The sequence below is a fragment of the Diadema setosum genome, chromosome 1 (genome assembly GCF_964275005.1).
Source record: "Diadema setosum chromosome 1, eeDiaSeto1, whole genome shotgun sequence".
NCBI lineage: Eukaryota > Metazoa > Echinodermata > Echinoidea > Diadematoida > Diadematidae > Diadema > Diadema setosum.
The window spans coordinates 22,165,279-22,237,367 of NC_092685.1; the positions used below are offsets into that span (position 1 = coordinate 22,165,279).

The 72,089-nt window shown below is 38.2% G+C and overlaps 3 protein-coding genes and 1 long non-coding RNA gene across 4 annotated transcripts in view; 3 read left to right on the forward strand and 1 right to left on the reverse strand.

Moving 5' to 3' along the window:
* Window positions 1–23,649: 23,649 nt before the first annotated feature.
* On the forward strand, window positions 23,650–29,258 carry LOC140234943 (uncharacterized). Its single transcript, XR_011901661.1, has 2 exons — window positions 23,650–23,787; window positions 27,985–29,258. It is a non-coding gene; the product is annotated as an uncharacterized lncRNA (long non-coding RNA).
* Window positions 29,259–31,756: 2,498 nt separating this feature from the next.
* LOC140228353 (serine/threonine-protein kinase Nek2-like) lies at window positions 31,757–43,448 on the reverse strand. Its single transcript, XM_072308584.1, has 8 exons — window positions 43,281–43,448; window positions 42,386–42,603; window positions 41,659–41,896; window positions 40,906–40,988; window positions 40,028–40,154; window positions 38,221–38,498; window positions 36,530–36,597; window positions 31,757–32,722 (listed from the first exon to the last, which is right to left on the reverse strand). The coding sequence occupies exons 1-8, from the start codon at window positions 43,374–43,376 to the stop codon at window positions 32,478–32,480; spliced, it is 1,353 nt and encodes a 450-aa protein (XP_072164685.1). The 5' UTR covers window positions 43,377–43,448; the 3' UTR covers window positions 31,757–32,477.
* A 4,080-nt stretch (window positions 43,449–47,528) lies between these two features.
* LOC140228364 (ataxin-3-like) lies at window positions 47,529–55,056 on the forward strand. The gene is made up of 8 exons (XM_072308593.1): window positions 47,529–47,552; window positions 49,994–50,042; window positions 50,593–50,708; window positions 51,139–51,269; window positions 51,850–52,004; window positions 52,800–53,081; window positions 54,113–54,191; window positions 54,762–55,056. The coding sequence occupies exons 1-8, from the start codon at window positions 47,529–47,531 to the stop codon at window positions 55,054–55,056; spliced, it is 1,131 nt and encodes a 376-aa protein (XP_072164694.1).
* A 13,500-nt stretch (window positions 55,057–68,556) lies between these two features.
* Window positions 68,557–72,089, forward strand: part of LOC140228377 (cell growth regulator with RING finger domain protein 1-like) — a 15,571-nt gene continuing 12,038 nt past the window's right edge. Inside the window, exon 1 of the mRNA XM_072308603.1 lies at window positions 68,557–68,669. Coding sequence (XP_072164704.1) covers window positions 68,557–68,669 — 113 coding nt within the window. The remainder of the gene's footprint in view (window positions 68,670–72,089) is intronic.

Below are 72,089 nucleotides of genomic sequence, written 5' to 3' on the forward strand. Positions count from 1 at the left end.
GAAAGAAAGCAAGGGCAGGAGGATCTCAGGAAAAGATTCAGACTTTGGGTGAGGACCAGGGGACGGAGTGGAGAATTCGAGGTGTTTTTTGGCAAGAAACCAGAAAAGCAGTACTGCGGGTTATGGTAACTACACAAGGAACATCCACTGCCTTCAGCCACATTACACAAGCACAGACCACATAAACATGAATACGTACGTTTGTATGTCATTCGCGTCAGTCAGTTGTTGTGCAGTTGAAACATCATGATATTGAAGGGTAAGACATGCATAGATAGATGATAACCTTCAGCCACAGTACACAAGCACAGACCACATAAACATGAATACGTACCTTTGTATGTCATTCGCGTCAGTCAGTTGTTGTGCAGTTGAAACATCATGGTATTGAAGGGTAAGACATGCATAGATAGATGATAACAAGAAAGTTAGTATTGAAACTATAAAGGCATGCATGCGATGACGAAAGGACCTGGCGATGTTGACGAGGAGGAAAGAGGAGAGAATGATGATAAAAATAGAAGAGATGATGATGATGAGGAGGAGGAGGAGGAGGAGGAGGAAAAAGAACCCTACGTCGAACGGGCAATATGCGAATGGAATCTGGTAAGAGACAGGAGGCGAAAAGAACTTGGGAGGAAGAAAGATAGAAATACGTATACGATGAAGCATGCATGATGGCACTCGAGGAGCAGTGCAAACCTTCCTATTTCTTTATTTGTATTCACAAATCTTATTCAGTGATTATCTAGTATGACATCTCAAGACGTCAATATCATTTAATGAGTGCGCAATTCATATTAGAAAGTCTGACCAAAACAACAACAACGAATGTATCATCAACTTTTAGTGGAGGTTTCCTATATATATTTCCTCACCTTTTAGCCGTCCTTTCTTCACACCCTCCTAACCCTATAATAATTATGTCAATCAAAATTTCCACTAATGGATGACATTTGTAAGACGAGAATGTACAGCGGTTGTAAACTCCGAACGGAAACATGTATTAAATATATCATCATTGTCTTTATCCGCTCAAGGCATTTCCAGATTCCATGACAAGAAATCGTCCATTCTAATTTCCATTCCAATGTACTTTACTGAACTAATGATCGAAGGTTTATGTTTACCTGTCTAGACATCATTTCCGGCTGTTAAAGACACCCTTGATGTCTTAGAATATAAACCATAACTGTACTTGTAACTTTCGTGCTATGGTCCACTTTTCTTTTAACGAAACCTGAAGAAGGTTTGGTATTTTCTGACATAATCAGCGCAAACGTTTGCGTGAGTCGGGTACTTCTGGATTCTAAGGAAAGTGAAATGAAGAGAACTCGGCCATGATTATGATTATGATGGGTATTATACCTCCTCTCCCATTCGTGCTAGCAATTTAGTCATCTTGTGCGATATGTTGTGAAACATAATAGCTCTGAATCATCAGCAATATTAGCATGTTCTGAGAGGAAACGGATTTAATGGCTATGTGATTACCATGAACAATCATAACTTCCGGGCTTAATTTGACAGACTCTGAAAATTCAATCACCTATTTAGTCATCTATTATAACCCACAGTCTCCCCCCCCCCCCCACCCCAGTCCCTTCCGCCTCCTATTTCAAGCTTTTGGATGAAGGGCCTGGATTATTACAGGCAGAATTTAAAGACTTGAAGAATAATGACCTTTAAATTTAAAGGGCAAGATCATTCCCGCCTAATGAAAAAAAAAATCACTAATGCATCCCTGAATACCATCAGCATGGTCTTCGTTGTAGTTTCATTAAGAACGTATGGGGTACATTAGTGCTCCTAGAAAACCTAATAAAGTCAATTACATGTATTGTCATCAAATTTTGCCACTCAGATTGTTGTCTACATCAGATTGTGATCGTCCTGCACACCTCCATCAACGTTAGTAGAAGTTGAGGTGAGTGGCCCTTTGACAGTTTGCTGAATATTTACCCCCTTCGCTGGTCTATCAATACTGTACAAAGTATGGTTATCTGAACAATTATCCATTCAAAACATGACTGTAGTACGTTTACGACCAGTTTACAAATCTATGGGGCTCATGCATTTGTTCATGGGGCAACAAATACCTTCTTCGCTTTAGAAAAAAAAACCCAGTGGAATATTAGTCAGATAGAATCACGCAGATGGGATGAATGTATCTTGAACTTTGAGTCATTTCACTTGCATTTACTGTGAACACAATCCTTTGTGTAACTTTTAGTATCTAAGGGTCTGAATTTGCATATTATGTATGTAAGCTGCGTAGAAAATAGAGGCACTCGTCAGCTCAAACACAACTTCGTGAATCGTCGTCCGTGCATAACGCCGACTACGTTGTGATTTTTGCTCAGTTCCATGACATTTGCTCCTGCGACAATTGCTCCCATGAAATATCTGACGCCGTGAAAAACATAAATTCTAACCACAAACATAACCCTAACACTAATCCTAATCATCATTTCATACTAATTCTAAAACCTTATCACAACCCTTACACTAAGTTCTTGGAGAAAATAAGACCGGTGCAAGTGTCACAGGAGCATTTTGTTTGATAATGTCGTGTCACCCTTTGCCAACGACTCGTCACCGTACCTCACTGGTTAATCAGAGTGACCACGGATCGTCGTATTTTGTTTGTTGCTTTGTTTTCATTTGTATATTTTCTATAGACGTAAATATAGGTTCTGGTATTGCATAGGATTAGGATTCTACTCGAATCCTACAATATTGTTGTATTCTGCATTTCATAAGAATTCATTACACCAATTTTGATATTCTCCCGTTGGTTGCAATCGATTTTCGGGCAACATTGATAAGTTGGTCAAACCTTTTGCGGCTTCCTAAATTAGCCTATGTGGAACACAGGGTAAGTGTCAAATATGAACTCGTCATCTCATTGGAATTCATACAGCATTGTCTTTCTTTCGATTAATTTTAGAGGCAGCACCGATGGTTCCAGAACAAATTTTTTAAGTCACTTCTGAACCGTCTTTAACATGTCTGCCTTATCATGCTTATCTAGTAGTGCATGCTGCATGAGATCACATTCTAAAATAGTCCTGTGAACTTTACGTAATTGTAAATTAACACTTTATCAGTTTATCGAATCAACATGATTTTCTTAACTGTCGTTTTGCTAGCTATTACCTCGAACTCTTTAAATCATGTTGGTTTTAAATTTCTGTCTGCACGAGGGTAGACCTTAACTAATGTGCTGTGTTGAAAGTTTGAAACTGTCGACTTTGTAGGCTCGGTCATAAGTGCCTTTACGAACTGCTACAAACGCCGTACGAGCGATTTTTAGACCATTTCGTAAGATCTTCTGAAGAAGGCCGTACGAAACCAACGTTCGTAGACCTTTCTTAAACCGTTCGTAATTAAAAGTTCGCAGCCTGTTCGATGGTCTTGTCCTAGATTTTTTTTTTTAATCGTACGCAACCTTCTTTCCGTTAAGCGGCCTTACGAACGTCGTAAGAACCACGAAAGATTATTGTAGATTTCATAGGGTCACGAGACATTATTCTAGAGGCACCAAATTCTTGTGAGGATCGTGAAAACGACCTATATAAGTTGTTCACAGAGTTCTCTTACGGCGTTCATTCGAACGACTCGTAATGTTCATAAGACGTCCGTAAGCTGCTCGTAAGGAGTACGAGCACAATTTGTGCAAAAACGTTGGCGGGGCAAAGTTCTACAATCCTCTTTCTGTTAATGCGGTGTTCGACGAGGAAACATTTTCTGTGAAAGACATTTGGAATTTTCAACAATCATAAACTTTGCTTGCCGGCGACAGTACACAGCAGCTCTCCATCTCTCTCTCTCTCTCTCTCTTGCAACCGAACAAAATAAAAAAAAAATCGTAAGATTTTCTTACAAATGACTTGAGAATACCGTGAGCTGCATGTATGAACATCTTCAAAAAAAAAAAAAAAAAAAAAAAACTTGAGATGACCGTAAGTATGACGTACTGAGAACTCAAGGAACTCAAGGTATTCTTTTGAAAAAAAAACCCAACAACTTACGAACTCTCAGGCCATGCGCCATAATTATTGTATAACCAAAATCACTTCGTTTCTCAAGAAGGTCTTAAGTTGTTCTTGCGAATTACGCGGTGTTTGTATGAACTTTAAAATTTGCGAACTCCTGACTTCGTATGAACAGGGAGATTTGTACAAACGCATTGTTCTTACAATTTTTTTTTTTGTTTTGTTGTCGCAAGATACTTATACGTGCAGCTCACGGCATATTCAAGCCATTCGCAAGGAGATCTTACAAATTTTACGAACGCATCGTTCGTACGAACCTTTGTAACCGTAGCTTTAGATTCTCACGGTATACATTTGACTCATTTTGAGTAAGCAGAAGACAACTATATTATTAGGCTCTTTCAGTGTTATACACTTAAATTCAAAGAAAAAGATTAATAGTTAATCGCAACCTGCGATTAATTTTGATAAGAAGGAAAATTGCCATCAATTACAGCTTTCAGAAGCTTTGAAATTTATTTCTAATATAGCAAGTTTTATAAGACGGGCTCTAATTTATATATTGTGGTGTGATTGCACTATAGCTGTCACATGTTTGTAGTCTATGACAGTCAGTTTGGATTCAAATTCATCGAGAAGCCCTTTTTTGATTGTCGCTGTTATTGCCAATTGTTTTGGTTATTAATAGCCTGTATCGGTACCGCTATCCATAGAGCCCTAAACTCCTCCCTAACAACACCCAACACAGTACCCAAGTCGTATTGTTGTGGTGGCTATCGAGGCACATCGCAGAGCACTGCGGGTGTAACGCCACTAGGAGCGGGTTCTTCAGCAAGGAAAACAGGAGTGGAGGAGGAAAGAGGTATCACGCTGGCTGAGCATATTGCCAGCTAACAGCATCAACAGTTTTACTTCTCTTCAGGAGGAAATATAACGGATCCGACTGGGCCGTCCACTGGGGAGTTGAGCCGTTCGACATCGACGCATAGCGAGCTATTTCAAGCTCGAGAGGGGAGAAAGCATTCAAAAGAAAGAAAAAGTCGTATTTCAGTCGGCAAGGAAACAACATTATTCGCATTTACGTCAGAGGTCCGAGTTGAGCAGAGAGAGCGGAACATAGTAAGGTCTCGCTCATAGAAACATTCCCCGTAGAGACGTGTTCTTTGAAACCATACACAAAATGGACTCGCGGAATATTCGACAAGTTTCAAGTGCAGACTCCAAATGAGAGAAATTAGAAAATGACAGATTTAAGTGTCGAAACGGTGAGAGAAATTGAGTTATTCTTAGTTATCATTTATGATATTTTATTTGTTTTCCATTCAGTCTTCATAACATATGTTTCAAAGGGGAGGGACAAAATGATCGTATTTGGTACACCTATACAATCTCTATTAGTTGTGCATCAAAACTATGATAAAGCCAGATTAAGAGGAAAAAAAAAACATGTATGTTGTATACTCTCAAGGAACGCTGTCTCAGGAAGGGCGGACTTTGTTGAAGATACAAATGTACTTATTTCCAAGTCATTTGTTAGTTTGATTGGCGCAAGTCGGTTCCATCAGGGAGGTCTTCCTCCTCCCTGGTTCCACCGTGTATGGGAAGTTGCGTGATGCTGTATAGCGAGGGCAGAATGCGGTAAAAGAAAAGAAGCAAACAAGCCAAAACCAAATATTGATACCTTGGCACAGAGGTTCATCACTGGCAATGACTGGAGCAGGAAAAACGCTCTGGGATGTGATGTGGAGGGAAATTTGAAGGGGAATATTACGAGGACGCGGGGGGGGGGGGAGGAAGAGGAGGAGGAGGAGGGAAGGGAAATGGAAAAATATCTGTGCGGAAAGAGCACCTGTGCCTCAGGGCCAGGGACGCCAAGCCGGCAAATCTTGGTGCGAATTTGTAATCTAGGATTGGGCATATTTTGCAGACACACACTAACACGCGCACACGTACACACACATCACAAGTACTTATACATCTGTCCGTTTGTGGTTTCCTAGGCTAATTACATCCCAGGTCTTATTTGTAAACAAAGGTAGTATGCCTCGTTAGGAATCCCTTTCCATTGACCCCAAGTTCTTTTAAAGTAAACCCTGCTTTCTCGGGTAAAACATCAACTAACAAAAAATGCAAAGATGATTAGCAGTTCTTCTATTGACTTGGATATTTTATTGACTTTTGAATACTTCTTTGAATAATAACGAACGTATACAGGATGCGGAATATCAAGAGCATGATGACATTTATTATCTGAATCTTCCGTACCCATAGGTCTATATAATTATATATATATATATATATATACACACACACACACACACATATATATATATATATATATAGTAGGCTAGTACCACTTCAAACAATAATGATTGCTTATGATAGTTTCGTCCTCTGCATGTAATAAAAGTTTTATTCGTCCTATCAAACAAGGCTTTGTATTGAACATACTAATTATCTAGGCCTATGTACACTATACTATTTGTTTGTTTGATACCTGACTACTCTGACTTTGTCATTTCATGCTATTGTTGCCAACGTTTATTTTGAAATGAATGCAGAGTAGTATGAGCAAACATACACACAAACATTGTGCCTCCTTTTAGGAATGTTATGATGTCTAAATTACTGTAAGCGATTTCCTAAGTAACAGAACTAAACTCTTTTTTTTTTACGACATCATGATGTGATAGATACAGTAGTTTTGTGGGTTTTACTGGCTCTTCACGTAGAAGAAAATAGTTTTTTTCAGTGTATGTGTATATATATATTATGTATATATATATATATATATATATATATATATATATATATATATATATATATATATATATATATATATATATATATATAAATAATAAAGAGAAAAGGGGAGACAGAGTCAGTCATAATAGCTTTGTTTGGCATTTTCCATGTTTGCTGGAGGTTTAATATTTTTGATATACTTGATCAATCTTGTCAGTCTATTTCAGCACTGCGGAGTACCAGTAGGGTATGTCGGGGGGGGGGGGTAACATATTCAAGGAGTATAGCTTTCAAATGAAATTGCGAACATGGACGGAAAACGTGTGTGTTGAACGCTTCTGGCGCTGTTGTTCTTCTTACTGTTGTTGTGAGCATGCTCTCAAAACTTCTCGTTTTTGACCGAGTCAAGATGGGCAGCGCTCACGAATCTGTCACCAGCGTCTTGCCCTGATGTGAACAGAGTCGATGGAATCGTTAGTGTGTCGACAACCCCCACCCCACCTTACAGATAACAGCTAGCGGAAAACAAACTAAAGAAAATGAGGGCAAGCAACACAGAAATAACCTAGCCATGCATGAATGGATGTATCGGAGTGAGTGATGTGGCCTATTCAGCTGAACTCGATGACACCTCGACAGTCTGAAAGCTTGGTTGTGATTTGTGCCAGATGCTGATCTTTCGAGCCATACTTTCGATGACCCACATTTTGACCCACAAAGACTTAGGAAGGGGAGCAGAAAACTTGCAATGTAGATGAAAAGAAGGAAAAGGAGCAGAAAATAAGATGAGGAAGAGGAGAGTACATTTCCCGTGAGCGTATAGACAGCATCAGTCGTAAATCTGAAGTCTTGTCAAGCTCGGGCAGAAGCAGCACATGTCACACACAACTACACACACACACACACACACACACACACACACACACACACACACACACACATACACACATGTTCACACAAACGCACACAAACACACACACACGCACACTTTTTTTGTTTTTCAATGATATTTTATTGATTTCATTCAAATTAATCATAAATCAACCCATTCTGGGTGTAACATGAACATAAGAACGGTACAAATGCCATTCAAAAGACAAATCCATTACCAACTTATACTGCCCATCATCTCCCTTCAATCATAACAACTCGATTATAAATCAAACCTACTGACCATTTCTTCACGAGAAAATATTGACCTGTACAAAAAAAAAATGTATATATATATATATATATATATATACATATATGTATCTTTGACTATGGTATACTTATACTGCCAATCATCTCTCTTCAACATAACAACTCGATTATAAATCGAGTATGTAAGGGTATATATATACAAGGGTATATACATAAAAAAGCAACAAAAATACGTTATACAAACTAGAATGAAATCATTTCATTGAAATCAAATCCCCATCCCCCACCAACCCCGATGCACTCAAACCTATCCCACACCCCCACCACAACCCCAAACACATACATCCACAACCACCACACACATACACCCCAAACACCAACACACATACACACCAACACCAAAAACGCACATACACACATACACCCCACACACAAAACACACCCGAAGCGATACCACCTTCCTTCCTAATAAAAACGACTTCCAAATTCAGAAACATTTTCCCATTTCAGCAAATGTAATCCAAACTTATTTCTTTTTATAGCACACACGCACACACACACACACACACACACACACACACACACACACACACACACACACACACTCACACACACACACACCGACACAACACACGCAACACACAAACTCACGCACATGATAATACTTACGATATGATATTCATTTGTATACCTACACTGTAACGCTATTCCTAAATGTCGTACAGAATGGTTGATGGTTGTTTCTAACCAAATGATGATTTTGCTACAAGTGCTTGCACGGTACATGGTTCCAAGAGGGAAATGTAGTTGTTGACTGTATGATGTAACAGGAAACATTTGCTTTCTGATTTTACTCTCTTTTTGAGTGCTACAAGAAGGCAAGAGAAACAGAGGAATGCACAAATTAATATTGAACAGAGAAATTATGTACAAAACCGATATTTGCTCGGCGTTTGTTTGACGTTTGTTTGTTTTTTGTTTGTTTGTTTGTTTGTTTTTTCGTTCACTGTATACTGAGTATGTACACCGGACACAGGTAAGATTTGCAATGCTTAGATGTTCGATGATTACACCAATATTCAGAGCCAAAACTGTAAGAGAAGTGGCAATGTACAACTTGAAAAATGAACCAACTTGAAAAAGCAAGTCGTTCATGATTAAGATAGGATTTTAAGAAGGAATTACATTATTTTTTTTATTTATTACATGATTTTTCTGAATGACTGACTGCTTACATGCTTGATTTCATAATGGATCTCGAGGTTGTCTTTTACTATTCAAAGTTAACAACCGTCACCGAAATGATCAAGACTAGATGAGACCTAATCAAGAAGCTACAGCAGTGTAACCTGCTTTGTGAAGATCATTTCAGAAAACCATCTCTTACGATATTTCCTGTAACACCTTTTTAATATTCTAGTTTTGTTATTAATCACTTATCAACTCTATCGTCATTGTCTATGTTGTGTATAAATTTGCGTTTAGGAAGCGAAGTGTCAATTAGACTTTTGTGTGAAATGTATACATGAGACTCAGAAACATACGCTGTGAGGGCTCGATCATCCTTCTGCCAACAACCTCAAATTATCCACTGTCGACCAAAGCGATAGTCAAGTTCCACTCACAGAGCAACGAGTTTTAATCCCCACTAACTGACATGATCTCTTGTGTCACAGTGTTCACTGCTCGGGTTTTTTATCACAGTGCGTCACGCAACATTGAACACTGTTGACAATTATTATACGATTGCTCGCGTATCTTTTAAAGAATCCACGTGATTTGCTCCTATAGTATGTCAGCAAGGGTGTTGGAGAAGATACCGACCTTCATTGAAATGCCAGCGCTAATTATAGGGGCCGCCACTCGTACATCCCCTTTCAAGAATGTGTCTCACCTAATTACCACAGACGCCATCTTTTGACGGGTGTGTATGACACAAGGAGCAAACTCGGCGCCTACACGCACGTTTCTTTCCTGGATATTCTCGAAGAAAGTCATGCGCCGCTGATTTAATTTGGGCTGTTAATTTAGCCATACCTACTTTGTCTAATTTGATGGTTTTACTCAAGTAGTTCTATCAACTTCGCCATGCAGGGATAGGACACTATATAATAGGGTATGTGGCTTTTTCAGCTTTTCTCTCTACAAATGGTGTTTTATCCATGCGGGCGTTGACATACGGCGACGTCCTACCTTTCTGTATTTCTTTCCATTAGCGCTCGGAATACTCTTTACTCTCCACAACTACTGACAAGTTCACAAGTTCAAACTCTTCCCTATTTCAAATCTAAAATCCAACCACAGAGAGGTCCAAGCACAAAGCCATCTAGCCAGCCATCTTTTCGGTCAGACCTCGCTATAAGTTTCCTCTTTTAACATCAAGTTTCCATACTTTTTTTAATGTTAATTAACTTCTGACTTTAATGTCAAACTCAGTTCAGTTCAGTTCAGTTCAATTGACATTTTGATTTCTATTCGTCCACAAAACTCGAAACAAAACACTAATTATAAATTCGACAATCATTATTTTATCATTGTAATACATAACAGTTTTATGAAGTGTGATAAACCATAAATGATACATTTTTCGTAAAATAACTAAGAATAGCGCTGCACACTTATGAAGGTTGACAGAAAAGTAAACATTAGAGTGGAAAAGAGTGGTCCACTGAAAAGCAAAGCTTATAGGACGTGGGTCACTTAGACCAAATTTCAACTCAACTCATTTTCAATTTTAATCCGAGTTTCAATTTCAAAAATTTGTCAGACGACTGAGAAGTGATGATCATAACGATAATTATGTTCACAGTAATTAAGATGTGATAAAGCAGAAAATGCAACAAAAAAAAGTATAAACTTCTTTTTTTTTTTTTTTTTTTTTTTTTTGTCGATGTAATACTTTTATCAAGTAATTGGGATGCCGGTAAAAGTTACTCAACCCTCTGCTTCCTTGTACATTAATGTAGTTACTGCTTGATGTCACCATGGAAAAGGTCTATACTCAGCGGCATCCAGGGATCTGCTGCCCAGCCCATCAAGATGAAAAAACAACAACATACAAACAGACAGACAGACAGACAGACAAACAACCAAACAAAAACAAGCCAGTTTGAATACGTGAGTCTCAGTCTCAAATCCTGTCATTGTCTTCCTGTGCAACAAAAATGATTATTCTTTGAATTCTTCTGGCGGTCCTTCGAACATGATCTGTGGCACCGTCGTATCTTCCACTTTACAAGCAGAAGCCTTATAGTTGTCTTTTATTTTGTTTGTCTTTAATTTCCTATGCTTTTTCAGCCGCTGCTCTCTCTCCCTCTTCCTCATTCGCTCTCTCTCTCTCCCTCTCACTCCATATCTTCTCTCTCCCCTTCTCTATCTCCCTCTCTCTCCCATCCTCTGGAATTACAAATACTTTCTAGCCACATCCAAAAGGCTTCTTCAGATCCTGTCAAGAGAATTCACTGCTTCACCACGTCTTTTCAAATATTTTACTGCCTGTATACTTAAAGTCATTGTATTTCTATTTCAAAGTAGTTGTGCGTCTTAATAGGTCAATTAAAGTGTTGTGCCTGCTTCTCCCCCTTGCCTGAGATGACATTCTATTCGCGCCATAAACCTTATTGAGGATTTCCATGTCGCTTACAAACCCCTTCCTCAAGACGGAAATGTGTTCTGCAGACAATATCAATAATAATTGCATTCATGTTATTTCGCGAAAATGTCCAATCTTTCAACCTCAAGCCAATCAGCTGCGATACTCTATGGTTGCCATGGTAACAGTCTGTCCGGGAGGTCATAAAGATGAATTAATGCGGTAGGAAGATGACATCGCTTTTAGTAGACGTGTAATAGGGAGGAATTTCAGGAGTCTGATTCGATTACATCACTAGACAAGAGAATCGCATGATTTTGCTGGGAAATTGCATAATTTGTGTGGCGGATATCAATGAAATTTCGTCGGCTGAAGTTACGCGTACAGCCCTTAAAACGCACACCATAATGCGAATCTTCCCTCGCTTTTTTTACTGCTTTCCTGGAAGAAACAGCAGCTCATAAATGAAAAATCAGGGGATGTACGTTCTTCATCAAACGCTTATAAGAGTAAAAGATGTGGCGGTCGCAAATTATACAGTCGCGCGCTTTGATTATATGAAAGTGCATGAAACAATGTGTATTGCTCATGAGTACATACGTTCAGCTTTGGCAGCAGACCAAGCAGGAATTGAGCGTTGATACCCTTTCTTCCTTCCTCTGCGAATAATGAGGAAAACATGAAGATTGTGCAATACAAAGAGCTGTCAACTCTTTTTTTTTCACTCTGTTCAGAACAACTATGCTCGTGGTTTAGCAAGTTGGGTCAAGAGCCGATCCTTCCCTCCCGAATGCATTTCTCGTCTTTGTTTGTTTGTTTGTTTGTTGTTGTTGTTGTTGTTTGTTGTTGTTGTTTTTTTTTTTGGGGGGGGGGTTCTTACTTCTTTCGGCATGGAGATTGTTACAAAACTTTATGCAAATACGAAGCGTTTCAAACATGGAGTTAGTCACTAAGCTGGGGAAAAGTGTATTTCTCTGTCAATCTGCTTAGAGGGCCTGCCCTGAAGGCAGTGCAGAATATTGCGGTGTTTACAAAATGTCAATGAGGATGATGAGCAATGACTGTCGGTCTCGACAGTCAAACCACGATAGATGAATATTTATGGCATTTGCCCTTTGCCGCCAATAACATACATAGCATTCGTCAAAACTGCTAACAAGAGACAACCGCGGGCCAGATAAGTCTTCGGTGTACGTTGCAAAATATTGATCACCGTGGGTTTACGGCGATGAACAGCAAAGTTTCGGCGCGTACTTAACATCATTCAAAATCATTGTCATGACTTCTGTTTTTCTCCGCCATTTTTCTCCTGTTTCTTCTTCTTCTCCTTTCTGATTGCAAACACATCATGACATGACCATCTCTTCAAATTCTTACTTTTGTGTTCGCTTCTCTTAACCCTTTTGTTCTGGCTAACTATATAGTGTTGGGGGGGGGGGACCCTATAATAACAATAGTCTCCCAATCCGCAATGCTATCGATTACCATCCCGCCATATTTCGCGTGTCCTATCGATATCTATATACTAGTATACTAGCATTGATCAGACAATAGAGCCAGCTCCGTTCTTCCTCTGTTTAGGCTCAGTCCATCTTCTACTTTTAAGCGGTGTAGATCATCGTCGTCGTGTACACAATCGGATGCACGTCGCGGCGAAAGGAGAAATCAGTCATGAGATGGATGCAAACACTATAAGTTAACATGAATGTACGATACCAGAGGGAAGATACAGGACCTCGTCTTCCGGCCGTGGCTTGAGTTACGTGTTGTTTCCCTGTATTCTTTTTTGTTAATCATATTCGGAGCATATAGAAACATTCATGAAGTTCAGTATGCTCAGTCTAAAATGTCTTTTGTGAAGCATATTAGTACTTAAGCCATGATTAACAGATGATGTAGTCACTGACAGAATCTTGGTCTGTTTATGGGAGGTGTTTTTTTTTTGTGTGTGTGGGCGTATCCAAGTAGGTAATCTGAAGAAGAAAAAAAAACCCAGAAAATAATTACAAAATATCTGGCACGTATTTAGATATTTTGGCCACTTGATGTCGAGGGTATCAGGAATCAACACAAGTCAACACGCAGTTGCATTTCCTAGTTCCTTTAAGCAAAATTATTCCGAAATTCGTATGCACACTTCCCCAATCGCTTTGATTGTGTCTTTGCATCCCAGACTTAGGATATCTCTGGTACGTTTGAGCGGAGAGTAATAGGCCTATATTAATTTTATAGGTTTACTTTCGAATATAATTATATTATAGTTCTACGTACATACACACGCACAGAAAGCATACACATTATGCTGTATATGCACATAATGTACGCATAAATAACTACAGCCAGACCTAAAACAAACAAACAAACAAACAAACAAAAACATATCGGACGCACAGGTTAATGCGTAGATGTATACACACTGCCAGCTTACGTGGGCCCGCTGTGAGGGCAAGGAAAGTTAAGAGGACATCCTCTCTTTCATTGTGATGGTCCAATCATAATGAATTTGAATGGGCAAAAATCCGAGGCACATCGAGTTTTGATATATATATAGGCTATTTTGCAGGTAACGTATTCCCGCGCCGAGGACGAAGAAAAGATAGCACTGGAGATACGTGACGGTAGCTTCCGACCAAAATTACAAAACCGACCTTCGACCCGAGTTGTGGAAATATTGTCGAACGATGCTCCGGATGGCGTTGCAGAAAATTAGCGTTGGGGACCTAACCTAGTGATCTGTGAGACTTCTCGTCGCTGCATATTGGTCCAAGTTTCTCTTGGGGCTCACGGGAAACTAATTCTTGTTTAGTTAACAAGTATCGCTCTCTCTCTCCCAATCTCCCTGTCTGTCTGTCTGTCTGTCTGTCTATCTGTCTATCCCTCCATTTCCCCTTTCTTCCTCTCGCAAAGTTTACATTTCATCTGTCTGTCCATCTCACAATGACATCCACGCTACTCTCCAAATGCAACCATTTATTCAGAAATCACGTGTAACAACGTGTGAACTGGTTTGAATGCTCTACCCCTCCGACCAGGCCAATGATTTTACAGTCCGCCACATTAACTTTATGGAGTCTGTCTTTCTTTACCTCTATTTTTTCTTGGAGTTATGATCTTATTGTATACTTGAATACCAGTATCAGTAGGCCGATACTTCTGCTGTATACAGCCATTATACGTCTACTTCTCTACATATTGATGGCGATGATTATAATGATAACAATGATTATAATAATACCAATGATGATGATAATGATACCAATCACCATCATTGTCATCAACGTCATCAACATCAGTGGAATCATCACCGTCTTTTTAGAACTTCTTGATATTTTTCTTCTCCTTCTTCTCTCAATCCCAAAGAATATAGTGGCCTACAAACCAAATATCTTTGTATCCTAAAATATCGGAGACAGTCGACGTGATCCGCACTTCGTCCTGCCACAGAGACGTCAGGTGTTTTTCGACCCTCACGGGTTTTCCTGGACATCTGACCTTTTAGCACCAAGGTCTGTCGCAAGTGATTCGTAACCAATATACATTCTTCGTAACATGCATATGCATGCATGCATGCGCATTGTATCACATAGATGCACTGCGCAGGTGACGCAACAGTCACCCGACTTGCACGTCTTTGTGTAAATAGATGCTCACAAAAGAAGTAATTTCTCACTTTCTCCAACCAAGAACCAGTTAGTTCAGTGGTTACTCATCAGATGCTCTTAATTGCATACCACGTTGTCTGTAAAGCCTTCTCGTTTATATTCTGGGTTTTCTTGTTTGTTGTTTGTTTGTTTGTTTTTTGTCTAATTCCCATTTAATTGTCTAATTAATATTTTCGTCTGGTTATCAAATCAGTCTATCAGTCTATAGAGCAATTTCGTCTGATAACCGTTTGGTTTGACAATAGGTTTATTCAGAGGGCCTGCAATCAATTTTGTCAAACATGTTTGGTTGGTCTTATGTCTAAACAATAGAACAATCACATCCCAAATCACATCACATCATGTGGACTAATCATTACACTCGTTAATTACCGTATATGTATTTCTTGAAAACAGTATCATTTCGGTATGATGTTGATTCTTAATTCAGATATGAATAAGCGCGCCAGTGTCTGTCCAAGAGTAATCTAGTACTGTCAAGCAATTAACGCGCCCTATTAAAACTATAGGGTCTTCTAAAATCTAAGAATTCTTCTAAAGTAGACAATGGGGAATTTTGTTGTTGTTGTTGTTGTTGTTGTTGTTGTTGTTGTTGATAAAATCTGTTGCGTGAGGACATAAAGCGCATAGGGGAGGGCCATGAGAGCAAGCCTCACCGCAAAATAGGAAAACAAAGGAAATATTCTATTGTCTAAATACTAAGCTGGCCTTGGGCAGGTGCGCAGTTTTGCCACGTGTTTTGAAGGCGAATCGGATGTAAACAGAATAGTTATTTTAAACCAAATTGGTATCAGACCGTTTTGATGCTAGAAACAATGAGTTTGCTTAAAAAAAAAAAAACAGGGTGAGAATTTGACATCATTGGGTATTATAGGTCTATTGATACCATCAACCCGGTTGCGTACTGAATGTGATAAATGAATACCTCCCTATACAGATCCAATAAAAATTGGGCCGAATGGCGCAATAGAAGTAACAAACCAACCAATATTCCTCGGAGCAAAACAATGATTAGATATACACTAATCAATATACCAACTAATCTTAAGACCAATCTTTAGACCAATTAAGACCAAATCGTAGTCTTAAATCAAAACGCTTCAAACATGATTTTGAAGACCATGATTGTACAATGAATTATAGTGTCCAACTGAGAGTAAGCAACCTTTATCAGGCCTGCCGAGGAGGGCGCTATCTCTCGACTGAAGCTGCGAAATCTGATGTCGAAACTATGATGTCTGCTGTAAGGATGTGTCTTCACGTTTTCAAATCAGTCACATGTGCACTTTATTATTTTTGTTCCTTAGTAATGGACAACGCACTTTCATGGGCATGAACTAACATGAAAGTTCGATCACGCAAGGTATTAGTGTGTCCCCCAAAAATCATGGAACTGTCTCTTGTATCTCTGTATTTCATCGCCGAAATCTGCTATGTTTCCGTGGATCACAGACCGACGAAAAACAAGGTCATAAGAAAGCAATAACAATGGACCGATGAACTCAGCGCTATTTTGGAAGCTATACCGTCAGAGCAGATTTTTCTTAGCTCGCGTGCCGCCACGCAGCCCCACAGTTCACTTGTTGTTCATTGGCCGTTCCCATCTGACCCAATGGCCATCAAAGGTTTGTTATCTCGGCGCCATTTTGTCCGGTACTTTGATAGGAGACTGACCACATCCACAACTATCGAAGTCCAGCAGATACGAAACTTGATTTAATATCTTATTACAATGATCATCGCTTTCTGACTTTAGAATTCGAACAAATCCCTGACACCACAGTGCATGTGCAGGACCACTTCCATATAACAGCGATCGGATGCATCATGACCGTACGTTTGCGAGTAGCGTTACTTAAAAGATAAACAACAAAACCAAACAAAGCAAAAAGCTAAAAAATTCGACTGCCGAAAGTCAGACACACACGTACACGAGCCTCTTATGCGTTACTGTTTCATTATTATGCTAATATAGAACTGTTCTCTTTTGCAATAATGTTCACACGCGAAGAACAATAAAATCATTAATGTTTTTTTTTTTCTTCGTGTACCTTACAGAAATAATAATTGGTATAAGAACACGGAGTTGAACATATTGATTATGAACAGATGCGATTTGAACGATGATCAATTTCCTTTGAACAATGGATTATGCAGCGTGGTAGGCCATAACAATGCCTAATCATAACTTAAATCAGTCATAGCAGGTTCTCTTAAATTGGAAGCAAACAGAGCAAAACAGAACAAAAACAAAACTAGAACAAACGATGGACTATAATATTGTGTTTGTTGTTCGAGTAATCGGAAGCTAGCCTTTATTAATTGTACTTTATTTTCATGTTATAGATTTCAAACCTAACTTAAAATGTGATAACAGTCAGATCTATTGTCGACTTGTCTCTGAAGGATATATAGAGGTTAGACCCCGAACTTTCGACTGTGGCCAAGCTATCTCCCCTTTCAATAACAATTATTGGTCAATGTGCTGATCGCTAGCTTTCCTGTATACATTCGCTGACAAAAGATATCAAGGGAAGATTATCCTTTCTTTGTTTTGTTTCGAGAAAAAAAAAGAGAAATGGACACAACAGCAACATACGAAGGGACACACTACGAACAATGTATAGGCAAACTATATCTGAATGTTGTGTATACGTTCTGTAGAGTTTGTGCTTCATTCGTTGTTGTTTTTTTTCACAGGTGTAAACTATGACTCTTTGTCATAACAATACTCTTTTGAGTCAGTTTATCCAAAAATGCTCGTGACGGATTTTCCCCGCTTCAGTCCCTGCTATTCAAATTTAAGAAGGTGAAAAGTTTAGTTTTCTTTGTTGGTGACTGTGTTTAAGCAATTTATGGAGAACAATATAGGGTAGTGCGGTCATCACAGTGTATTTTCCACACGATTATTAGGCTATCGTTTCTCCTATTCTCTCTTCCTGCAGATTGGTCGTTCTGGTTATCCACAAAGGTTATCCCCTTCGAAAATCAAGGACCGATGATCTACTTTTTAATCCAAATCATCCTTGTTCTTGTTTAACTCACGTCGGCACACAACCTTGTGTCGTCCATGTCTGGTCAAAATTAAATGTTGCTATAGAAAAACGTTAGCCAAAAGAAACAAATAAGAATAGAGAAATTTATTTACGCCATTGCATTAAAGATTGAAAGGTGGCACAGTGTGTATATACCACGTATGATTTCGAAAATGAATTAGTACTCGTACTACATGTCAATGCCCAAATCACCGCACATGTCTTTTCCCTCCTTTATGTGATATGCAAGATGCTGGCTAAAAACTTTTTCAGGGTACCTTTACTTCATTTCCTTCTTCTCCTTTCTTATCATAACAACCCAAAAGTCGCTATTGTTTCGCCAGAGACTACACCAATCTCTGTAGTCTTCCGGTGTGTCGCCCAGGACGGAAAGCCCTGGCTGTGAAGACGTCACCCTAACCATATAGGGTTACGGAAGCAATCTCAACAATCTAATGGTCACATGAGAATGCAAGAAAACGCGGGGTTCTTTGAGGGTCTCACAGTTTATTGTTGATTTGTGGTACAGATTCAGAAGTGATAATGAATGTGGTCACCCCTTTAATGTATATGTCAAAACCGTTAGTTTCCTTAGAGTTCAAATTTATACAGAGGAAGTTTTTATTGTTTATCTAACTCTTACTGATTTGCGGTACAGATTCAGAAGTGATAATTAATGTGGTCACCTCTTTGATGTATAGTATGTCGAACCGTTTGTTTCCTGAGAGTTCAAATTTATACAGAGGAAGTTTTTATTGTTTATCCAAATCACTATCCATACTTAAAACAAAGCGACGGTGACTCATCTGTTTCAGGGTAGTGTGGGTCAGGGTCAAAGCTTTCTTAAAGAGAGTTGGAAGAGTTGCCGTATGTAAAATCTTTATTTAGTGATGTTACATAGACCAAAAAAAAAATCGATATTTAACATTTTGTATAATTTCATGATAAGAAAAAAAAAACCCACATTTTGTTTAGCCATTCAACTCTTTTTGACGTTGTCCTCTATTTTGCTTTATTGTGTGTCATATTTTCAAACGTTCATTGAATATCATTGTTAAATCAACAACAGTGTCAAAGAAAATTGATTCTGAAATTGCGCAGATCATGTTCAAAGCGCTTCTTTGTCATTCTTATGATCAACTGCTAGCTAGGAAGATTCTAGTGAAATTCATTCTTCGCTGAGAATGTAACGCAGGGACACGGTCCACCCATTACCTATAAGATGACCACTGTATAAGGAATAAAATCCTATCTTAATCGTAACTAAGTTTTTTGTTGAGAAGACCAGCAATAGTTATTACTTAGGAGTCTTAGCAGTATCAGTACTTTGATTCCACTATGTGTGTAACGTAAATTTCTATCAACATGGTCAAGACGTTAATTCCTTGTCAAGCAAATAATGACCCTTTCTCAAATAGTTCCATGACATTTGCTCCGGCTGCCGCTAAGCTATATTCTACCCACAAACATATCCCTAACCCTAATCCTAATCCATATTTCAAACTAAGCCTAAATCCTATCACAACAATCCTAACCCTATATAGGTCCTTCGACAAAATGAGACCGGAGCAATTGCCACAAGAGCGAATGTCTTGTCACCATCTCAATACTGTGTACAAATTGATTTTGTGGTAATGTTTTGTGGTCAGCACGCACATATTTAATGATACGACCATAGCTGGCGCGCTCTCACTACACGTATCGACAGGAATGATCAGGGTCCTGCCGGTTGCATGAAAACCCCAAATCACGTGGGGGTTACAAATGACTGCAGAGCTACTAATGATTTAGCCAGTTCGGAGATAGCTCATGTGCACATATGGGTACAAATGACCTTTCACTTTTCTCAGTTGGTTAGGCACTTCACTAAATTCAAAGCGACAGCAGCTTGCCCAACATAGCAATTTATGGAACTCGTATTCTAACAAAGAATGAACCTGTGTAGATGAAGTGACCAGAATGGTTCGTCAATCAACACTTTGGGAAGCATCCATTTCATTGTGCTGTTTTAAATACATTAACAAACGTTTTCTGTCAACAGCTGCCAAATACATAGTACCAGGCTTACTGTCAGGTGGATGTACTGCGGGCACCATTTATAAGGATTACATTAATAATCATAACATCAGAGATGCTTATCAGTGAAATTAAAAACCAACCTGTCTCTCGGTACAAATGACCTTTTTTTGCTCATGCTCAAACTGGAACTCTGAACTGGCTTATTGTAAAAGTTACTATATATTATTTCATGCAACGTTCTAAAAGGCAAGGCTTTATTCTTGACAGCTCAATGCAGGGAGACGAAGATTGGATACTTCACTTGACATATTCAATGCTGTCTGATAGTTACAATGCTTCACGTTACACCGTAAACAGTGGGATCTTATCAATAAAATTTGCATCAAGCTCCGCAACTATTTGGTTGGATTTGTGCCTCTGCGAAAAAGGGGAAGGGGGTAGAAGTGGAACTGTATCATGCATTTGATTAAGAGCAATCATTTACCGGTTTCCTCCGTAGTCTGCAGACAAGAATTGTTTTCAGACGGTTTTTTTTTTCTGCAGAAAAAAAAACCCCACCAAACAAACAAACAAACAAACAAACATATCCTCGTCAAGTTGAATGTGTCACTGGTGAGGGGTAACGAATTAAGACAGGACTGGTATGGACATTTAATTCTTCCAATGTGTTCCTGAGATCGATGTTTGGAAACAGCAACCACTTTCAAACGTAGAAAATGGCAACAAAACTCCATCCCAGTTTGAATATTGAAGAATTTATTACAACTTTATACCACACATCATTCGATGTGAAGAAAATAAATCATTTCAATATTATGCCAATGAACTTTTCTGTTATAAATAATGTAAACAATACTCCCGGTTCCTGAGAAACATTCCTATTTTTATCATAATATAGTCCAGTTTGATGAAGCATCAATTTGTGTTTTCGTTTTACTCTCCCTTTAAAAGGTGCAATATTTTATTTCTCTCTAACGAAAGGAAAACGATCTTCAAAAGTGTCAGTTTACAATGGCATCGTTTCGTCAGCGCTCATCTTGTATCGGACCAGACAGAGAAGAAAAGAAAATGTCCGTCGGCAATTGGCCAGTTCGAAATTCCTCTGCGCATGAGCAGAAAAAAAGGGTAATTCGTACCAACAGGATGATTATAATAATAATAATAATAATAATAATAATAATAATAATAAGGTCTTATTTACCCAGGGTAGCCTCTTCAGTGTTGCCACTGCTCTACCAGAGGGCCCTGCTATTATTATTACCCTAGCGTTGCCAGGTACCCATTTATACACCTGGGTCGAGAGGGACATTGTGGGTAAAAACATCTTGTCCAAGGATGTAAGCACTGGGCGGGATTCGAACTCGCGGTCCTCCGTTCGGGAGTCGGGAGTCTTATCCACTATGCCACAGCGCCCCCACAGTGTCAGTTTACAATGGCAGCGTTTCGTCAGCGTTTCGTCAGCGCTGATTAATCTGTATAAATGCTGCTTGCCAGCACATCCACCCGACAACAAAAGTTGTATTGGCAATATTGATAGAAAGAGATTGTTAATGTATTCAATGCAAAATAATGAAAGAAAGGATGCTTTCCCAAGTGTAAATTGACGGATCATTCTGGTCACTCTGGTCTACGCGACTTCATTCTTTGTTTGAACAGGATTGATAAATCCCATTGGTCATTGTTACCGTAAAGCTTATTACATTATGTCGCTCTGAGTAATTGCTGAAAAATGAGTGAAGTGCCCCAAACCGACTGAGAAAAAGAAAGAAAGAAAAATCGCTCGTACCAATGTGCCCACGAGCTAACTTCGAACTGTCTTATTCAAGTGCACGCTTCGTGGCACAGGAATTGGGTCGACGTACTGCGTAATAACTTTGAATACAGGAGACGCGTCGTTCGATAATGTTCAAGTACAAGGGTGAGTACGAGGGTGAGTCTTCCGTTAAACAAATAGGATCATAATAAGGACCATGAAAACATGAGATAACAAATTATAATCTTAAAATGCACGGAAGGATCACTCCTTCTATTCCGAAGTGAAATTTCCGGCTATCATGTCTTGTCTGGCTCCATTTCCGACTACTGTACGACTGACTGTGATATTTTGATGATTGTGCGTGTTTATTATTTGTCAGAAGTTCATTTCCCAAAGGCCTATAACCTCATGGTTCCAATAATATTGACGAGCTAAATTCTCAAAAGAAACTAAGCACTTTAAGACCCTGTGAGAGAAAAAGGAGAGAGAAAAGATTCAAAAGTCAAGGGCTATTGACACATTCATCTCCACCTACTGGTGCAGCGCTTAAAAACAGTGCATTGCATTGCAAGAGACTGAGTCGCAGGCACATACGCCAGCTTCCAAATCGTTTGGACCATCGCCGCGATTGCACCCCGTCAATGTTTGACCTGTCTTGGGGACATAATACCAAAATACTGTGGTACATGTAGAAAATCAAAATCCGACCTCAAGTAAGAATATTATTAGTTTCTGTATACGCAATAGTGATTGTAGCAAACATACACAAGGTGGTAATGATGACCTCACAAGTATTCAGTTTACTTACACTTGATCGCCAATCAATTTGCCTTTTGGACGCGAAATCAAAATGGAATACAGCACTTACATCTTTCTCGTCAAAATCAATTGTCTGTTGCTATAACTTAATTTTAGCAGTTCTGTGGCCGATTATTTAGGGGGACAGAGTTGCAGCTGCCATACACACGATTTTTACCTATTTGTGCAAAAACCAATGTTTTAACGGGAGAACTGTGCGTTGATGATTACTATCACATCAGCGTATGGTCACATGTCGTCGCAATTGATATCGGGCGATGAAAACTTTAAAACTTATTCTTATTTCACGTCTGATTCAGTGACGAAAATTTTGCCACTTTGTTCTCATCTCGGGAATCATTTTATCAAGCGTTTTGTCACATACTTTTTTTTCAGACAACTTTGCTCTCAGCTAATCAAATACAAGGATTTCAGTAACTTAAAACAGTTTGTCAGGGGGAAAAAAGACGTCTGACAAAACGCTTGATGAAATGTTTCCTTGATAAGTGACGTTAAAGAGGGTGCAACCATTGATCTCTATAGGAAATATCTCCTATGGTTCCATGATATTTCCTCCTGCGACAATTATTGCTCCCATTCGTATGAAATATACAGATTATACATGCTAAACCAAACATAAAGTATACCCACAAACATAACTCTAACCCTAATCCTGATCCTTACATCAAACTAAACCTACTAAAACCCTATCAAAACCCTAATCCTAACCCCAACCCTAAGTCCCTGTGATGGAGAAAACAAGATTGGAACAACTGTCGCAGGCAGGAGCATCATGCAGAGTCGGTTTCACCATCGGTCTCCGGCCTGCACGTACATGTAGATGGACTGACCTGCAGTGGAGGGAGATCACAGTGAGTGCAGTGCAACACACATTCTTTGACAGCCGTTGAGGGCGGTACAGCAAATTTGGCTGGCAGCTAGCAGCAAACCAATACAGCGCAGGCGGCCGGTTCATTCTGAAAAGCTAGAGAAGCTCGCTGTAAATGTGACGAATTTTCAGGCTCAAATCGAAGACTTGGTAAGCTGCTTATTTGTTGGTTTTCTCAACAATGGACCGAATGCATTCTTATCCTACAATGGTTCAAATTTTGTTTGTAGTTGTGAGGTAGTCAGTCAAAATGTCCACACCAACAGAGCATAAAATTTACAACACGACACAGTCACAGACCTACGAGGCTACGTACGTATGCATTGAGTCGTAGGTACAGTGATGACAGTGCAGGTGAACGACTCTCGTAGTCGTAATCGTAGTCTACTCACTTGTATAAAAAAGGGCCACTAATCCGTAGTATGTAAAGCTAAAGCAGTAAAGGGCCACTGTATAGATCTAGAAAATATATGTAAGGGCCACTTAGTGTAAGTATGGTAAGGCCAAGGGTACCACCTATCGGCAGGGTACCTTGACATCGGCACCTTGTAAATGGCTGTTTGCGTATAGAACGAAAAGACGGAAAAGATACGCGTGGGATTAATTGCCGTGATTAACTAGCTTCTATATGAAAACAAAAACGAAGAGATAAAAATCAAACTCGTAAACAGACCAAACAAACTTGTTAAACATGTTTAATTACGGTACTCATCCGCTCAGTAACGTTAACTACGTATGACTGTGAAATTCACATGTATAAAATTACCTATGGAGGGAGGGAGTGCTGATCGTTGGGTACCTGGTACCCTTTTGTTAAAGCACTGTAAAGGGATCGTGTAGTTTTGGTTGAGACCTAATTTCAGTTTCTAACATTTTTTGATGAGATGACGAGAAACCTCTGATGAAATATGAAAGAGCATGTAATTCTGTGAGGAATTCAACATTTATTTGATGAAAATTGGTTTTGAAATGGCTGAGATATCCAAAAAAGAGCGATTCTAATAAAGTGTGGGACCCACACTTTATTATGATCGCTTTGTTTTACTTTGTTTTTGGATGTGTCAGTCATTCCAAACCCGATTTTCATCAAATAAACTTTGAATTCCTCTTAAAATGGTATGCTCTGTACTATCATCTTAAAGGGGAAGGCTAGTAACTGATCAGTGGGAATCAGTGGAAATGCTGGGAGATGATTGTTCCAATCCTTATGGGATTCATTCAAGAGTTCACTGTATATCTATTGTTGTGTGAAAATGATTTGCTTCAGAACAGTCTCATATTCAAGTAATGTGCAGATTAATGCTCCGTCACTGACCAGGGACGCTAACCTGGAAGCATTAAACTGCACATTACTTGAATATGAGACCATTCTGAAGCAAATCATTTTCACACAAAAATAGACATACAGTGAACTCTTGAATGAATAATTGGAACAATCATCTCCCAGCATTTCCACTGATTCCCACTGATCAGTTACTAGCCTTCCCCTTTAAGTGTTTACTTGGTATCTCGCAAAAAGTTAAAAGCCCAATTCTCATCTGTACCAATACTGTAGTACCATCCCTTTAAGCTGTGTGAAGAAAATGCATCGCATGCACTAAAATTGCATTATTTCACAACAGGATGGTCACAAGATTAGAAACTGTAGTATTACGGCATATTTGAGGAAAAAATTAGGCAAATTTGATTTGTACTTTTGGAATAAACGAGCTGCAGATCCTGTAGGGTGGTGATAGATGGTACCCTCAATCATACATGTACATGTAGGGCCTATGGTAACTCTGTTAGAACTCAGAACTCTATAGACAAGCTACCATGTTTTTCATTGGATATCGGCTAAATCATGATGGCAGTCCCCATCTCTTATTCTGCGTGTGCGTCTTCACTTTGTGGAGTACATTGTGCAAAGTCTATATAGTCTATGGAGGATAAAAGCAGTCACCGGCTATGACGAAATGGATGGCGATGAATGGAGTGGGGACCTATTTCACGATATAATGCCTTGATATTGACTTGTCGTGCATAATGGCACTTGGTGCTAGTAGTTCTCATACTACAGTTTAAGTGGGGTCCACTGACAAATCAAACAGGTAGTATTGATAGTCTACCTAGACTCTAACAGTTATAGATCTAGTCGGAACTAACTAGACGTTCTATACACAGCCCTGTCACTGTACACAAGTGTCGCACATGGGGATACCGTGCTACCTTTGCACGGAGATGCCGTGCTAGCTTTGCACGGCGTCTGGTCGGGCTAGTGGGAACACACTACAGTACGAGTATCACTAAATTTATCCACCTCCCTGCCCTGGAGCTGGTTAAGATGTGACTTATTCAGATTCTCCAGAATCATGAAAAGGCAATAGTGAGTCCCCACTCTAAATTCAATAATGTGAAAATAATATAGGCTAGAGATGAACATGTAGATACCTCTAACTGTAAGTAAAAACAAACAAACAAACAAAACATCCCCCCCCCCATTCTATTTCTATTGACCATTTGTGGAGTGGCTACACTGAGCACAGTGTTTATAGTACAAGTAGATGCTCTAGTGTTACATGTACTGTTACAAATCTATGACATGTTATTACCTCCGCCAAGAAAGGAGGTTAAGTTACACTCATAGTGATCATCGGCATTGGTTATACCAAGGTGTTATTTTCTTAATGTTGTTGTCGACAATGACGTCATGAACTGTAGTAGTCTCCTTATCCAGCAGTGACTTCACTGAAACTTCAAAAATTCATAACTTTTGAATCCACTGTCCGATTTTCCTCAATCTTCAAATGACATATTCTGCTAATAATGCTACTTTTACTCAATCCAAATATATATTTGGGTTTTAAAAACATCACTGGAAAGGCATGAGAGACATAGAATTTTACCTTTTATTTGAAAGATTGCCATTACTGCTAATTTTTTAGAGCAGGTTATTCAAATAATGCAGAAAAGAGTTAGATTTATTTTGCTCTGGTATGGAATTGATCCCGGCTAAATATCAATATAATCCTTGCCTATGAAAACAGTTACAGTTACACCACCAAAAAAGGCACATTTTTGGAGAAATTATGAAAGTAGGTCAAAAAGTTTTTATTTTTTTATTTATTTATTTATTTTAATAGTATGCACGCAGCAGATTGCATTATGGTATAGTTTTGGTTGGGATGGGGGATTCACGTTTTAACTTTTTGTGAGATATTAGACATCCTGTTTTTATGAAATATTAAAGAGCATATGATTCTAAGAGAAATTCAAAATGTATTTGATGAAAATCAGTTTTGAAATGGCCGAGATATCCAGAAACAAAGAGTTCCTAATGAAGGATGGGACCCACCTTTTATTAAGACCACTTTGTTTTACTTTGTTTGTTTTTTTGTTTCTTTTTTTGATATCTTAGCTATTTCAAGACTGATTTTCATCAAATAAACTTTGAATTCCTCTTAGAATTGTATGCTCTTTATTCAGTGCACTCCCATTATAATAAACAGGATTATAACGAAATTCCGGTTACAACAAAATGAAAATCCAGGTCATGAAATTATCAGCCCAATGTTTTTTTTATTGTTTACTCGTACGGTTGTAACGAAATTTCGATATAACAAAAGAAAACTGCTGGTCCCGAGGACTTCATTATAACGGGAGTCCACTGTATGTGGTTTCTAATTATCTTGCAAAATGTACAAACCTGATTCATCATCTCAACCAAAACTATACCATCCTTTTGAATATGCTAAAGCTTAAATTACCATGGGAGATGGACATCCCCCTCCCTTTTCTGTTATTTTCATTCCCTCTGACCTTGGCATCTCTGTACATGTATTTCTAAGTCTTCAAAGGACAAAATTGTAGGTTTAAAGTTTAAAAATTAAGTTTATGTACAGCTAGAATACACACAAACAAAAATAGCTATACATGTAATTCACCTGTGATAGCCCCTGAAAGTATGTAATATTTTGATACATCAGATCATATCTCTATTTAACAATTTGGCACTTGTGCTCTGAGCATTGAAGTTCTGCTCCGTAAGCGCTGATACCGATGTGTGCATGTTCTAGCTAGACGCGTGTGTTTTTATGAATAATATGTATTGAGATTCTATGTCTGTCAGTTAGCTGATTATGTGCACACATTGCATATCACTATTGTTCAAGACGTATTTGGAAAAAGACATCAATAGCATGATTATCGATTGAAAAAATTAGGTGATCGACTAGTCTACTTCAAGTTGTTTCAAATGTGATAGTGCTTGCATGAAATGCAATGCTGTGCAATACCTGGAGCTAGTACATGTGTTCATTTTTGTTTCTTTGTGTTTTCAAGTTTTCAATTTTCTTCATGTCCTCATAGACCTCAATCCCGTCACAATGGTGATGGAATTACTGAGAAAGTACTGGTGGGCTGCCATCACACCAACCTTTGCCCTGGTAGGCATCTACCTGGACAAGCAGCAGAACGTGCGATATTCTGGCTGGAAGAACAGGACGCAACTGTACCAGAGAGAGCTGAAGGAAGGAGAGGACCCATGGACGTCGCGGATCAAATCATGATGCCTCTGATGATCGGCTGGATGAGGGGAGGGAACGAGTGGTCTCAAGACATCAAGCTGGCTTCCTGCCCATGGTCCTGCTTTCCTTGATATATTCTGCTCCTACTATTACTTTTTATTTTCGATGTACAGAAATTAGAGTGGACACACGAACTGAACTTTTCTGCCAGGGTGGAGCCACGATCCCCATCCTTCAGAAACATACAACCTGAGACTCTCAATTGATTGTCATCTGTGAACAAGACCCGTCATCAGCGTGCATTATGAACTACAACATGTCAAGATTATAGTCAATCACTGTATACAAGAATACACTTTCAAATGTTCTTGTGATGAGAGAGATGTTATGGCTATGTGTTGGGAGTGCCTGGCCTTATACCATGTGATTATGGGTTCAAAGCCCAGTCTCCACCATACCATGGGGGTTGGGGATGGTTACAAAATGCCGAGTGTCACCCTTCATCCAAGATTGAATGGGGCTTGAATTAAAAAAATAAAAATAAAAAAAAATCAGCCAATAGGCAATAATCCTTTGATGATGAGTACTGATGTTGTACACTTGGTTTGCAGACAGTAGAAACATTAGCATTTGATACTAGATATGAGACCAGTAACTGCCCTGACCTTAACCTGTACCAGCAAGGGGAAACCTGTGTTAGCAATCATTTCAGTAGTCACATTACCATACTGCATTTTTAATTGCACCAGCAAGGAAAAGCCTTAAGTAGCAATCATTATGGTAGTCACATCACCATACTGCATTTTGAATTGCATCATAAAGAGGGCTGTTCACCATATTTTTCTAATTTTGTCCAACCTATCCAACATCTCTTCCTGCACAGAAGTTCTACCAACCTAATCTAATGATTAACAGCTTTCTTGTCAGGTAAGAGGATGTCAATGATGAAATCTTCTTTTTCTCCCAAACGTACTGTACATGTCGGGTTGAGGTGAACCTTCACAAGATGAAAGCACAGTGCATTTATGAACAAAGGATGACCTTTATCAAAGAAGGGTTCCTCAGAGAGATGTCAGCTTTGTATGTTTTATGAATAAAGGAAGTGAATGACTATAATCAGTTTTGTGCAGAAATGTGTATTGAGTACAAATTGTATGTGTGTTACATGATGTATATATGTTCAAATACTTTGTTGATACATGTGTATGTGTTTGTACTGTAGTTGAAAATGGATCTATTAGCAAAAAAAAAAACACACACACACACACACACAAAAAAACACTTTAATTTTTTTTTTTTTTTTTTTTACAGATGTATGACTGAAATTGTATTGGAAAAGGTATTGGAACTCTGGCATTCTACATTCTCACAGCACACTTTCTTGGAACTCTGGCATTCTACATTCTCACAGCACACTTTCACATACAATCGTGACTATCATTAAAGCATTGACCCCACATAAAGCTGCATGATGTGCATGTTATCAAAATTACACCTACATTTTGTATATGAAGTCAACTTCTGCATGATATGACTTGATGTATACGACACACTTTTATTACATATTGCTCTGAGTACATTGTACAGAGAGAACTTTAGATTTTTGTGAGGCGGACGTTCAGAGGAAAAGTTTTGAGCATACGCAAAATTGCTTATCAAAATCAATAGTTCGCATTGTCGCATGTTTCCACTACGTGTTTTGGGCCATTTTTGCGTCCATTCAATTCACGACGCAGAGAACTACTTGATGTACATGTACTTATCTTATGGAGGCGCCATTTTACTTTGTAGAGGTTGCGTTTCTGTGTATTCTACGGCTACTTTTCAACATGATGTGTGTAATTGTCCATGTTCTTGTTGATAGGCAGTCACACTCTGAATCCATTTGTACTGAGAGTAATGTACTGACTTGCATGACATATGCTCTGATGTAATCGTAAGTTGGTTTTTATCTCTCCTCATAGGTAAGACAAAAAAGTGAGAAAATTGTAGACTTGAAACTGTATTAACTTGAGCTTGGCTGTACACAATATTTTGCTTTCACACATTAGTTTTGACTGATGCATATGGACAGTTTCCATTATTAACACACCTGTTGGCACCACACCACTCAAGTCAAGTCAAGTTGCAGTGGAAACAAGTCGTTCTGCCTCTAAAAAGTTTAATTACATTATATTTGCATCTAGAACATGTGCTGAGACTGTACAGACTAAAATTCACACAATGTCCAATATTATGTACACGTACACTGTATATGCATAACTTCTCTTCAATGATATGCATGCAGTATGTACCGGTACATGCTTCTGGCCAGATGAAGCTGCACAAGACTTGCATGACTTAAGTGCATGTCTAGTTTAGGAAACAAAAACAAAGTTCCAAAAGAGGAGTAGAATGCCCATATAGATTAACTTTGGTGCAGGTTCTGCCACATGCAAAGCTTGATTGGAAACCATTCTTGCAAAACCTTTACACTGTACCATTTTGTTGTTGTACAGCACATGTAACTTCTTTCAATTTTAGTAGGATTACACTGTACGTAATTTCTATTTTGTACAGTTGTATTTCAGTAGACAAAACAAAATTCAAATGAATTCTTCTTGTTTCCTGCCTCTTTGTTTTGAAACTTAAAATCTGTACCTGCAGTGGTATCATAGACCACTCTATAGCTGGTGAAAAAAAAAAGTCAATGTAAGACATCACACACTGAACTAGATGTACAGTACATATACAGTGGAACCTTGTTATAAAGAGGTCGGACATACAATTTACACTGGTAACCAGGCAATTTCGCTGGCCCTAACTCTTTGTTACTTTGCTTTTGTATAGTGAGAATATAAATACATACAGTAGTAAGAAATCTGATAGATTGACGTATAACAAGGTACTGGTAACCATCTAGTCAATCATGTTCCATCTCACTGCAATCCACTAATACTGCATCATAATTTATATGTCAAAATGAACCTTATTGTATCATAAGGTAATAGTTTGAATTGGTTTGTTGGTCATGTATGTACATATTAGGTATATACAGTTGTACAATAAAAGACACCTCTTTGATGCATGTTCGCATAATTAGGTTTGGCATATATGGAAGTTAATCCATTGCACATTTGCATAATTCATGTTAAAATTAGCAACATAAACATGATACATAGCTTATTTTGACAATCTAATGGTAAGAATTTTCTGCCATTATTAACATAAGAAAACACATGTTAATCCTATAAGCCATGTCATTGCACTACAACAATGGCAACAATTATTTCATTGATCAGTACTAAAGCTTCCTGTTCTGAAGGAAGGTTAAAAAAGTTGAGGAAAAAATACCCCTCAACCCACCATTTTATGGATGTTTAAAGATCATAAATAATATTACAGATAATAGCACCCAATTGCCAAAAGGCAGCTACTGCCCCACAGAATGTCAAACACAAATTGTCAAACCAATAATAATAATAATAATAATAATAATAATAATAATAATAATAATAATAATAATAATAATAATAATAATAATAATAATAATAATAATAATAATAATAATAATAATAATAATAATTATTATTATTATTATTATTATTATTATTTGTTTTGTTGTTGTTTGTTTGTTTTGTTTGTTTGTTTGTTTTTTTTTTGGGGGGGGGGGATGTTCACAATACATGTACATTTGTGTACTGTTACCCTCGTTTCTTGTTGCTAATTTGGCCAGGAACTTATTACTGCAAGCTTTTGCACCAATCAGTTATCACACCATATCATAACTTTGGAAGATGAGTTGCCATGTCGACGGCATTCTCCAGCTGCTCTTCAAATCAAGTAACAGTTTGTACTGTACCATATGTCCCAAAAAAAATTACAACGGTACCCTCCGCAACAATAACCTTAAAAATAGTGAATCAATCCAAATACAATTTCAGGGTATGAAAATATAACTTATTACCGACATCCGATTTGCTTCAGTGGTCAAAGAGAAATGAGGGTTTTTGTAAAGCATGTGAGGAATCCCTTCCCTTCAAGTTTTGTCCATTGTGTTAGGACATTAATATGCAGTTCCAAGAGCATCCAAGTGCATAACGTGGAAGAAACATACCCATGACATGATTTCCAACAATCCACATTTCTCTGTGACCACTTAACCAAATTGAATGGGGTTTTCTGCAAAATATAGGAAAGATGTTATATTTTTAGACCCTGAAAGAGCATTCAGGCAATTTAATCATATTAAATGTTATCAATGCAGAAATCTTGTAATTTTTGGGGGGACATAATGTACATTGCAGCTGGCTCAGGCTGTTCTTTCCAGAGGGCATCAACAATGTGGATGTACCCTCACCGCATCATGGAGAGGAGTTGTTTGCTCTTGAGTTTTGATGCCATCTCTGCGTTGCGGAGGGCGATGCTCCTCAGCTTTGCCTGATTGAGGCGCTCCTTCAGCTCCGTCACCCTGGTGTTGGCGGAGGTGGTGACGACGACCTCATCCCGGTTGTTGGATGGGGGCTGGTTTTCCTTTCCAGTCACAAAGTGGACCTTCTTCTTGGCTTTCAGGTTGGATGGATGAATGTCGTCGACGAAATCTACACACACACACAAATGGGAGACAGGCAAAAGGAAACAGATTAAGGTACAATTGTCATCTTGCCGCGCAGAACACCCACTGAACTTTACGTGGGATGATTTCTCTTTGTTTATACTGTACAGTGTATTGACAATCACATGCAGGTCTCAATCGCCTTAAGATAGTTCTGTAACAAAAGTTTTGGGATTACACAAGGGAAGTACAGTGAACTGTAATAATAACCATCTGTTTGGGACAATTAAAATCACTTTGTCAAACCACATTTCTTTTTATGGTGAATCAAATCTTGAAAAGTAATGAAATAAAAACATTTTGAACCATGAGAATGACCAGACACTTTCTTATACATTGTACATGTACAACTGAAATTGCCTTATAAGTACTTGTACATGTTTTGTACAGTGTTCCTAAAAACAGAGTCCACTGTATCTATGTACATGTACAAAGTATGTATGCAATTACTGTACATGTACATGTACAGTTGTATGATATGCTTTGGATAGCTGTTATGAATTTATGAACAAATGCCAATTTGAGTTGCCAGACACACACACACACACACACACACACACACGTTCATGTACACACACACACACACAAACATAAAATGCAGAAAAAAAGGCACAAAGTACAGTATAGTTTCAAGTTGCAGTAGAGTACATGTGTACCGATTCAAGTCTACAGAAAAAAAATATTGATAAAAAGTATAATTGTTGGGTAAGTGCTAATCATGCACTTTATGCAGAATCTGCGCTTTTTTTTCCGTTTCTCTTTTTTTTTTTTGGAAAAAAACAACAACACACACACCAAACTTTCTTCAATAGAAATTGTGTGGGCTGTGCTGATGTAACCCGACTTACAATCTGTGGTTTGTTATACATGTGTATGTACTTATCAACCAATCGCATTGCTACATATTTTGATATGTGTGTGTGTACAAGTACTGTGTGCAATGTAAATGGTTTGAAATGCATGTTGTGTTTGATGTACCATACTTTGCGCGTCACGGTCATGCATCACTCAGTAATGAATAAAACATGAAGTACACTGGGTAAAGAATTGGCACTCAGTAGGCGTTCTCACATCAGCCCGATAAAAATCCAACCTCGAGATATTTGCTGCGATTGTGAATTAGAGCGCTATTTCATTTCTTTTTCACATCAGCCCGAAGAGAATTAGGCCGCATTTTTTTTCGAGCTAATTTGACAGCCGAGTGTGTGCAAACAGCATCAGTAATGTGTGTGCCCTCTCAAAAATTCCTCATGATTTGTGTGCAGTTTGCCTCGATCGATCGGGTCACACACGCTAGGCATGATGGGATGCATCGCGCTAATTTCTCGAGTCGTTTTCACATCACATAGCGCGCTACTATCCCGCTATTTCAGAAATTTCCCAAGTTGGACACGAGAAATTTTCTCTATCAGAGCGATGCAATTAGCGCGCTAATTTGTGTTCACATTATCAAATAGCGCGCTATTTCGTGATTGGGTTAATTTCCCAAGTCAGAAAATAGCGCGCTATTTCGAAACGTCGGGCTGATGTGAAAACGCCTAATGTTGACATTCACAACATCACTCACAGAATAATTCACAATATTCCCTGCTTCTTTGACTCTCCTTACATAATCCTGTCAACATTTTGGTACAGTAGACTTGCGTTATAACAAAGTCCTCAGACCTGGCAGTTTTCTTTTGTTATATAGAAATTTCGTTATAACCAGACAAATAAACAATTAAAATAATGGATAATGCTGCGGCCTTAATTTTTACTTCGTTGTAACCAGAATTTCATAATAACCGTGTTCGTTATAACAGGAGTGCACTTGTACTTTGTAATTTAATTGCCGGCATTTCAGTAAGCTGATTACTGACAAGGATCCACACACCCACAAGAGTGCATTACAGGCAAACACATAATTTCTTCCACTTTCTCTTTTAATCCATTTGAAGTACAAATTAGCAATATTCACTTGGTGCAATGCTGATGCTATGTGTACATGCTTTTGCCAAAAAAAAAAGAAGAAAGAAAATAGACACTGAACAAAATACTGTATACGATATCACTTTTTTTTTTTTTTTTTACAAATTACACACGAATATAACAACACATTGAGGCACATTTCAGTTTAATAATTCTTTCCCTAACATTCAAAATGCTGCTACATACACTTTACTTCAAACTGGAGTTGCGTGTGATGTGCAGGATTACTACTACATATTGCACCATACATGGGTGGAGTTTCTTTGGCAATCAGATTTTTTTGGATGTCAAATATGTGTATTCTCACAAAGAATGAGGAAAATAAAGAAGCATTTCCGACTACATGTATAATCATGCTCTCATTTCTTGATCTCCATACATCCATATCAATGTTCACATCAAGCAATGGTAATGTAAACAATACCGGTACAACATGATTGCAAACCAGTGAATTACTAGCACCAAGTCATGGTGTATCTGGTAAAACCCTGTAATAATAAAATATGCACCCAGTCATTCATTCAATGACCCACATGACTATGAGTCCATCAATCCATCCATCCATCCGTACAGTACATGTACTTTCAGTCCTATCCAACCACAGATGGCACTCCCCCTCCCCCCCCCCCCCCAAAAAAAAAGAGAGAGGAAAAGATATATGAATCTGTTTTAATTCGAGAAGGCTTCCTTTCAGCTGATCTTATGCCTTGTACATGAAAAGAAACACTTGCCACCTCATCACAGTCAAAAAGTATTGAAGGACCTCATGAAAACGGAGCTGATGAGGTCTTCCACACGGTTTCACACTACCGTAACCCTTTCTCTAACACTTATATGCAAACACTGGTGAATATCCAAATTAAAAGCACATTATTTCCTGTTTTGTCTCATTTCCTTTACTGTTGAATAGACCGAACCATTGTAGCAGGTGTCATTGCACTATACTGTTCAATAAATTGATTGTCTAAGATATTAAACATATTTCTCTCTCCCACACACACATCCATGATACCTGAAGGCTCAATTACATAAAACATTATCAACTGACTACCAGAAATAATCAATTTCAATCTTTACAATGTCCCTTCCTAATCAGTCAATGAAGAAAAACAAAATCTTTGTGCCTTGGGACCTTCCTATTTCGTGAAGGTCTGTTCTTGCTATAAATTGTGTTAATTTTGTAAATGATAATAAATGGCCAAGATGCCTTTGTTTGCTTCGAAAAATTGGGTGAGTAACTCAAAAATACTAGAAGTCCGTCACTTTAATGAATAAAAACTTAAGAATCACAAACACAGTGCTACAGCAAATATGAAAGTACAATTCCGCAATATCAATACAACTGTATTTTCTTTGTTTCTCTTACACACACATTGCCCTTGCAAAACACACGTACAGCATACAAAACTTTAAGCAGCACCCATGACATCAACAAGTAAACCTCATGCTGGAGTCAATGCTGTCCAGTCGTTGAGAACTGTCACAGAAGCATTACATGCAGATCTTCTGGTTCAAGTCCATAATCACTGCAGAACCGATATTGCTGTGAGCTTGACACCACAACATTCTTTGGGTACACATGCTATGATGACACACTGACCCAACGGTGGGGACATGGAGCTATTGGTAGCTCCATGGAGGGACAGTGAATACTCCATCTTGCACTAGCTGGTCTCTTCAGACCCCCATAATTCATGGAGGTTAATGGAGGAGGGCTTTGGCAATCAATATGGGAGGCAGGGTTGCCTACCAGGCACATTCATTATGTACCTTGCACACACAAACGGAAACTCATTTTGCTGTTCGAGACTAGGCGAGATCCTACCTTTTTGGCTGCGCAGCTCAGTCACTCGGCTGGGCTTTGGATTCCTGCACTGCAATAGCTCCTCAGCCCTACACAGTCAGAAGGAGTAGATAAACACAAGGCATTAGTATACATACATGTATGCAGAGGTAGAGTACAATGGCATCATGTAAGTTGTATGCTGTACTGTCTTTCTGCAGGCAGAAAATCAGACTAAATGCATCCAATAAGAATTGAAATACAAGTATAAGCCAGTTCGTAGTTCCACTTTGCGCATGAGCAGAAACAAGGTCATTCGGACCAACAGGCATAATGGTTTTTAAATTCACTGGGATAAGCATCTGTAATGTAATGATTATTCATGAGATACTTATAAATGCTGCTTGCCAGCACATCCACCTGACAGCAAAAGTGGTATTTGGCAATATCAATAGAAAGAGATTGTCAATACATTCAATGCAAAATAATGAAATGGATGCTTTCCCAAGTGTAAATTGACGGATCGCTCTGCTCATCTGGTCTACACAACTCTATTCTTTGTTTGAACAGGATTGTGAATCCCATAAATTGTTATGTAAAGCTTATGCATTATGTCGCTCTAAAACAAGTTAAGTGCCCCTAACTGACTGAGAAAAGAGAAAGGTCATTCATACCAATGCGCCCATGAGCTAACTCCGAACTAGCTTATTGTATTAGTATAAGTAGTGAATGTCACCAAGAATCTTCAACCTTAGTTACTGATACACAGAGCTTGGGTTCCCTGAAATGGTTTAGCTTGAGAAGTGAATGGTATTGTAAAACAGTTTTGGTCTCCTCTAGTGGCTGCTTTCACCATCCACCACAAGGCAATGGTGCTTCTATGGCTGACAAAGCTAATTGTTTCATCCTCTTTGTAGACATGGCCAATGAACTTCCTTCGATCAGTGAACCCTGGACTTTTGTTCTTGGAGGCAGCCTTTAATCCTCACTACAACTCCTCCTTTTTCCCCTGCCTATATTGTTCTGTAAAAAACCAGGACTTGCTTGTTGCAGACCTCACAGGACACAATGAATGCCACAGGAAGCTTCAATGAACCCTGTGTGCATTCACACTGTTGACTGGTAAGCATTTACTTTCAAAGGGTGAATGACCACATCCTGTTTCCAGAGAAAGAGATAGGCATCCACCTGCTGTGCTGAAAATCTGAAAAGCATTCTCATGTTTGTTACCCAGACTGGTAAAAGCAATCACCAAGGTTCCCAGTTTATTCAAAGACAACATTTCATCTCCATTAAGCTGGAGTAAACTTCTTGCAAGCTATCTAAGTATTCAGAAGTGAGTTCCGAAACTCTCATTGCTGTGGTCCCTTTCACTTTAATCTTCACAACACTGCAAGCAAATATTCTTGGCATCATAACAGACTATTAGCAATGGTAATATGCCAGCTACATTGGCAAATATTTCAGGCTTTACTACTGCACGCATTGTCTTTCTCATTTCTAGTCTCTCACTGTGATCAGGTATGGGGTATTCATCTTCGAACCTGACTTCAAATGTTAAGAAAGAAGGATTAAGGAAGTCCCGTCCCTACCTAAATTCTTTGCAACTTTTCCAAATTCTACAATGCCAATCACAGAGGATCCATGAATGATCATTGCCTTGAGTCAGTTCCAAATACAGACAAAGCATATGAGATGAGAAGGCACTCATTAATGTTCACTGTGTAAGATACCTTGAAAGCTTTTCATTGGCTAGACGCTCCTTGACAGACACGCCCCTTTCTCGCAGGTCCAAGTCGCGCTCCCTCTCGTTCAGTTTCCTTTCCCGTTCGTCCATTTTCCGCTCTCTGACCCGTAGGGCCTCCTCCTGTCTGCGGAGACTCTCCTCTCTCCTCCGTAGGGCATCCTGCTCTGGATTAGTTGGCGTTTCCGTGGCGACAGTTGGAGAAGCGGCACGGGGTGCGAGTCTTGGATGTGCTAGCAGCTCATCTATTGATGGCCGTAGAGTGGGCTGTTAAAGAGAAAACAGCAATCATAGATCACAGGTTTTCTGTGATTTCAGTAAAACTGGCAATGAAAATACTGATGATATAATTCTCAAATGGTCTTAAAGATAATAAAAAGTTTTGGTACCTCAAAAGTTTCCCTGAATTTCCTTGTCTTAGTTTGTGTTTCAGGTTAAAGTACCTTTCATATAACTAACACTGTGAGACTTACTCGCCCCAAAGTGCTCTCTTGTCTTAGTAATCATGCAATTAACTGCGACCAGCAGCCCCATACGCATAGCGTAATCGGGCTTCGCATTGTAGCATTCAGGATCATGACAGATTTAGTATCGCGGGTACATGTCCATGTCAAGTTAAAATCCCAAAAATTTCTTCAATTTGAAGACTTACCAATTAAGGTGAAGTATTGAAAACAGGCTTAGGGCAACGTTTGGTTCTGCCAATAGTCCCTTTCTGTTCCAATTGATGACTGAATGTGACTCGGTCCAGAGGACCTTGGGAGAACTACGTACACTGAATACTACAGCCAGTGCATGAGAACACATCACATGCATGCACACAGATTTCAAATCCATGAACGGATAAGATGTTTGTATGCGCATGCGCTGGCCGTAGTATTCAGTGTATGTAGCTCTCCCAAGGTCCTCTCGACCGAGTCACATTCAGTCATCAATTCGAACAGAAAGGGACTATTGGCAGAACCAAACGTTGTCCGAAGCCTGTTTTCAATACTTCAACTTAGTTGGTAAGTCTTCAAATTGAAGAAATTTTTGGATTTTAAATTGACTGTTACCCACGATACTAATTCTGTCATGATCCTGAATGCTACAATGTGAAGCCCCATTACGCTATGCGTATGGGGCTGCTGGTCGCTGTTAGCTATGCGTAGGGGGCTGCACAGTGCTGGTCGCAGTCAGTGGCTTCGTACAATCATTGTGCATTGTACTATAATTTTCGCCGCGGTACCACGACGGCTCTGGTACGAAACCATTATTGCATGATTACTAAGACATGAGAGCACTTTGGGGCGAGTAATTCTCACAGACAACGTACTTTAACCTGAAACACAAACCCAGACAAGGAAATTCAGGGACACTTTTGAGGTACCAAAACTTTTTATTATCTTTAACACTATCTTTGTTTTGTTTTTTAATTTATTTTTTTTTTCAAGCAGTTAAAGTTTTATCTCATTTAAGTTAGGCAGTCATAACTACTATATGCTTATGGTTTTTTCATATGAATCAGTAGATTTATTTCAGATGGAATCAAATGTAAATTTGCTTTCAAAATGTGGTGAAAACATTTAAAAAGATGTACTATTCTCTAAAAAATGAAGGAAAAAAAATAGAAACAAGCAAGAATATAGCATGTCAAAGTAAATGTGCTCTTCATATGTTATCCAAATAATTAATTATGACACTTTGACCCTGTGTTAACACAACATTAAGTGCAAACTGTACTGTGCTGCTAAAATCAGCCTTCTCGAACAGATCTGTGTACAAATTTAAAGTAGCAATTTGGTGCCAGTATGTACCTTCACTCTTAGCATGCTGCTGACTATGTCATTTAGCTCATCTGAAAACTCTGCAGGTAGTCTCCTGAAGCGGCCATCTTTGATCTTCACAGCGAGTGCTGCCTGATTGGCAGCAGTGAATGGAGGACTGGAAATGTAAATTGACAGATTAAACTGATAAATTTTTATAGAATTACAAATCTTACTTCATACAAAATTATGACATACAGCATATAATTGCAGTGATTGGCACAGGAGTATATTACAATCAAAGCAACTTCCTACCAACTGAAGAAAGACTATTCTAGAAACAGCATTATGCATGAAACAATACATTCTCAAAATCTGCCATATTTTACATCATATCATGTACATCTTAACACCTGTAAGCACAAAATCATATTCATTGCAACAGAAAATCAGCTCAAAAGGCAGATGTGTCTATATTAAGCCCAATTTATCTGGGCGTGTCTACCAGAGAAAAACATATATATCCTGAAATATCTTTCACTACTTCTACATACTTCTACAACATCCTTATATCTAAGTCTACAGTGTACCTAGGCAGTTCACTTTATCATTAAAAGCGATCCATTTTAGCCACCAACCAAATGATGTGATTATTCACAGCATGTATCACTTTTAAATCTTAGACCCATTACTAGCGTATATTTTCTTTAAATAGAAGTGAAAGAACCAAGGTATTAAAGCAATGATTCCACTGCTTACTGCTGAACATGTCAAAGTTATATCAAGAAGCAAACTCAAATGCCACTCGTAAACATAACATTTTGTTGCATTTATTGGTTGAACCAGCATCATCTACCAACAAAGATGATGCTCTCTTTTGCTTTAACAGGCAACAATGCAATACTTGACTTGTTGAAAAGCAACATTACCTAAGAGAGCTCAACTCGTAGATGAGACATCCGAGAGACCAAATGTCAGATTTATCATTGTAGGACTGTCTGTGCATTTGCTCCTGAAGAATAGAAGATAGGAAAAAGGAGAAGGAACCATTACATCTACATGTATTATACAAACATTAAATAAACAACTTAAAACAATTCTGCCTTTCAACTAATGTAAATCATTACATGTCCTTTGTTGGTCAAAATAAATCAGATAACCCAAAATGCACATATTTTCAAGGCATGTTTGAAGAACAAGTCCCCCCATAAAAAGAAACCCACAAACAAGCATCTGACAGTTGGCCTAAGCACAACACAACTTACTGCCCTGCTTGTTATCGTGAATCATAATTTCTCAAAAGGTGTTACAGTGTGACAGTTACTAATTTGTACTCTTCAGATTAAAGTCACTCAACTCATTTGGCATTGCTTGTTTCCCATATACTGATATAGGTATGCTGCATTTTCAAGTAGACTTGTATATGACAATGTGTATACTGTCATCCCTTGATTTAACAGGGTTATGTTTGGACATTCTTGAAGTTAAAATTGGAGAAATTCAGCATTAACAATATTTGAAAGGAGAGAAGTGCATGCAAGAATTCTTCCTAGGTTTTCTTTTGTAAATTTGGAAAATTAAATGAGCCTTGAATCAAAATGCAAATTCAAAAATTAAAGAGAATTTAATGCATAGTTGCAGCAGTCACAGTAAAACCCTTTAGCTCTAGGAAGAACACTAACCGGTGACATGTAATATGGTGTCCCAACAAAGGTCTTGGCAAAGCTGTTGTCATGGTGAAGCACCCGTGCAAGTCCAAAGTCGCCCAGCTTCACATTATGATTGGCATCAAGAAAGACGTTGGCTGGCTTCAGGTCGCGGTGCAGGATGGCACGACCTTTGCCCCTCCGATGGCACTCCTGCAGGGCGACTGTCAACTGCTGTAGAATCTTCCAAATGAAGCTCTCTTCCAACAGTTTCCTGTGTAGACACATGTCACAAAATAAATATATTGATATACACGTATATATATATGAGTAAAGAAGTTTTAGATCAGCAAATGATAATTTCTAACAATTTTGGTGAAAGGTAACAAAATACAGAATACAATGTATACTGCATTGATTCCAATTGTTTTCGTGTGTCGTGTCATATACATGTAAATCAAGCACTGCTTGATGATTTTCACATTACAGATTGTACAAACCATTTTCACACACACAATAAAATAACTCTTGACAGTCTTACCTGAAGAATTTAATCTATTTCCTTTTCTAAGTTCAAATCATCACTTATGTGAGGCAAGGAGCTGTATTGCAGATGTGAATTGAGCAGCACACAGCAATAACATATCTGTACTTGTTTGCAAGGAATAAAGGTGGGTTCAACTGAAAGTTGCATTCCAAAGAAACACATCTTGATACCTAGCTTGATGAAAATTGTAGTACTAGTTCACTTGTTCTGATGTACCTATCTCTTTTGCACTTTGAAATCAGGCTGCCCAAGTCTCCGCCTTCACAGTATTCCATGATGATGTAAATGGTAGAGGTGGATCGGTCAACAATTCTGTCGTAGTAGCGGACGATGCGTTCATGTTTCAGTTCCCGGAGCAAGTTCACTTCAGATACCAGCATCTGCTTCTCCGCCTCGCTCATGGAGCCATAGTCAATTTCCTTGGAAACAAGAATCTGTCAGAGTTTGGAAATGAGTTAAAGTTACTTGTACAACATAACTGACACTGTAAACTTGTTGTAGTACATTGTATGTTGGTACCTGAAAAAAGGGTCACTTGAAATAAAACATTAAACATTCAACTCAAGTTGATTTAAAGAAAGTCTATTATGCATATTATAGTATGATGTCTAACGTTAGAGATCTATTACTATTTACTATTTAGACCTTGTAAGTTGCATTTCTTACATTATTGGTCTACAGATTGAAAAGTACACAGAACTCTATGTACGATGATTGTAAATTTAACTACAGTAGTAGGCCTACTACTACATGAAAGCTACAGTGTAGATGTCTAACGCTACAGCTAGCTAGATTAAAGCTTGTGATAAAATTATAGCACAGAAAACAAACATAAACAAAAAGCACAGATGAAATGCTGGCACTGAGGGAGTTATACTCTCGATGAATAAATGACCAATATCAATCATCAACATCTTTCACAACCATCTATCTATATCACGATCACGTCTATCTCCCGACATAAAGCCGTGCTTTTCACCAGCGCCAGCGGAGCGGCCGAGCCGAGCTGAGCCATACTCTTCACGCATTCGGTCCCCGCAGCGTGCGGGCGATTCTGTGGCTTGTGTGGCCAGCAGCAGTGGCAGTCACGGTGATGAAGCTTTCCACTTACCTTGCCGTCGAGTTTGCGGCGAACTTTCCGGCATTTCCCATAAGATCCACTCCCAATTGAGTACAGTATTTCATAGTCTTCTAATTTTGAAGGCATCTTGATGCAAACTTACTACAAATTGCACAGATATGGGGATGCACGAATAGCACGAATGTCAGCGTTTTATCAGTGTTGATATAAAGTGTGTACACACACACGACACGTACACATTGACACAGCGATGCATGCATGCTTCGAATCCAGCGCTTTGAATGAGCTCGGGTACCGGAGTCCGTGATTGGCTGATATACAATGCTCTCTGCTTGGCTACCTGCGCGGTGTGCAGTACTCACACACTAAAGAGATTTTCTCCTTGTGTGTATGTGTGTGTGTGTGTGTGTGTGTGGGGGGGGGGGGGGGGAAGAGATCTCTTTTTCTGAGGCACACACTTTCATACAATGGGCTTGGATCAACTTGTTTGGTTTGAAGGGATGTTGTGATTAGCTGCAATTAAAATGTCCGTAATAAAGTAATATTCTGTGCCGTATTACTCAATTTCAGGGGGTAGCTCAATCAGGGGAGTACCACCGCACCATTGTATCAAAGGGAACCTACAAAAGCAAGCTAACTCGCCCTATGCGAGAGGTTTACCCAATTTTATGTGTGGATTGGGTGAATGCAGCGATATAAGCAGAACATATCAATGAAAGTTTGAGGAAAATCAGACAATCAATTCAACAGCTATGTTGTTGTTGGGGTTTTTTTTTTGTTTTTTTTTAAGTCTCTGTGCAGCCATCGCTGGACGAGAAGACTACTACTGCAGTTTGTGATGCCACGTAAGGGCCTAAACAAATGATTATGTACCATAACGAAATAAATGTAGCAAAAAAAGCTGCTGAAAACTGCTTATCCAATGAAGGCGAGCCAATGAAGTAAAATGGAGTCAAAAGGGGCCTGAGCTTTCGATCCTAGCAGAATCTTCGTCAGAGGCAAAATGACCAATGGGCCTGAGCTTTCGATCCTAGCAGAATCTTCGTCAGAGGCAAAATGATCGATCCTAGCATGCAGAATCTTCGTCAGAGGCAAAATGACCAATAAATGGTCATTTTGCCTCTGACGAAGATTCTGCTAGGATCGAAAGCTCAGGCCCCTTTTGACTCCATAATGAAATAAAGAAACACAAAGCGAATTCCACAAATAACACATAAAACACATTCCTAATGAAAACTATGTACACATCCCTTCGGCTTTTCGATGACACATGGTCTGCTGTTTCTTCTATTTTCTGAAAGAAGTAAGTGAGGTACGTACTCTTATTTTGCTAGAAGTATGAAAATATGAAACTTTAAAACTTCACAATTTAACTTTTTAAAAGATTGTTTGATTTATTTCCTAAATCTTGCACTGATGTGTTCTTCATTAATATTGCTGCATTCACTAAATCCCCATATATATCATTTGGATGAACTTGTTCCTTAAAGGGAAGGTAAACCCAAAGAGCAATGTGGATTGAGTGAAAGCAGCAACATTAGTAGAACACATCAGTGAAAGTTTGAGAAAAATCGGACAATCGATGCAAAAGTTATGAATTTTTAAAGTTTTGGTGTTGGAACCGCTGGATGAGGAGACTACTAGAGGATATGACGTATGAGTGGACAACACTACAAAGAAAATATAAAGGATATTCAACAAAAATTCACTTTTCTAGAATTATGAAAGAGCAGTGGACCAACCGCTTTCAGAAAGCAGGGGGAATAATTGCTACCCTTAACATATGTCAATATCAAGTTGATGGAATTTGTAATTTTCATGAAAAATGGATTTTTGTAATATTTTCTTTATATTTTCTTGATATTGTAGTCCACTCATACGTCATAACCTCTAGTAGTCTCCTCATCCAGCGGTTCCAACACCAAAACTTTAAAAATTCATAACTTCTGCATCGATTGTCCGATTTTCTTCAAACTTTCACTGATGTGTTCTACTAATGTTGCTGCTTGCACTCAATCCACATTGTTCTTGGGGTTTATCTTCCCTTTAACTTGCGGGTAGGACCCTTGAATAACAGTCATTGAGATACTTAACAGTTATATATCTCTAGATGCGGTGGCAGTTTAGGCATATCACTGTGAAATAGAATTGTTTCTACATCGGGGCTGTAGTAACTATATAGGACTTATTATGGATCTAATTGGGGGATGAAATTGGACAGAGTGGTCCTTTCTGAGAGCGTGAAGCGACAGAGCGGGGCAGGCTCCGCTATGCTGATCTGTAGGCAGGACTCTTTTTTTTTTTTTGGGGGGGGGGGTGGGTCATCAAGAAATATCCGTGCATGGGGAGGGGGGGGGGCGAAGGGCACAAGAGAGTTTTGGCATTCTAGAATTGAAAGTCAACCATATTATGGAATATTTGGAAAATATTCATCACAGCACTATACAAAAAAAAAAAAAAGTGAGACGATATGCTGGTTAAAAAGAAAACGACAACCAGTCGCCGGTTGGTGAAATAATGTTAAATTGCATATTCTCATTTAGGGACATACGGATCAAATTATATAAAAATATATACAGAGCAGCAAATGAGCATGAGAGGGGATATCCCCATTCGCACACCAAGGAGATTTTGTACAAAATACAGTGTACTTAATTTCAGAAGTGAAATTTAATAATTAATCTGGTAACTGCATGTAATATACGAAGTTGATCATCCCCTCATGCATGCTTGATCTCCGACCCTCTTTAATCTGTTATATATAACTAATTTACTAACTATGTTACATTATCATGGTATAGTGACCTTCATTTACCCCCTACAAAATAAACAAATAAACAATGATATAATAACATAAAGTGTACATGAGGGCCATTTTCAGTGAGTTATATAAGCAGCCATCCAAGTCTCACATCTGTTTATTTCATGCACATTTACTTTTGTAGGCCTTAACTGTCCTTCCCGCACCTTTCTTTTTCTATATTTTGCAAAGTATAATAGTACCAGTCAAATATATAATCATGCAAGTTCGTGAGTCCTAGGGCAGAAGTTTTGCATGTTTTTTTTTTTTTTTTGTGTGTGTGTGTGTGTGTGTGTGTGTGTGTGTGTGTGTGTGTGTGTGTGTGTGTGTGTGTGTGGTGTGCCCACATAGGTTGATGCGGGCGTCATATTGCATTAGAGCAGGGAGGTGGTTCAAAAGACACTAACCCAGTGCCCACTCCTTTTCCTCTCACCTCCCTGATTAGAGGTTTAGGCCTTTAGTTTAGATGTTTCATTTGATAAACTTTGAGGTCTCACCTAAGTTGTACATTGCACAATGGTCATGAGTTAAAAACTCTCTTCGGACCTGTCAACACGACAGTATAGCTGTATTGGAGAGATTCTTTTCGAATTCTTCTGATGTCACAGATGGTCAATGACAAATGAAGAACTGCGAGCATTACACAACTCTGTAAACATGAAACTACAGAACAGAATTTGAAGATTATTTCGCATTTAATTGTTTATTTTTTATTTAGTTAATTATTCGCGTGTTATCTCCTTTGATTTTCGTATTCATTTATGAACTTATTTATTTATTCATTCATTTTTATATAGTAAGTCATTCATTGTTTCTGGCTTTGTGTTATACAACAGTCGGGCGGTAAAACTTTTTTTCTCTCTTTCTCTCTCTCTCTCTCTCTCTCTCAGAGCTGACACTTCCATAGTGTACACACACACACACACACACACACAAATGAAGTCACTTTGTATCAAATATCAGGACTTTATAAGATTTTAAAATTCTGTAAACGTCATAATCAGGAAACAGATCCGGGACTTCCCTGCATTTATAGCTAAAACAACAGCAAAACAGCACAAACCGATGACAACAACAGCAACAACAATGTAACTTTTTGAGCAAGTCGCTCCGCGGAATAAAATTTGCCGATCTGACGCGTTAGTGGTACGGAAAAAAAAAAAATCGCGAACCGTTTGTATTACGGCAACCCGAGTAGTACATTGGCAACAACGATGACCTGCAACGGGACGCTCCCAGCCAGCTCCCCGCGAGCGCGGCATGCAGGCATGCATGCAACTGGGCTATCTAGGATCGGAGCAGTCGCGATAGTGTGTAAGCGAGAAGTTGGAACACAAGCAAGAAGAGAACCGTTTGACACACGAACCACATTTTTCTGACGCGGATTTTATATAAGTTTTACTCATCACTTCAATCTTGTATTTGCCAGAGCTGATTGACTGTGAAATTAAGAATATTAGCCTGGCGAAAGTCACGATATGGACTCAATATTTCACGAGAAGGCAAGTTGACTAACAATGTTCTCTCAGCTGTGTTGTTGTGTGCGGAGAGCGAGAGCGCGTGAGCGGCGCAATTGTTATGTGTACCACATGAAACACAGTACTTGGGACTACACTACTGCTAGATACGGCTTGAACCGTATAACGACCTCTCTTTATTATCATTCATCGCGTGTGTATATCAGTTTTCATGCATAAGTCCACTATAGATAAACTTCGGTTAATGATTTACCATTATAGCTGTAAGTGGAATTTTCAAAAGTACTATTTAATAAATTTATTTCATACAGACACTTGTGCAGTGGCATTACTGTAAGTGTAATGGCTAATGCCATTAGAAGAGGTCTACAGAGATCATGTTTCGTATATTGTGGATGTGGAACGGGCCCACCCACTTAGCTTTCTGTAAACAGGGCGGCGCGGCAGCAGCGGGGTGTTTCACAAAGATCCAAGTTTTACTTAAGTTACGCGTAAATCCCCAAACCTTGCGTAAATCCCCAAGTCCTGCGTAAATTTATGCAGGACTTTTAAGGGTGTGTACAGAGTTCTGGTCGAGGTGAGGATTTAGCATTTAACGTTTAATTTGCGAGATATTCAGAAACCACTCTATGAGATGTCAAAGAGCATGCAGTTCTAAGGGGTATCAAAAGTTTATTCGATGAAAATCGGTTTTGAAATGGCTGAGATATCCAAAAACAAGGTGAAACAAAGAGATCCTAATAAAGTTGTGGCATGTCGCCTTTTATTATTAGCACTTTTTTGATATCTCGGCCATTTGAAAACCAATTTTCATCAAATAAATGTTGAATCCTTCTCAAAATTACATGCTCTTTCATATTTCATAAGAGGCTTTTCATTATCTCACTTAGGAATGTTCAAAACATGAATCTCCACCTCAACCAGTACTGTACAGTCCCTTTAAATCCTGTTTCACAAAGCTCTAGTCTAAGTGTTGCGTAAGTCCCACCAAGTCCTGCGTAACTTTACGCATGGCCTGAAGCCATGCATAAAAGTCAGACTTAAATTCCAAAATGGGAAGTTCAAAAGCATAATCAACTGCTAATATTCATTAATTTTTATCCACTTTATCTTATCCTTAGTGAGATGGCAGTATTTTCTAACAAACTAGAGAATCACTAGTTTGGTAGAGGGTCTACTTCTACACAGTACGTACAGCTACACTATTAACTAAACAGTGATCCAAATTAAACATATGATGGTACTAAATAGATCCCTACCTACTATTAGTACTGATAATTTGAACTGTTAAACCAAAATTTTAGCTCATATAGAGCTATAGAATCTACATGTAACTTGATTTTGGAAATGAATTAATATTTCTACCAATCCTTTCTTGCCTATCTTCTTAGCTGCTTACCCATAACTATTAATGCATGCCTGATATAAGTATCAAGCATTCACAACAAATTACACTGTCAAGGAAAACCTAACAAATTAGTCAGACCTATACTTGTTAGAAATTATATCTCGTGTACAGTGACGGAGGAGTTCTTATTTTTTTTTATTTTTATTTTTTTACTTTTCTGGCTCTTCTCCATAGGAGGGGATTCCGTGAAGCCAGACGTATAGTCTTCGTAGAACATATCCCCAATGAGAAGATACAGACCGATCTTTTGGTCAAGATGTTATTGTATATATGTCAAAGTCTAACTATGAGCTGACGTATGACACATACCAAGTGGCCAAAGCAGTTGATGCCACAATGGGAAACACACCGTACAAAATTGTTCCACAACCACAGCAACAGCTAAATACTTTACCAATATCAGGCTCACTCTACTTGGATTGTGCTGTGACTCCTGTTTCTCCATCTCACACTAGAGAAACCCCACTCTGTTTCATAGCTCTCTCTGATCTAAGCTTTCTTCTTGATTTCCATACCAAACTTAAACTGTGCAATCATCAGTGTAAGGCCTGTGAGAGTGTCAACAACTCTTTAAAAAAAAAGAAAACAAAAAACAAAAAACAAACTCATGTGTTATTAGACAACCCTGAAACCTTGGTAGTTCTCCTGACTGGCGGAAAAGTAAGTATACAATCTGTAAATATATAACAGACAACTGTTTGGATACATAGTGATCACATAATATTATGCATATAAAATACAGTAAAACCTGTCTATAGCAGCCACCCAAGTGAGACGAGAAAAGTGGCCCTTATAGACGGGTGGCCGCTATTGCCAGGTTTTTTAATATGCTGTTTCTCTTGGAGGGAATTGTTTTCAGAGGTCGTATATCGATGGCAGGTGGCCACTATAAACCGATGGTTGCTAAGACAGGTTTAACTGTATGTGTCTACCTCCTTGGCTAATGTTTTAAAGCACATGGATTTTGCTTCTGTGGAATATCTTTTATGTCTCTTTAGCATTTGCATTTACAATACTTATCATCATTACATTTCAATCTTTCTTTATCACTGAACAGCAAGAGGGATCACTATGCGCCCAGCACTGTTTGAACTCCCTGTTGCAAGGTGAGATTTGCTGATATTTATCAGGGGGAAAAAAAAAGTGTTATATATTGATTGTTCATTTTATCAGAATGGGATTTCCTTGTATCTATTAAAACAGGCTTGTAAATGTAAGGTGTTCACCAAATGTGGGTATTTAATGTTACTTTGTTTGTTTTGTTCTTATTTTGTTCTTGCAGTCTAGCACTGCAGTGGTCCAGGCAAAGAAGCTTGGTTTTAATGAAATAGAATGAAATAGAACGATATCTATTGTTACATACAAATGAAAAGCTTAATTTTGTCTATCTTACAGAATTATGCAAAACATTACAAATACTTCTTTTTCCCCTACAACTAATGCTTATAGTATTATTACTACTACTACTGCCACTACAACTTGAGATAATAATGATAATCAGGATAATAACATTAGTGATATTTATCATGATGATAATAATATTTTTAATCAGCTATTGAGCTCACAATGCATGGATTTTTTTATTTTCAAATGTCTTACTTTTAGAATTGTGACTATGATATCCCTTTCTTTTGTGGCTATGTGATGCTTGTCCAGGTCCATACTTTTCAGCAGTTGATTTGGCCTCCATTGCCCAGGATCTTGACGATGCAGAAAAAGACAGGATGGCGGAGGGGGATGTCAATTCACCGGAGTACCTCAGATTTCTTCGAGTGAGTTTTTGTTTAGCATTGATTTTTCATTTTTTTTCTAAATTTTGAGTCATAACACACTTTCCAAGGAGAGTAACAACACATTTCTTTTACCCATCATGTATTATACATGGGCAAACCCATTCAGAGATAGAATACTAAGTAAAATTTTCTGGGGTCATACTGGCTAAATGTTGCATTTAGATATGACTTTGACAATGTGCATTGCAATTCATGTCATTAGTTTTATCAGTAACTGTCAGTAATACATAGAATGTTATGAGTAAATGAATGACATGAGTAATGGCAACTTTCCATCGTTTTGTTAATGTGATATCCAATAATATGAAGTGGTCAATTTGGAAGTGTTGTCATTTCTTTTTATGATGTTGGTGATTGGTCTTAAATTTCTTGTCTTTCTTATCTTTTGGGGTTTGTGTGTATCTTGCAGCAACCATCGGCAAACATGGATGACAGTGGCTTTTTCTCTGTTCAGGTGATCAGCCGTGCACTGTCTGTATGGGAGCTTGGCCTTGTTCCAATAGGTAGCTCAGAGGCAGGTGGTGCTTTTGACCACCCTGGGTAGGTTTGGGTTGTACATTATTTCAAGTGCAATGGCAGATGTGTGATTGTGTTTTAAAAATGAAGGCAATGATTCATGCACATAATTTGATGTTAGTTTTCAAATTGTTGTGTTTTTGTTTAGGGTTTTTTGAAGTTTTTTTGTTTGTTTGTAGGGGATCATTTCCAACAAGCCTCTTGTGTGCTTTTTGTGATCCCTCCAATCAAAATGTGTAAATTGTAAGTTAATTTTATTTTGATTTTTGTAAACATGATGTTTTGAAATGGAAATAAATGAATGAATCTTGGAAGTGCTCTGTGCATTGGATATTTTGAAATTGCTATCATTTGTGCTTTTTTATATAAAAACTAACAAATTTTAAGGTTTCAGACATGCATAGGGCCTACTGTCAAAAAAGATTTAGATAAATAGATGATGTGCTGTGTAAGAGTCGTTGAAATGGTTTTGCCAAATGGCATATACCCTGTAAGCACAAGACTGTTGACAGTCTGATGATATGTTTTTTGAGCAACAGAACATAAACATGAATTATAATTTGACCCTGCAGCTGTATACCTGTACTTCTTTCTCTCAACACAGGAGGGAGTTGGCATTTATATGTAACTTTCGTGAGCACTGGCTGACAATCCGGAAACTGGGCCACCAGTGGTTCAACCTCAACTCCCTTCTGACTGGTCCAGAGCTCATATCAGACACCTACTTGAGCATGTTTCTAGCACAACTGCAGCGGGATGGTAATGAGCACTTTGTGATACATTGTAGCCTCTTCGTACATATAGAAAGACACTTCATGTTGATGTCCCAAATGCAATCATGAATTCGCCCCAGGAAATCAGGCACTATTGTAAAGGGTATCGATGGGCAAGGACTTTGTCTGTGCTATGTGACATAAACCACTCACAAACAGATATCACATTTATTTTGTTATCTCTGAAATTCCTACTGATTCCACAAAAGAATGACATTTGTGCTGTCCTTTGCCAATGCCAGGTTGATGCTCTGTAACGATACATCATACTATGCAATTGATGTAACGTAGAGCATTTGCTGGCCCCTGTATGTATCCAGGCGCAACCACCTTGTGTGCATTTGTGATGATATAGCTGCGTGCGTGCATGCAGCGGATGCTTTATTATGATTGATACAGTGGACCCAATAATCAAGAACCAATAAGCATTGAGCATTCATGTATCATTAAAGTGCACAAACAGAGAAAAGTCATGCACAAGATTTATATACTCGATAACTTCCATACCACCATTAATTAGTTCTTGGTTTTCTCCTCACAGAAAGGATAGCTTTGTTGTAGATATTTCATTGGCATGTGTTTTGAAAGTAAAAAATCAAATACAAAAACTAAAACAAAAACTAGATAAACAAAAGGTTGTATGGATATCTTTGCTTTGTACTTAGTACAATGAGGCAATAAACAGTTTTCTCGAAATGATTGATCTGTAAAGTGTGTGTTCTGGCAGTGGCACTATTTTGCTGGTTCCAACATATGCTCTGTTGTCTATGCTTGTTTGCAGGGTACTCAATATTTGTGGTTCGTGGCAAGCTGCCTGAATGTGAGGCAGACCAGCTGCTGGCCCTCATTCCAGCTGTCCAGACAGAAAGACCAAAGCTACTAACGGACCAGGAGCAATCTCCGTCGTCAGGTGGCAGGACAACGTCTTCCACTTTCTCGTCCACTGGTGTGGGTGTGACCCAAGATGACCTCCAGAGGGCACTGGCTGCCAGCAGGAACTCCCTCACCAGAAAGGAGGAAGAAGAGAACACTCTACAAGAGGCAATCCAATTGAGTTTACAAGGTGATAAACATTTGAACTTGGATCAGGAAGAATGATTTTGATGGTGCAGAACTTATTGATTGTGCTGGCTAGTGAGTTTGTATGCAATCAAGGTAGATGATGAGGTTAGCTGATGCTGGAGTAAGTGTGAATATTTAAGTCATCGTGAATGGAAATGATCCTCTTCAGTTTTCTGTGTAAAGTTAAGGACTTTTCAACTCGTTTGGCTGAAAAAATAATGCTGTCCAACCTGCTTCACAGCATATTTTTATGTCATGGAAGCACGATGATATTAAGAATATACAAAGAGAATCCCACAAATTTAATTTTTCATGGCAAGTACACATTCCTTTGACTTGTTGCTGACATATGTTAAGGGTAGCAATATTCCCTGTGCCTTCTGAGAGAGTTGAGTCTGGTGCTCTTTCGTAATTCTCCAAAAATGAACATCAAACATGATTTATTCATATTGTTGCCCTTTTGTGACATCACAAATTGTTGTAGTGTTATCAAGCAATGACTGCACATGAAATCAGTGAAAACTTGGAAAATTCATACCTTTTGAACAGATTGTCCAATTTTCATTGAACTTCACTGATGTGTACTCCTAATATTTCTGCATTCCACAGATGCACACACATATCTGGCGTAAATTCCCCTTAAGTATGCTGAGGTTTGGCCAGGTTTCTCACTTTTCATTTAATTCATTTATCTATGTTTTTTTCTTAGTTGATGAAATGGAACTTTGAATACTTCCACACACGCACACACGCACACACACACAAGTAATCCATACAGTAACTTTTAAGCATATTATTGTTCAGTTGTTGCACTTTCAATGAATGGAAATAAGTGCATTGCATTAAACTGAAATTAAATTTTTGCTTGCCTTAACAAATTTGCAGCACAGTACTTCCTTGTACGGGGGTAGCTGTGAGATACTAGAAGTGGCAGTTATGTTTCGTACCCATTCACACTCTTCCAGTGAATTTCACAAACAAAATGGGCTTTGACTCAGTTGTTGGTTATTTTCATCAACTTTGATGGTGCAGGAACCCAAGCTGCTGCCACCAGTGAGACACCTGTTGATATTGACGAAGTGAGAAGGAGAAGAGAAGCATACTTCAACAGGTAACTTTATTTTAGGAATGAGTGAACAGACACATAGACTTAACTATTAATTCTTGTCTTTGTTGAGAGTAAACAAGCAAAGCAAAGCCAGACTATTGCCAAACAACAACAAAATTAGTGAAATCTCTACAAGATTGCAATTGATTTATTTTCTTTTTTTTTTGTTTCAGTATGAATAGGATTCTCAAAATGCATCTGTTCATTTTTTTAATCAAAAGATAAGTTCGTTCAAATGTAGACAGCTATTTACATCCAGCCATGCATTGAAAAGTTATATGATATACCATATGAAATGAAATTATATTTTATTTGTAACTTGGCTCAAGTGTTATTCTGATTTGAAGAAGAAAGTGTTCAATTATGAGAAAACTGCATTTAAGTTTTTGAATAATTTCTATAGTAGCTAATACTTCATACTAGTGGTTTGAAAGGTAGGATCATTTAGATTTCTTTTGGAGTTTGTGTAATTTATGTTAGTAGAAATGACTCCACATACCAAATTCTGTCGCCAATTGAATGGTCACCCATTGAATGGTCAGACGTATTTACCCCCTGCATCCTCCATTGCAGACAAGCGACATCACAGGGGTCATCATCGGGTCAAACCCAGGCTGCCGAGTCAAGAGTCACCCCAACATTGCAGTGTTCTTCAGCTGCCAAAGACTGCCCCAGTGAAAGACTGCAAGGCAACACCGACAACTTGGCGAAGGCGGCCGAGCAGTCTTGTGCGCCAGGCACTAGGACGGAGATGGTCGAAAACACTGCCCTTGACTCAACGGCAGGGGAGGATGAAGATTTAACAGAGTCTGCCATGTTGGAGGCTGCAATTAGAATGTCCATGGAATCTGTGGAGCAGAAGACGTGAAGAGTTTGCATGGACACAGAATCTGACATTTTAGCTTCACTTCCTCTCTGTTTGTTTGTTTGTTTGTGTCTGAGTTCATCTGTCTGTATGTTTTTTAAAGGCAATCTATTTAGTGATTGCGAATGATCTGTTAGGTCGATGGAAATCTTCCAGCATTGATGCAATTCTTTCTGGTAGTTTCTCCTTTACTTGAGAGAGACAGAGATAGGGAAATATTATGAGAGAGAAAGAGGAGAGTGTAGGGAAATGAAGTGGAGAGTGAGAGATTGTGTATGTGAGAGAAAGAGAGATTTATGAAATTCTCCTTTAGTGTGCATGGTCTCTCTAAGAGTGTCCATAGATTTGTTTTTGTTTTGTTTTGTTTGATTTTGTACCTATTGTGCAAAAAGCAAAAAGCAGTTAATTCAGGTGAGGTGTCCCCTGCATAGGATAATTCCAAATAAGGCTAAAATCAAATAGTTCACTGCTGCACAGAAAGGTAAGTATCACAAAAACATAACATGTGCAAGTTTTAATTCAAGTCAAGGAAAAGTAAGTGGAGAAAGCGATCATGTCTGGAAACTTTCATGAAGAACTATGCCCTACCATAAGAAAAACTAAAAACAACCAGGTTTTAATATACTGCACTGTTCTCGGTTCTCTCGTTCAAGTAAAACATACTTTTTTCTTTTCTTTTTTTTTTTTTTTTTTGGGGGGGGGGTGATATTTCAGGTCACTGATGTGTAAAGAAGTATTGCAGTGATATTGTGGGAAGCATACTGAAATCAGTTTACACAAAGTGTCTTGATAGATTCGAAAGCGTGGGACAATTGCCTTTATTCTGCGATTGTAAGTACTGTAAAAGTGGAAATTTTCGTGCATTTTATGCAACCAGAAGCTAGCGCAAAAATAAGAGTGTGCACATATTTTTGCATGCCATATGTTTCAGTAATTAATGTCCTGATACTGCGGAATTAGAAACACACAAAATTCATCTTACCCTGCCGAGCACGAAAAATTATGCGAAAAGATATACTTTTACAGTAACTTGTTCAAACTTAAGCCTTTTGTTTACATGATCCTTTCTCTCATCTGGTTGTGAAGGGAATATTATGTTTGGCAGGTAGATGCATACATATGTACACATTAATCAACTAGAAAAGCACTCTGAGAGCGCAGACCTCCGCCAAGCAGCTACTTTCCACCGATGATCTTGCAAAGAGATTTTTTTTTTTCCTCTCCAACACTGGGAAAAAGCTCTTCGGGCTCTTCCTTAGAGATCAGTGATTTACCATGGGTATACATGCTGAATAATCGCCCGATTTCCCAATATAGAAGCCTTTGTTACGTCATAAACCCTCAGCTGCGCGGCGTGCCTCACCCTAGCAAAAACTAGAGCACGCACCAAAGACACTTAACTCTACTATCTTTGGCATGCACTTTCGTGCGCATTTGAAAACCTAAAAAATGCGCAGCTTGAACTCCCAAGTTCATTGACCCTACTTGTCTAAATGTCAAAAATCCTTCATAAATTCCCCAAAAATTCTCGGATCACTACCAAAATTTAATCATTTGTTACTTGTGTCATTCTCAACCTTTCCTGTAAGTTTCGTTCAAATCCGTTTACTATTTTTTGAGTTATTTTGCACATGGACAAACAAACAAACCAACGGTAACGAAAACATAACCTCCCTTGGCGGAGGTAATTAATTGATTAATCAATGTATTGATATATTATGTGCTTATTTATTTAATTATTCATTTATTTGTGTATTTATTTGTTTATGCATTTACTGTTAGTTTTCAAGATACTTGCGGTTTCTCAAAAAAAGTTAACAGACATTATCTCTCCTTTTTATACAAGGTATTAAAGACTATGCAGCATTGCTTGTTACAGGAATGCACCTATGTGTATGTATACATTTGTATACTTAATAATGGCCATAGATCATTACTGAAATCTTGCAGTGACACTATCATACTCTCACAAATACTTTCCTCAGTCTTTCAAATGCAAACTCTAGTACTGTCACAAGAGTGGAAGAAGGGAGCAGTGTTCAGACTTCAAAAAAAAAAAAAAAAAATTGCCAACACTATTGTTGAAATTACTGGGCTTGATGGAGCACTCATTCTGTACTGCTGCTTCACAATTATTATAATTTGAATCTATCAGGACCTAACTGTTGACCAATCTCTGTCATCCAGAAGACTATGTGTGTATGTGTGTTTCCAGAACTGTGTTCAGAATGCCAAGTAAACCACAACTCCTGTCAAATTATTGTATTTCTTAGTTCAGGTTGGTGTGATGCACATAAAATTGTAAAGATAACATGGAAACAGCATAACCATTTATAGGCACTTGTATTTCTCATTTTAAAGGGAATTTGGCCAAGGATTGGTAGCTCTACTAGCAAGTGTGACATGTCTGTCTTAGCCATTGCAGCAACTACATTCAGCCTGATATTCATGTATCGTCAAATGATCACCATACTTATAACCAGATATATTATTTTATTCTTATCATTATTCTTTTTTTTACTTTTTTGTAAGGTGGGGTAAGGGGGGGGGGGGAGGAGGCAGTTAATGTAAACTAAAGTACTTAATGACACCATAGATATGTACACACTTGCTGCAGTCCCTAACACAAAGTGATGAACTGAAGATTAGAGTTGTTCAGGATCAGTGCCAAGTGTGTGTGTGTTTTTTTTTTAATTGGTTTGTCTGTTTATTTGTTCATTTGTTTTTTGAACTCTGAAGTTGTGACCTTTTGTTTTTGGCCCTTTTCAAAGAAATAAATGACCAATTAATTTTTGGTGTGTATGACTATGATTTATCAAAGTGTCTATAGGATTATTAATAATGAACAGGGAAAAAATTATTTAAATTGAAATAATGCTGTTCTGAGAATCGTGTCCTGTCAAACATACACTTGGAAGTCCTTTGCGTACATTTCAGTCCGGAAGTGAATTGTAGTTTCATCACTCCTGTGTAGTGTCAAGGCTGAATGAAGTCTTAATGCTATTATTCAAAGCTGGATTAGTTTTAAAGTGTTAGTTTGCTTTTGTGGACAGACAATGTTCGTGAACTGTCAATCAAGGAAAGTCATTAGTAGTATGGTAAACATGCCATGTATTTTGACATCATTACAGTAATGGTAAGCACATAATTGATACTAGTATTTGCTCATATAAGTCTGAATTGATCTTTTGCTTTTTACTTGCATTTGAGAAATATCAAGAACTGAAGATTGAAAAAAACGACAACAACAATAAACCAACCCACACATGAAGCTGCAAAGCTATGTGGAGAATTTTCTCTTCAAAGTGAAGCGTTCATTTCATGAAACATTCGGCAAAGTGGTCCCAGAAGCTGTTCATGGAGTTGTCGTACCTTTCATGCACAGTGCACCATCAAACATACAAGCATTTGTAAGGTTTACTGATCGTTTGATGCAGTAAAGATAAGAGGAAGTGCACATCATAATAACAGGCTGTGATCAATACTTTTACAGGAGAATGAACCTCTTTTGTCAGCCTAGCCATGTATTCAATCACCACAGAATAGAGTGTAATGCACCTCTTTGTTCAAGTTGAATTTAGTAATGGAATGAAATTGAGTTTTAATTGAATGGTTCAAAGGTTAATTGCAATGGGATGTGAACAAAATTAAGAGGTTTTATTTGATTACTCTACCATTTTCCGTAAAACTCCCCTGCTGTAAAGAAAGCAACAATATGAACAATCAAAATAGAAAAGAAAACAAACCTCTGTAACAAACAAGCAAGTTATAATGTGGCCAGTGATAATACAAACACAACTGCAAGGTCATTGCAAGGTTATCTCAACTCTTCAATGATATGATGGCAGAGATATCTAGTCAGATTTTCTTTCTTTTTTTAAAATTTACCTGATGAGTAATTTAAATAAAGACATTTAATGAAGATTTCTGTGCATGGCAGTGAAAGATTTAAGAGGAAATGACATCACCTCATCACATTTAAATGCTGTGATTGGGACCAATAGCACTGCAACAGTGTTTCATTGTTTTGTGTAAACATATTTAACATGTAAAATTCCATAACTAAGTATGGTTTTACATTGTGTCTCACGTACTTATGACTGCCCAGCATAAAACCAACAAAAAGTCACATATTAGGATTCTCGGTAATGTTAGGGTTTTTTGGGTTGACAGACTCATTTTTTTTTTTTTTTTTTAAGTTTGTCTTACCTGGGAGAGCATTTTTTTTTTTACCCTATGTCAAAATTTGGCAGCTTAAAACAAAACTGAAATCGAGATACTAACAGTTTTTGTGGACCATATATATATATATATATATATATATTTTTTTTTTTTGTTGTTTGTTTGACAGGTGCTGCTTTCACTGTAAAACAGAACATGCATGTTTACATTGATACTCCTGCACAGCATACCTAGGTGACCCTAATTTTTAAATCCTCTTTTCTCCCTTTTCTATGAAACTGCATCTCCTAACTCTCTCTAATTTCAACCACCTTTTGAATTGGTTAGGATGGTAAAATTTTTACAATTTATACAGTATATCATTATAAACCTTAGAGCTATACTCTTTCAATCTTGAGAGGGGAAATTTATTTTGGCCTACTTTTTGTGGGTTTTGAGCTGGGTGGTCACATGAAATGATACTTCGACTAATCTGACTTAATCCTGTTTACTAAATTCAATTCGAATTGAGCAGGCTAAAGTGATATCTCACAATAATGTGCAGACAGCGTAAAAAAAAAAAATAATAATTGTAAATTCAGACTATCACTTGTGCCCGGTGCCTTGGGGTCACTGAATCTATATTTAAAACTGTACTTTTTGTTTGTTTGTCTATTGACAAGTTGGTGTTGTTTCTCGTATCACTTGTTAGAATTGAATGGAATTGCAGAAGAATGCAAATGAAGGCCTAAGTGCAACCAGAAAATTTCGTGATGTCTCCTTCCTTCTTGGTACGGTGAACCTCATGCACTTTTCTGTTTTGATTTCTTTTTTCAACTTAATCTTGAATTTCATTATTGATATACAGTTGAACCTCTCGTATCCGGACAAGTCGGGACCGGGGCTCATCCGGATAAGGGATTTGGCCGGATACGGGAGACTCAATGCTTTATACATGTACATATACATACACATGTACTGATGTAGCCCATTGTAGTGCCACATGTAGTAATGTGTATACTGCAACCTTTTCATTGTTACATTTGGGGATGTTTCGGGATGTTGAAATGTCTGAAGGTAAGCAATTTGGTAGGAAATTTGATGCAATGTATGTTAATCATATTGGAAGTAATATGTAATTCATGTGTGTTTGGGTAGGAGTTCTCTTGTGAATCCCCCTTTCTTCCCGTAATCATAAAAAAAAAAAAAAAAAAAATCACGGCGAGATTGCGTCCGGATAATAGAGAGATCCGGATAAAGGGAGGCCGGATAATAGAGGTTCAACTGTACTTATATGATACATTCCACTTGAATGACGTATACATATACCAAACAAATATACAAATTGTAACATCTCATGTCAAAGAATACAATAAACAAAATGTTGATAAAATGTATTATACAATCCATAACTCCCCTCCCCATCCAAATGTACATGTACATGTACTACCAATCTAAACACTAATGATTATTTTGCTATCAAGGATTAGTGCATGATTTCATTGATGAAAATATGCAGATAAATGAATTATTCCTTTTCAAACAATTTTACAAACACAGCAGTAAACAAATTGAATGGCAAAAGAATCATCACAGGCGATAAACCAAACAAAAATCTCTTCCTTTCCTTATACGTACATTGTATTGTTGAAAAGGGATCGTATAGTTTTGGCCGAGACCTAACTTCAGGTTTCTAACATTGTTTGGTGAGATAATGAGAAACATCTTGTGAAATATGAAAGAGCATGTAATTCCGAGAGGGATTAAACATTCATTTGACAAGAATTGGTTTTGAAATGGTTGAGATATCCCCCCCCTAAAAAAAAAGAAGCAATCCTGAGAAAAGGTGGGACCCACCTTTTATTAGGATTGCCTTTTTTTTACTTTTTTCTTATGTCTCAGCTATTCCAAAACCGAATTTCATCTTATAAACTTTGAATTCGTCTATAATGATATGCTCCGTATTATTATTTGAGAGGTTTTTTTTTTTGTAGGCCTATCTCTCAAAAAAAGTTAAAGGACAAGTCCACCTTCATATACATAAGGATTGAGAGAATGCAGCAATATTAGTAGAACACATCAGTGAAAGTATGAGGAAAATCGGACAATCCGTTCAAAAGTTATGAATTTTTCAAGTATTTGCGCAGTCACTGCTGGATGAGAAGACTACTGCAGTATATGATGTCACATGCATACAACGATATAAGGAAAATAAAAAGAGAATTTCACAAAACTTTACTTTTTTTTTAATAAAGTGCACATTTCTTCGACTTGCTACTGACGTATGTTAAGGTTAATATTATTCCCCCTGCGTTCTGAAAGAGAGAAGTTGAGTGTTCTTTTGGTACGCGAGAAAAATGGAAATATGTTGAATTTTGTTTATATCGTTGTACTCATGTGACATCACAAGCTATGGTAGTCTTTTCATCCAGCCGTGACTGAGCAGAAACTTCAAATATTCATAACTTTTGAACATATTGTCCGATTTTCCTCAAACTCTCACTGATGTGTTCTACTAATATTGCTGCATTCACTCGACCCACATGTCCATGAAGGTGAACTTGTCCTTTAAAAGCCCAATCATCATCTACCCCGTTTCTATATAGTACCATACCCTTTACACAAACACACACATGCATAAAGGACATTAGGATATTCTAAATCCAAGACTTTATTTTTTGTTAACATAAAAAAGAGAATATGTATATATATATATATGAAGAGTTTGTTTGCAAAAACCGATAAGTCCATATTTGTCAAGTGGAGATATTTGCGATTAAAGGTCAAGAAAAATAAAGAGAATAATAAGAAAATTTTGGCTTCTTTTGACCATAACTTCAAAAATATACCTTTATATGTAGTGACCAATATATCGTTTAAAAGGTATTATTTTGTACTTTATGACAGAGACCGTACTTCAAAATCTTAAAAAATGGACTTATCAGTTTTTGCAAACAAACTCTTCATGTATATATATATATATATATATATATATATATATATATATATAAGTAAAGCATACAATTTTAAGAGGAATTCAAAGTGTATTAAATGACTGAGATATCCAGTAACAAATTAAAACAAAGCAATAATAAAAGGTGGATTGCTTTGTTTTGGCTATATCTCAGCCATTTGAACTACTACCTAATTTTCATCAAACAAACTTTGAATTCCTTTTAGAATCAAATGCTCTTTCATATTTCATTAGAGGTTGCTCATTATCTGAAAAACTCATCAAAAAATGTTGGAAGCCTCAAATCCCATCTCAACGGAAACTGTATCATCCCTTAGACACTTGTAGCATGTCCTCTTATAAGACTATTGTGTTGCGGTAGAAAGGACAAAAATGCAATTGTAATAATATTAAGGTGGTGTTTCACGAAGAATTTAAGTCTAAGAATTTAAGAGTGACTAAAAATCATGGTTTGTCACTAGTTTCCGTTGTTGTTGTTTGTTGTTGTTTTTGTATTTGAGGCGCGTCATTCAAATATGAATATTTACGCCTTTATCTTTATAATATGATTATTTTACATATAATAAATAAAATAAAAATAACTTTTTACAATCATTTTTATGCGAGCTATGTGTCTGCTGTTATACGGTTGGGGCAAATAAGTTCTGGTGCATGCTGTTGGCAAACTCTGATCAGCCCGGCTCGTTGCATTGAGCAGGCTTCTCGGTCGCGCACACAGACCTAGATCCCTCATTTGCCGCACTCAGGACCCTCTGCCCAACGCATATATTTTGCGCAAGCAGACTCCCGAATGCGATATATAAACATCAAAATTATGATATTATTTCATATATACTTTCCATTAAATAAACATATAATTTACAAATAATTCATTTTTTTTTTCATTATGTAATAAGCAAACATCCGGTTGTGCAGTGTGCAAATCTAAATTAAATAAAACTCAAAAGATAATTATCTGTATAACTCTATTAGACTTATATAAGTCTTTTGGAAAACCTTCTTGTTCTCTTCACATATGAGATTAGTGCCCTCAAATGATCAACATTTTCTGTGGATAATACTTTTCTGATATCCCGTTGATCTATGCCTCCAATGTCTGCTCAATTCTATTAGCCTAATCACCATCCACTTCAAATTATCATTAATGTTTACATAATAATTCTTTTATTATGTATTTTATCCTTTATTATCAATGGCTACATGAAAAAAGTCTCCAAAATCTTCATTTTCGATAAAAAATTGAGCGACATTAAAGACACACACAGCATACCATAGTTTTTAGTCAATCTTAAATTTTAAGTTAGACTTAAATTCTTTGTGAAACACCCCAAGGTCTTGTAAGAAGGCTAATACAGTGAAACCCCGTTATAACGAGTTCGGTTATAACGAGGAACCGCTTATAACGAGGTGATCGCGTCGGTCCCGTTTTCCTTTGCGTGTAAACCTATGGCAGAACGAATCGGTTATAACGAGTTCGGTTATAACGAGATTCCGGTTATAACGAGGACAATTTCGGTGCATCATGATAAAGAAAAACATAAGCAATTTGATCGGATATAACGAGGTTCCATTTCTTGACTAAATTGCCGCTTTCAAACACACGACAAACGAAACACTGAAAACCGAATTCACGCTATGCACGTCTTTTTCCGTTTTGCAGAGAACCGTTCCTTCCATGTTTTCTTCTAAATCACGCGATAAGACACAGGAATGCCTTCCGATGTTCCTACTAAATCATTAAACATAATCATTCGATTTTCTTTTCCGCGAGATAGGCGTGCGTGATATCAGGGCAGACCACACCGCAACGAGAAAAAAAAAAAAAAAGATAACGCATTCAAAAACTTTTCATGTAGCGACACTTGGTGGCCAAAAATGGACAATTGGAATGCGTGTGCAACTCATTATCATATCCTTTCCATTTTTAGTTCCGACTTCCAGTTCTTTTGCTGCTTAGCAAATATGATTGTGGATGATTAAAGCCGAAACAATTAATGAAATCATCGCGATCCCGTCGGGTGACAGTAGCGTAAAAATAGTTGAATAACGCATATTAACCTCCTTAATCGGTGTTCAGAAAAAAGAAACAAACGCATTTATTAATTTGAATAGATCTGGATTTGTTCATTATCATTTAACAAATGACAATTTAAATATGAGTGTGTATGATTAAAGCCGAAATATTAATGAAATCATCGCGATCTCGTCGGGTGACAGTCCCTTACGAAAAAGTCCTGTGGTACTCCTGTGGTAATTACCACAGGACGGTACCACAGGACAGTACCACAGGACAGTACCACAGGACAGTACCACAGGAAAGTACCACAGGACAGTACCACAGGAATTGTCCTGTGGTATTTTGGGACATACCACAGGACAGTACCACAGGAATTCCTGTGGTATTTTGGGACGTACCACAGGGCAGTACCACAGGACCGGTACCACAGAGCAGTACCACAGGACAGTACCACAGGAATTCCTGTGGTATTTTTGGACGTACCACAGGGCAGTACCACAGGACTAGTACCACAGAACAGTACCACAGGAACTGTCCTGTGGTATTTTGGGACAGTACCACAGGACAGTTTACCACAGGTCGATAATTACCACACAGCATTACCACAGGGCAGTACCACACAGCATTTCCATGGTACCACAGGAGAGTACCACACAGGATAGATCGAAAAAAAAAATCTGGGAGAATTTTAGCCACATATCAAGGAATATTCCTGATAGGTGAGTGATGGAGATCAGGACAAACATGGCCGTACTTAACAACCTGTCCTACTCCTAACATATAACCTCAAACGGGAGTCTAATGGCCAAGTGCCATTCTAGTCCTATAATAGATCTATATTCTATTCCTAGGTAGCCATCGACTGTATCAGTACATATATATATATATATGGCCGTCTATCCGTAAAGCATTAAGGCATGGTTACTAACTCGATTATACTTTATTATCAAGATATGAAATTACACTTTCATAACAATATCTATGATATTGGGAATAACATAACACAATTAGACAATCTTTCATAAAGTTCAAAGTAAGTCCCATCATCAATACTTTGACTTTTTAAGTCATATATGTATTTTCTAAAATCTAGAGTGCTTTTTATGAATATTCATGAGCTATGTAAAAATTTGTACCACAGGAGTACCACAGGAGTACCACAGGAGTACCACAGAAGTCCTTATGAAATTTCTCATGCTTTACATCAGCACTTTCACTAAATAGGTAATACTGTAGGAGTATAGGACAGGATAAGTAATGGCAAATCAATTGCTATAATTCACAGCATGACTCATCTATCAATTAATTGAGGAATATTAATATGTGTTTTTTTTTGTTTATATATTTTTTTAAATAAATTTCAGTTGATTCTGCCTTACAATTTTCCTGTGTGGTACTCCTGTGTGGTACTGCTGTTTGATATTCTCCTGATGTGATAGTCCTCTGGTATAAAATGTTTTAAAAAAAAGAATATCCTGTTGCATTTTTCTGTGGTATTTACACATTTAATTTGCTGTGTGGTACTTCTGTGTGGAATAGCACCATATTATGATCTTCCTGTGGGATTTTGGACAGTTCCTGTGGTACTATCCTGTGGTATACATCGAAAATTACCACAGGAATTCCTGTCGTACTGTCCTGTGGTACGTCCCAAAATTCCACAGCTCAATTCGTGTGGTACTGTCCTGTGGTACGTCCCAAAATACCACAGGACAAGTCGTGTGGTACTGTCCTGTTGTACTATCCTGTGGTACTGTCCTGTGGTACTGCCCTGTGGTACTGTCCTGTGATACGTCCCAAAATACCACAGGACAATTCCTGTGGTACTGTCCTGTGGTACTGTCCTATGGTATGTCCCAAAATACCACAGGACAAGTCGTGTGGTACTGTCCTGTGGTACTGCCCTGTGGTACGTCCCAAAATACCACAGGACAAGTCGTGTGGTACTGTCCTGTGGTACCATCCTGTGGTACTTTCCTGTGGTACTGTCCTGTGGTACTGCCCTGTGGATTGTCCTGTGGTACTGCCCTGTGGTACTGTCCTGTGGTATGTCCCAAAATACCACAGGACAAGTCGTGAGAGGTACTGTCATGTGGTACTATCCTGTGGTACTGTCCTGTGGTACGTCCCAAAATACCACAGGACAATTCCTGTGGTACTGTCCTGTGGTACAGTACTGTCCTGTGGTATGTCCCAAAATACCACAGGACAAGTCGTGTGATACTGTCCTGTGGTACTATCCTGTGGTACTTTCCTGTGGTACTGCCCTGTGGTACTGTCATGTGGTATGTCCCAAAATTCCACAGGACAAGTCGTGTGGTACTGTCCTGTGGTACTATCCTGTGGTACTTTCCTGTGGTACTACCCTGTGGTACGTCCCAAAATACCACAGGACAAGTCGTGTGGTACTGTCCTGTGGTACTGCTCTGTGGTACTGTCCTGTGGTACTGCCCTGTGGTACTGTCCTGTGGTACGTCCCAAAATACCACAGGACAAGTCGTGAGGTACTGTCCTGTGGTACTATCCTGTGGTACTGTCCTGTGGTACGTTCCAAAATACCACAGGACAATTCCTGTGGTACTGTCCTGTGGTACTATCCTGTGGTACTTTCCTGTGGTACTGTCCTGTGGTACTGCCCTGTGGTACTGCCCTGTGGTACTGTCCTGTGGTACGTCCCAAAATACCGCAGAACAAGTCGTGTGGTACTGTCCTGTGGTACTATCCTGTGGTACTTTCCTGTTGTACTCTCCTATGGTACGTCCCAAAATACCACAGTACAATTTGTGTGTATACTGTCTTGTGGTACTGTCCTGTGGTACTGCCCTGTGGTACATCCCAGAGTACCACACGAGCCTGTGACACAGTACCACACAGTTCCTGTGTTAACATATATTTGTGTGGTACATTGTGTGGTACCAACCAGTACCACAGGGAGTACCACATGAGCCTGTAAAACAGTACCACACAGTTCCTGTGGTAACATTTATTTATGTGGTACATTGTGTGGTATTGACAAGTACTACAGGGAGTACTCTACAAGCCTGTGGTACAGTACCACACAGTTCCTGCGGTAACATTACAAGTGTGTGGTACATTGTGTGGTACCGACAAGTACCACAGGGAGTACCACAGGACTTTTTTGTTAGGGTAGCGTAAAAATAGTAGAATAACGCATGTTAACCTACTTAATCGGTGTTCAGAAATAGAAACAAGCGCATTTATTAATTTGAATAGATCTGGATTTGTTCATTATCATTATGATAATTTAAATATGAGTGTGTAAGATTTAAGCCGAAATAATTAATGAAATCATCGCGATCTCGCCGGGTGACAGTAGCGTAAAAATAGTTGAGTAACGCATGTTAACCTACTTAATCGGTGTTCGGAAAAAGAAACAAACGCATTTTACAGTTCAAGGATGTACAAAACGGGAAGAGATTTTCGAAAGAAAATAAAGAACGCATTTTTAATCCCGCCGGACGCAACGATCATACATTGTATAAAATTACAGCCGAAATGATTCATGAAATTATCGAATTCCCGCTGGGCTCCAACAGCGTAAAATACCTCTCAACGCATGTATGTTACTCTGAAATTATCGCGATCTCGCCAGGTGACAGTAGCGTAAAAAATAGTTGAATAACGCATGTTAACCTAAATCAGAAAAAGAAACAAACGTATTTATTAGTTTGAATAGATCTGGGTTTGTTCATTATCACAATTTTAACACTGCATTTCACAATGAAGATTTTTCTTCCTTTCAGAATGGTCTATGAGGTACAGATTTGCGTAAAAAGGATCACAACGTAACCTTCCACATTCAATCCTGTACTGTCGCATATTTTTCAAGAACGGATGTACAAAACGCGAAGAGATTTTCGGAAGAAAATAAAGAACGCATTCTTAATCCCTTCGAGCGCAACGATTGTACAAGATTACAGCCGAAATGATTCATGAAATCATCGCATTCCCGCTGGGCACCAACAGCGTAAAAATACCTCGCAAGTTATGGTAAACAACGCCTGTGTTTTACTCTATTTGCGCTGGTGTTAGGAAAAATTAACAAACAAAAATTACAATAAAGAATTATCTCATTTCAACCCCTACTTTTTCGTCTAATTCACAAATAATTTCCCTTTATTATCTCAATAATAATGATCCATAATTGTGTAATAACAACACAAAGGATGTTCTTAAGTTTCTTTCATTGATGGGTATATTCCGATGTCGTGCTTATGTTTTTCTTTGTTTTTGATGCGTACGGTTATAACGAGGTGCCGGTTATAACGAGGTACAGTAAATCGCCGGTCCCACCGACCTCGTTATAACGGGGTTTCACTGTATTTTAAACATGGCCAGTGAAAACGAGTATCTGCTAGGCGAATCATCTGTGATATCGAGCGAGCTTTTGTCTATTATTGCCATCATATTTTGCATATTGGCATTTTATCTGTACCTACAAAGGTGAGTCGCCTTTATGATACGTGTAGTATAACAGGATGTTTCTAATTACCTTAGATAACAGTCCTAAAACTGCGCATCATGTTGCTGCCTGAAGCTGTTGCTGCTCATGTGCAAGTTACTAGCTACTCGCACTCGCAGTCCCACTGCCTTGAAAACGTGTCGTTAAAACAGTTGCTTGTTGATGTTGCATGTTGATTGTAAAATGAGTTGAGAACTTCGATCCTGTGTGCTGTGAATGACATCATTATTATCACAGCGTTGGTACTGTATTTCATACTTCGGTTTACTTGAATCAGTCGTGTAGTCCTTGTTTGTCTTTCTGTCTGTATGCAGGTGTAAAGTACGGGCGCGGGGTTATGGCTTATGCATGTACTGTACAGTTAAACTCGCCTAAGTCGACGTCGCATATGTCGAATAATCGCGCAAGTCGAAGATTTTAAAAAGTCCCGATTTTTCCCCATTGACTTACGTGTATTAATTCACTCACAAGTCGAATTTTTTAAGTCGAATACTCGCCTAAGTCGATGAAATTCCAAGAACACTTTCACGGAAAAACCATTGAATTCACTGTGCCTAAGTCGAATAAGATTTTATTGTGTTATAAATCATTGTCAAAATCACGAGACGCCAGTTTTTGTTTACATACAGTATACAAAAAGAAACTTTGCGTTATTAAACATTAACGTTTCATTAACGCAAGCGGTTTCACCTGAATCGTTATTAGGGAGCTTTAGATTTTAGACGCGCGGACGTTCAAAGAGAAAAAAACATGATCTGAGCGTGCGCAGTAGCGCGGATCAAGTTACTGCGCACGCTCAGATCATGTTTTTTTCTCTTTGAACGTCCGCGCGTCTAAAATCTAAAGCTCCCTATTAACGCAAACTTACGATCGGGAAAATTAACGCAGTTGTAGTAACGATGGCTAACGATCCCAAGCGCAAATTAACGATGTTTCGTTGACATTAACGATAGGTAACGTAAGAACTCACGCGAGAGTTTGGTTTCCGTTACCCAGACCTGGTGAAAGGACGACGTAGCCCCTGCCGAGTGTAGCGATCTATGCCTTACTGTATATACTTAGCTGAGTCTTTTCGCGAATCGAATCACGATTTCGCGAATGGTTAATATGCGACCGGGGTCACCAAAAACGCACGCCGGGCCACCAAAAAAAAAAAAAAAAAAAAAAAAAGCCGGATGTTTGCCTTCAGTTTTGGAAATGAACAGCGGTAACAATCGGCTCCATAAGATGCTAGAATAAATGTCAGATGTTTGCTCTTAATTTTGGAAGTGAATAACGGTAATATTCAATGTGGATAAAGTGTCTTGCTGAAGGGCAAATATCGGGCACACCGCTCCAGCTCTCGGCTCCAGAGTTAGTCTAGCAGCCAGAAAGGGTCCCCGTGCACCCCCCCCCCCCCCCCCTAAAACAAAATTCTACGATATGTACGAAGATCGTCAGAACCTGTATTTTCCGAATGCGGTTGTCGCCAGCGGAAAAAAAGGTTGCGCGCGCGTCTTATTTGCATATTTCTAAGATGGCCGCCGCCCGTTGCTAGGAGACGGATTATTTTTGAATAACTTTATTTAGGAATAACAAATTACCATAAAAATGGCATCATTTTGAAGAGAATTAAATTTCCTACAAGCTGATACCCCATTTGATGGGATAAATAGTTGTTGTCATGAAATATTAAGGAAGGAATTATGTTTTTTTAGCATTTTTCTAAAAAGATACGGAATTTGGTTATAATGTTCTTTTCCATACATCTAATATGCATTTACAAATAACATTTGAAATTTCCTAAAATTATCCCCCAAACATAGCTATTATCATGTGAAAACGGCTTTCCAATACACCAATTCCTTTAAAAGTTACACGACATTAAAGGGGATAAGGTTCAATAGGTTTTACAGCAATGGGTTATAATGTCTCCGCGCGCAATTGCGTAGGTTCTGTATGTGGGGTTTGTTGTAGATCACTGCTATCTATTGATCAAATCTCATCGAAATCGGCGAAGAAAGAAAGAAAAATTACACTTTCTATTCCTTATATGAAATAAAAATGTTTTTTTGTTCTATTCTGTGTTACCAAACTCAATCCATTCAGCTTCCCATATGAACAGTTTCTTGTCTTTTTGGATTCCCTCCAAAATCACAACTTATCTGATATTAAAAAGTTAAAGAAAAAAATTTGACGTGACAGTTTCCTCTTATTGGAAGATTAAAGTGAAAAAAAAAGAAGAATCTTATGCTAAAAGCCCTAAGAAATAAAGAACTTGTTGAATGGCCTTTCAGAGCTTAAAATGAAACATGGCTATCTTATTTTTTCATAACAAAATGAAGGGAAGTATCTGTGTAGTTCATGTCGGCCCATACTGGGTTACTATTCTTCAGAAATGGTCCCCGTGCACCCCCCCCCCCCAAAAAAAAAAAAAAAAAAAAAAAAATCTATGATGTGTTCGAAGATCGTCAGAACCTGTATTTTGCGAATCTGCTTGTCGCCAGCGGAAAAAAGGGTTGCGCGTGCGTCTAATTTGCATACTTCTAAGATGGCCGCCGCCCGTTGCTAGGATACGGATTATTTTTGAATAACTTTAGTTAAGAATATCAAATTACCATAAAAATTGTATCATATTAAAGAGAATTAGATTTCCTACAAGTTAATACCCCATTTTATGTAATAAATAGTTGTTGTTATGAAATACTAAGGAAGGAAGGATTTTTTTTTATACATTTTCCCAAGAAATACAGATTTCAGTAATGTTTTTTCCATACATTTAATTTCTGTTTACAAATAACATCGGAATTTTCCTTAAGTTAAACCCCATAAATAAGTATTATTCTGTGAAAGCGGCTATTAAATACACCAATTTCTTAAAAAGTTACACGACATTAAAGGGAAGGTAAACCCAAAGAGCAATGTGGATTGAGTGAAAGCAGCAACATTAGTAGAACACATCAGTGAAAGTTTGAGAAAAAGCGGACAATCGATGCAAAAGTTATGAATTTTTAAAGTTTTGGTGTTGGAACCGCTGGATGAGGAGACTACTAGAGGATATGACGTATGAGTGGACAACAATACAAAGAAAATATAAAGGATATTCAACAAAAATTCACTTTTCTAGAATTATGAAAGAGCAGTGGACCAACCGCTTTCAGAAAGCAGGGGGAATAATTGCTACCCTTAACATAAAATGTCAATATCAAGTTGATGGAATTTGTAATTTTCATGAAAAATGGATTTTTGTAGTATTTTCTTTATATTTTCTTGATATTGTAGTCCACTCATACGTCATAACCTCTAGTAGTCTCCTCATCCAGCGGTTCCAACACCAAAACTTTAAAAATTCATAACTTTTGCATCGATTGTCCGATTTTCTTCAAACTTTCACTGATGTGTTCTACTAATGTTGCTGCTTT

Coding starts and splice junctions, on each gene's coding strand:
- LOC140228353 (XM_072308584.1), bottom strand. CDS start 43,376: ATGCCTTCAAAATTAGAAGACTATGAAATACTGTACTCAATTGGGAGT. Junction 41,897..42,385: donor TCAAAGTGCAAAAGAGATAG/GTACATCAGAAC, acceptor GTGTCTACACAG/GAAACTGTTGGAAGAGAGCT. Junction 38,499..40,027: donor GCAGCATGCTAAGAGTGAAG/GTACATACTGGC, acceptor TCTCTTTAACAG/CCCACTCTACGGCCATCAAT.
- LOC140228364 (XM_072308593.1), top strand. CDS start 47,529: ATGGACTCAATATTTCACGAGAAG. Junction 51,270..51,849: donor GGTGCTTTTGACCACCCTGG/GTAGGTTTGGGT, acceptor CTCTCAACACAG/GAGGGAGTTGGCATTTATAT. Junction 54,192..54,761: donor AGAGAAGCATACTTCAACAG/GTAACTTTATTT, acceptor CCTCCATTGCAG/ACAAGCGACATCACAGGGGT.